We start from the raw sequence: 72,089 nt of genomic DNA on the forward strand, positions 1-72,089 counted from the left end.
TAATAATGCTTCGGTCAAATATTTTTAGGGGGCTAGATGGCGTACCGCGTATCGCGTATGTTGCATGTACAACAGTTGTCATTAATTAATTTCCTTGGTCATTTTTCACCATAGAGATACACCGCGGGGGGGGGGCACTCGACCAAAAAAGTGGTGGGGGTGTGCCGCGGGCAAGACAAAAAACGGGGGCCTTGGAGCGGGCTTATTGTAAAAAGGAGGGTCCTCGGGACGGGCTTTGGAACTACAAATTTTTGTGAAAACGGGGGTCCTTGCCAACGGATCGTCAGCGTGTGAGTGCGTATGCATCCCATAGAGATGTATAATATACATCTCTATGATGCATCCCTATACGGAACGGGCATGCGTGTATGATGCAGCTAGCCGCCGGGGTGCACTCGCGCAGAGGCGATGGTCGGACAGTGCTCTGCGGCGGCTTTTCACCAAATTTGCATCGCAGCAAATCAATGCGACCGGAACGGCGTAACGAAAAGAAGAAAATGCTATGCCTTGGAGTGGCTTTCTTTGTTCTTTTTCTCAATGAGACGAAAATGCTATTCCTAATTGGAACGGAAATTTGAGTGTAAAAATGGGGGTCCCCTCTGCGGCACATACCCACTATGCATTATATAAATTGAGTGCCCCCCGGAGATACATATATCTCTATGTTTCTCAATTTATTAGACCACTCATTGGTGTAATGCTTGGGTCAAAAATTTTTAGCGGGCTAGATATGGCGCATCGCGTAAAATTTATAAGAAGTTGCGAGTGAGTGAGAAAATTGTTGACATTTTTATTACGAAAATCCAAGTTTGTGATTAGATTTAAATTGACATAATATTCAGAAAATAATATCATATGCACCTTCTCTCTTTTCTTTTATCTTTTTCTTCTTGGTTGCAATGTGCTTCCCAAAGTCTTCTAATAATGTTATTTATATTATGCTGAAAATGCGTGATATCGAAAGCCCTTTATTCATTAACGTTGGAAAATCCTGATTTAGAATTGGTTATATTCATTGCATTATGGAGTATTTATGAATTGATTTTGAACAGAAATTCACTTGGTTTCGATCGAAGGAAGTACAGTCTTGTTCAGGGACAGACAGGATTTTCCAGAGGGGAAGGGGGGCACGTACATTTAAAAAAAAAATTGAGAAAAATTTGACAAGCAAAAATAAAGGTTTTTAACTAACCAAAAAGTTTGCATATTTCGTGCCCGAAAAAGAATTGACAAGCAAAAAAAAAAAAAAAAAAAAGAGGGGGGCGCACCTCTGTTTTAATGGCATTTAATTTTACATTTTACAATTTGTTTTATTTTGCTTCTCAAAAAAAAGTGGGGAGGGAGGCACAGTAGCTAGGGGGGGGGGGGCGGTAGCCCCCAGTGTTTTTGGCCACATCTTCCCCACCCTTCCCGGGCCCCGTCAATTTCTTATATTTTGTTTGTCCATAATTAAAAACAATCCCGAGGCTGGTGCGGCTGCGTTGCGAGCGCTCTCGGCGGCCGAGTTCGAATTTGTACGGTAAATTTGTTGGCATGGATATTCCAGAGCGTCCTCCGTCCGAGACGTGACCGTGATCACAATCCGCGGGTATTTTTCTGTATTGAAATCGGTCAAATCGTGTACCTACCTGGTAAGAAAAAAACCTAAACACTTGGTCAAAGAGTTTATCGTTGTGATTCACACCAAGTTTACGACCTGTTGTAAAAAAACAATCATTCATGTTTGTGCATTGTGTAGGGGTATACCTTGCCCCATCTATGGTGATTCGTGTGAGTGACTGTTGTGAGAACTCGTTCTGAGTGAGAGTTCGAGTTGCGTTGGCCGTTGCAACTTGGAAATCATCATGTAACGTGTATACTCCTTAGTTTACCATTGAAGATAATTGGCAGTCTTAAGCTGACACTTTTGCAAAAAGACAATGCTTAATTCTTACCCAAGTCGAAAGTTTAAGTTGACATAGTCCACATCGCACAATTTGCGCACATTTTAAAAATTATTATGAAGTTGATTTTCATCATCATCATCATCTGGTACGGGATGAAGGCGCAAGCCTGTAACTCCCGGTTGCTTCTTGGAGGATTGGTCACTGAAAACTACTACTTCATGAGCTTGCGTGAGGAGTCGTGGAAGCTCAAAATGCTTATTTCGCCAAAATATTTTCAGTCAAAAATTTCTCACAGCTCACACAAAATTAATCAAAGTCATGAATACCAAGTGAAAGGCAAGATCCTAAAGTTGAATTCGCTTGACAGAATTGTAAAGTACATGTAGGTCAAGGGTTTCACTGGTACCGCGATCTCAAAATTCCATGGCGATCGACTAGTGCGCTCGGCTGAAAAAGTGTCAGAAAAAGTTTGACCTTAATTTGCGCACGGTCGTTTTGCAAAGCTTTAGAAAACAAATCAAGCAGACAAAGGTAACATAATTGTATCAGATAGAGGTTAATATGCCATAAATTCGGGTGATATCATATTTTACTTATTTTGAGACTTCCGCTTGCAAACTGGCGAATTCTTGATGCTTGTCGAGAAGGTCGGATTTTCTCTGAGCGGACGCAAATTTGCCGATGGTTTGCCAATATTTTCATTAATAGAGACCTTACCTTCAAGAAAATTACTATAATGGGTAATTATAAGTCACTCTTTCTGTTGATGAAATAATTTTATCAAAATATTCCAAAGAGCTGGCCTCGGGTTCCAACAATCAGTCATCGTTATGTTTCTATTGCCTTGCAGCAGCTTGAGCATACGTGCATACGAATGCGCCAGTATATCACGTTTGTGTTACCATTTTTAGTTTATCACAAACTGAAAATGGTAATACGAATGTGATTGGCTGGCACATTCAAGCACTCTCTGGGTTAGGGGACATTGGGATCTCAATAAGGTTGGAAAAGTGCTGCCAGAGTAGTCAGACTTTCAAGCACCATTGTACGAAATCCACAGATATTCAGAATTTTTACCGTCGATATGAATTGTGATATATACATCTCAGTCAAAACACAATAACTAATTTCACTAAAAAAAGTCCATAATTAAAAATAAAATCACTGGACAGCTCACCCCGCAACAAGCCTTCACGCCATCATTGTGTGTTTCCGCGGATGCTTCCACCAAGCCGTATTGGTGCTGTTGTTGTGAATTATTATTGAGGTGAATCATGTTACATATTGACCTCATTAGTTACAAAAGTATGACCTCATAGGTTGAAAATTGATAATCCTAAAACCATAAGCCAAAAATCTTATTAAAACTTGAGAGAAATATATGATTTTATTTGAAAAAACCTTGGTCAGTCATTTTCATATAGAACCCCAAAAAATGGTGCCCATATCTGCGTACCCATTCACTTTACACATGATATTTAGGCTATCACATGAAATTCACTATTTTCCACCATTGTGAATGATGAATATATCCTTATTAGTTGCATGTGTAAAGTTTTTACTTTACTAGAATCGTGCAGATACGCATATATGATGTATGTGCAAACAAGGGGCATTGCGCGACTTGGGGAACCTTAACATGCTAACGCTACATAATGACCTATCGGAATTTAAATGTTAAATTATGGTGTCTTTCGCTTTTTCAGATATCTTTCTGGATCTTTAAAGCTTGTAATTTGTTTCCATTTTACCAAACTGTGATACTTATGATGACAAGAAGTGACTAGTTGCAGACGACTTGTCATGGATAATTATCATGTATTGGAGCTAATAGGAGAGGGATCTTTTGGGAAAGTTTACAGGGGAAGGCGGAAATACACAGGCAAGGTAAAGTACTCTATGCCCTATTTCACAAACTTTTTAGCTATGCTTTGTTTGTTTTAGATAGTTTAAAAATTGTTTCTTGCTTGGTCATTAGCAAAGTTTGTCATAGATAATTAGGCTTTTTATCACTTACACCAATGCAAGGTTTGTATACAGACAAACCTTGCACACTGTATCATGTATTTTGTATATGACACTAAAGGTAACATGTAGTTATTATTAAGTGGTGAATTCAAGAGAAATTTGTTTTTTATCAAGAGAGATAAATATGAAAGTGATTGGAGTATGTAATGAAAGAAGCAGAGAAAGGAATGAATAGGATTTAAATAAACTAAGATCATGGAATTCTTCTAAAGGCAGTTTAGGCATGATTTTGTTTAAGATTCAAATTCATCTATCCAGCTACTGTTGTAATATATACATGTAGGTCTGAGAGTAATTGCCTGAGCTGTACATACTATAGCCCAAACAAATACTACACAATTTGTTGCTATCTAGAAAATCTTGATAAAGTTGTGATTAGTGGTTCGAATACGAAAGTTAAAATTCCAGTCTATTTGAGCCTCCTTGGAGGAATAACAGCAAATTTGATTCCAAATTATAGTGAAGTTATTATTGGCTGTGACTTGAAGCCGATTTGGATTTTAATCTGACCAAAATTCTAATTTTAGTAATTCCTGGCATAATGTTGGACTTCAAATAAAATGATTTTATTTCTTAGAATTTTCAGATTTGATGTAAGATATTATTTGTGAAAAAATTGTGTTGCTTCCAATTAAGTAGTGTGCAGCTGGCTTAAGAAGTCATTCATACATGTATATTAATATACATTAAAATTTCATGTCTCAATCGTATATGTACCATAAAGAATTCATCCCAATGTGTTGTTACACAATGTACAGTGATTTTGATTAGCCTATTTGTTGTTATAATGATTCCATTACAGAAAGACAAGGTATATTACATGTAGGCCTAACTCTCTCATTCAATCAGAAGTTTTTTTTTCTACTTTCAATAATGTTAATAATTCCATTTATAACCTATTAATTTTTATACCAATATATACACATGTATGTACCTACTGCATTTTATTTTATTTTCTCTCACACATTGTTGTAGATTGTTGCTTTGAAGTTTATCCCCAAACATGGTCGGAGTGATAAAGAACTGGACAGTCTGCGCAAGGAGATTGAAATCATGAGAGGGATGCACCATCCAAACATCATTGAGATGTTAGATACATTTGAGACTGATAAAGAGGTTAAAAATGAAAAAAATATAACTAGTTAAAGTTGAACTAAATATAATTTTTGTCTATTTAACATTGTGCAATCAAATATTGTGTGCTTTGAAATTTGTTATTACACTGTAGTGTTCGATGCATGTTTCATATTGCTGCCTCTAGCTCTGAAACCTAATGTGAGTTAACAAAAATGATCCATATCACATTATTGGTAACCAGTGAGATTCATCCTCAGATCAACTTCAACTTTGGATTTGGTGTCTTACCGATGGAAATTGGCCTAACACTGACACCAGAATGTCAACACTGAACTCTAAATTAAAGGGGAAGTTCACCCTGAAGAAAACTTTGTTGTAAAAATAGCAGAAAAAATATTGGTGAAGGTTAGAGGAAAATCCGTTAAAGAATAAGAAAGTTATTAGAGTTCAAAATTTTGGATTTGTGACGTCATAAACGAGCAGCTGCCCCATGTGTTATGTAATATAAAATGCATGAATTTCAAATTTTGTATGGTTCCTGGTGACTTAATTTTGTTTTCCATTCATGATTGGGTGTGAAATGATTGGTCTATTGATATAAAAAAGGTACAGTGAAAACCATTTTCAATTTTCTGAGAAAATGACATTTCATTCATATTTTACCATTCGCTAAGTAGGAATGCTGTTCGCATATGACGTCACAAATCAAATAATTGAAATTCGAATAACTTTTTAATTATTTGATGAATTTTTCTCAAACCTTCGCCAATATTTTTTATTATTTTTTCTGCTATTTTTACAATAAACTTTTTGTCAGGGTGAACTTCCCCTTTAATATTGTGTACAGAATATAGTGAACCAAGGAATAGGCATATATCTTAAACAATTTTCATATTTGGCAGTTTAGGATTTTCTTTAAAGTGTTCCTGTTGATAATGTGAAAAAGTTCATGTTTACTGTCTCTACAATCCTCAGGTGGTAGCAGTAACAGATTATGCTGAAGGAGAATTGTTTCAGATCTTAGAGGATGATGGCACTTTGCCTGAACAACAGGTAATAATCTAGGAGAGAGAAGAGAGAGAGAGAGAGAGAGATAAAAAAATGAAAGGACAAACAAAACAGGGAGGAGTGTTTGGGAATGCTGGAGGATACCATATGCAATGCATCCCTCTATTATGTGTCATGATTGTGCTTGCACGTATACCATTGAATGCTTCATACATTCATTGGTTTCAACGCTCGCCTGCTTGGAGTCCAGATTGGATGTTGATATATTGAAGCTATCTTTCCCAGAGCTAGCGTAGAGAGCCTGACTCCTAAATTCCCTAACACAGTGCCAGTTCCCAGATGAGGAGGGATATGTTGGGGTTTGGCACTGTGTTAGGCAATTTCAAATTTTGGTTACATACAGTGTTGATGAATGATGAAAAGAAGAGAGAAAAGGAGCTACCAGTTTTAGTAAATGTAATAATGGAGGGGAAAAAGAAGTTATTCTATTTGTAATCACCAATAAACAAGAACATGAACCTAGACATAAACACACATATAAAAACGACACATGATATTTTCTCCTGAAGAAATTCTTGATGAAAAATTCTAGTCTTGGTGAGTTATAATACCTGTAGATATAGCAATCCATTGACTATAATCTGCTTTATAGACCTCGGGATACTTTTGATTTGACTTTTTGAAATTCATCCGACATGACCGACTTTTCCTCTCAATACATCTTACAGGTGAGAGAGATTGCCTGTCAGCTTCTGTCTGCTCTGTACTACCTACATGCCCATCGCATCCTCCACAGGGACATGAAACCACAGAACATTCTTCTGGGTAAAGGGGGCGTGGTCAAGCTATGTGACTTTGGATTTGCCCGGGCCATGAGTATTAACACACTTGTCTTGACTTCAATCAAGGTCAGTGAATTGTTGGAGTTGGATTATTGTTATGATACAATGATCATTGGATAAAAATATATACATCTAGGCTTTGTGTCTTAACACAATGAGCATACTTTATTTTATCAGTGCTCATTGTGCAATAAGACTGATAAAGAGTGATTATTTGTTTTCTAGTTGATGATAAATGGTCTTCTTCACTGATATCTAGTGTGATAAGCAGCATATCCAAATACATCTAAAGTTATCAACAGAAGTATTTTTTTTATTCACACCCCAAATAAAGATCTGTTCGTTCGTCTCTCATAAATGATTTAATAATGTGTTATACTCAGGAGAATTTTCTATTTCTATTCTATTACTTTTGTGGAGATTGCACTTTCTTAAATTGCCATGAGCACCAAAAAGTGGACATATCTACCGCATAAGAAGCTACTATTATAATTTTATTTTCAATAATAAAGAAAGGACAACAGAATGCCGAGAAATATAAAAAAAAAGCCCTTGTCATAATGTTCCTTAAGAATTGATTAATTACATAGTGGAGAAGTTTATTTTTTTTGAAATTGAATTATTTATTGCAAACATTCTCTCACACAGGGTACCCCTTTATACATGGCACCTGAGCTAGTAGAGGAGAAACCTTATGATCACACAGCTGATTTATGGTCCCTTGGATGTATCCTCTATGAGCTGTTTGTGGGAACACCCCCTTTCTACACCAATAGCATCTTCCAGCTTGTTAGTCTTATCATTAAGGTATGGTTTAAAGACTCTTTGCAAGGTGTGATGAAACCATGTTTGCTGTTGACTTTGCTATGGAGCTATATGATGTTGTGTCTAGATGAAAATAAAAGAAATCAGTCATGCACTTCATTTTATTGAAAATGAAGTTTTTTTTTTAATTTAGGTGTTGTGTTTGATTCCAGCTCTTACTTCTATGGACACTAGTTTAATGGAAAGTGAGGGTGAAGGGCTCATAAATCAAAGGAAACCTTATCAACAAACATTCTGCTTCCAAAGTTTCCTCCACATTCCCTTTTATGTACTTCAATCATGTAGTGTATTAATTTGAGATTATTTCTTAATTTCATTTTATATTGTAAGTTTGTAAAAGGCTGTACAGCATACTTATGTTATTATATCAGTTTTGTGGAAATAAACCTAAAAGAATGAATTAAGATTAAATTAATGACTTAGCACAAAGGATTTCAGTATCAAAAGCCAAAAAGTATGGCAAATTTCTGGGAATTGCAAATTTGCATTTACTAACTATAGTACATTTTCACTTAATCAATTTGATTCCCCGAAATTTATTTTTAAAAAAATTGTCAAATTTTCATTGATCTCATTTTTCATTATCAGTTTAATGACTTTCCTTTTCCAAAGCAGCTGAACAATGTTATGTAATATTTTTTTATTACAGGATCCTGTCAAATGGCCTAAGAACATGAATCCTGAATTCAAGGTAATATCTATTCTGCTTACTTTAAAAGCCAATATATGATGAAAAGACTGTTTTCACTTGACCTTTTTTTTTTTAACTTAATGAGTACATTCATAAGCTGTTATTTTTTGCAATCTGGTTGTATTTTTCATGTGCAGTAAGGGCAATCTAGGTGTTATTGGACGTGTGAAATGATATCTCCTTGAAAAATCAAAGCTATATCTCTGTTGATATAAATATCTGAAATCTGAGCAGATCAGGTCCTCAAAAAAGGACCATTAGTGTCGTACTCTTGAAAAAGGTGTGACATAATTTTTGGTATTAGTTAAAGAATGAATTTTAAAAGATTTTAAAAGATTTCAAAATCAATTTGATTTATTTACATCTCTTAAGAAATAAAGATATGAAGCATTTTTTTTATCATTGTAAGCTAAGAATAATCATGTCAAGTAATTTATGTATTTTATTTTTTGCACTATTAGGATTTCCTGCAGGGTTTATTGACAAAGAGTTCCAAGCATCGTCTGACATGGCCAAGCCTTCTTTATCATCCATTTGTAAATGGAGGGGTCAAAGGTCAGAGACTCTAACCTTGAATTAATATATTCTTATTTAATTGTTATCAATGTTGTAAGGGTAATTCAGAAAAACAATCACCTTGGTTTAGATCCTACTAATTTTTAAGCTTCAAAGAGTCCTAAATGAATGTGAAGACTTATTTGTTTGCCAAAGTTCAGTTTAACAGACCTGCCAAGTAGTACTGATTTTCCGTATTTAGTACTACAAATAGAGAAGAATACTGATGGGTTTCATGCAAAATACTGATTTCTTAAGTTTCAGTTTATGTGTTGTCCTATGGTATTCCTTTGAAAATACTAATTTCCTCACCAAAATACTGATTTTCAGCCTTGAAAATACTAAAATGTTCTTGTTCAGGTTGGCAGCTCTGGTTTAATTACACCTCTCCTCCAAGAGATCCACTGATTACCAGTATATCATAGAATCTCATTGCCAGGATGGGGCACTGTACAAGATTAATAGATTGACAAATTGTAACTAAAATTTTAACTGAAAATTGAAAATTTTCTAAAGTTTTTTATTGTATTAAAGGGAGGGAAGGTGGAAAACAAATCCACATACTTTTGTTGCAGAATAACATCCTTGTATTTAATAGCTTATCACAAAACACCTACTGTCCTTGCTTTGCTGATCATGTTACACTTCTTGATACATACCTTATTAGTCCATCCTCTTAATTCATTTTTTTTTTTTACAAGTTTGGTTTTCATTTATCCCTTTATTTTTCTAATCTTTGTTGTTATCTCAGAAACATGCAAGTTTATTATAAATGCAATAAAATATATGATATTCTTATTATTCTTATTATAAATTACATGAATTTCCTGTCATTGTCTTGATATTGACAGTATCTGATTCCTTGACTGAGAATCCTTTCACACAGGCACCTTCTGCTGAGGAGGTGGCTCGTAAGGAGAAGGCAGTTCAAGAGAAGTCTACTAACGTAGCACCTGGTACCACCATTATGAGGAAACTCAAACAGAGGGAACAGGTCCCTGTAAGTAAGCTCTTATTATCCATGACTGAGATTTGCTTCTTTGAATATGATCAGCCTTTAAGATTATTAAACAACATTAAGTTGAGTTTGATTAAAGCACAAAATGAGAGATGATAGTGATGAAAGTTTGACAGAAGAAAGATATCTTAGAATTCAGTAAGTAATGCAATGGGAGCGGTAGGCAGGTTTAAGGCTTCGTCTTTGATTTTGACCAACCAGCTAATTTTATGATTAGCTGTGCTCTGTTCTTTTACTGACTACAAGCTGTAGATGTATTACATTAAATGATATATACTCAGATATTGTCTAAACATTTAAGCTTTGTTCTTGTGCAAACTTCTTAATGTTCAAGTCAAAATGGATACCGGTATGGGGCCTGTTTTACGTCATTGTCATGATTCAAAATATTCTGAGGGTTTGTGAGAAGCAAGTGATAGGACAGCTAATAGTTTCAAACAGATTAAATGGTGCAGTCACTGCTGTGCAAGGAGTAGATGATAGGATAAACTCCAGGTGGTTCCAAGCATTTTTTCTGACTCATTCAAGATCACAAGAGTGTTTTAGATATCCTATCTTATATTGTTCAGTTTCTTCATTTCCTTTGCTTAGGATGATAAAGATGATTACTGTGCTTCTATTCCATTTTAGGAGGATAATAAAGATGGGGCTTGGACCGAGGGCAAGAAACCCCATAAACCCAGCGGTGAGAAGACCAAGGCTAAACCCCGTATTGCCAAGAGTGAGCCCTGGCCTAGTGTCAAGGAACAGGAACCAACCCCGAGGGAGAACCGCATTACTCATGATTACAAACAGGTGAATAATGTAGTCATACTCATTATCACAGGAATAGTCCAGATTGCAGGGAAAATGAGACTGATTTTCACCTGTGCTGACCTCTTGTTTATGATTTTATTGAAAAAAAATATTAAAAAATACAGATCTGTTGCAAAAAATTAGAAATGTGATATCAACAAAATACTTTACTATAATAATTGTTCTTTTGTGGATGTACTAGTAATTTAATTAAAAAACTGGATCCAATGGTTATGAAGGGGATATTAATTTTATATTTCAAGTTTTTTCTCTCTTACCCATTTAACACTTAGAGTAGGTAGATGTCTGCTTTTTTAAAAGCTTTTGTGACAAAAGAAGTTTTCCTTATTTCTGTTAGTTCTCAAATTGTGGAACATTCTTGGCAATGAAAAAATATAAAATTTAAGTATAGAGGTTATGATAAAATTGGTAAAAAATTAATCTTGAAAATTATACATATGATTCATAATGGTCCATATCCACTCTGCAGAGTATTTAGGGTCCTGAGCAATAGAATATGAGTCAGAAAAAAAACCCTGAAATCTACTACTTAAGGAACAAGACTACTGCATTCCATGGTCAAAATCAATCTTGATTTGATAGTGTCTCAATGCTTACTCATAATATGAATTGATTTCTTCCAGGAGTTTCCAAGTGTTGAGGTGGAAAGCAGACGAGTTTTAAAGAAAGATGGAGGAAAGGCAAAAGACATGAGGAAAAGCATTGATAATGTCAGACTGCAAGAAGAAGTAAGCTAAAACTTTTAGACATTATGGGAATATTAATTGATGGTGGTGATACTGATATTGTTGGAGATGATGATGATTTTTAAATACTAGATTAAATTTATTATTTACAAATTTAGCTTTCATTTCTGATTGTCATTTTATAAATGCCAATTTTCAATCTGTAACTTCTAATTCTTATTCTGATAACAATTTCTTTAGCCTACTTTTACCATGAATTGACCATACCACTTACTGCATTATTATATGAAAATATTTATGATATATTGAATTCAATTCAGTCATATTAAATAATCAATAATTATATTTCTACAGTGTATTTTCCACATATACAAATACAAAGTGCTTTGAGGTGCCATCTCTGGTCTCCATTGGAGCTGAATATATACAAATGATGTAAGAGTTATGATATCAGTTTCATTGAATGGTATTTCCATTACCAATAGGATGTTGACAGTGAAGATGAATGGGACTCTCTCTGTGACATTACCAATCCTGAGACCACAGACCCTCGTTCTATAGATGCTCTCCTCCATGACCAGGCGTTTGTGCAGCGCATTGCATCAAGGCTTGATGAAACATGTAAACAAACGTTTGAAGGGATGCTGGAGGGTGCATCTAGACTCAGGCTTGTCTTGCGAGTTATCAGCAACCTGCTGGCTTACAAAGGGTAAAGATTCATATTAAACCTTCTTTATTCTATTCATTTTGTGCCAATTCTGCTGAACGATTTCCTTCAAATTTGCTGCTTGCCGACTTTACTTTTCAAGTCTTGCTCATTTTTTGAGACCATGTGATGCCTCGGCATGCAGTCAAAAAATCATGCAACATTTTGTATGTAAATGGCAGATGCAAAATTGCTGAAAAACATGATTCTGTATCTATACAAACTTCTTCAAAATAACATTATTTCTTTTTGTACTGATAAAAGCAATTCCATATCCTTTATAATTTAGATAATGTTGCTGATGATTTCCATAAATTAAACCCAGGAACGAAAAGTCAAAAAGCAAATGTGTAGGAGATTAAAAGAAAAAAAATACATTGATTTTTCTAATAGTCATGTAATGAAAATCTTAAAAGTGTGTCCAGACCAAAATCTAGTAGTTATAGAGGTTTATTAAATGATTGCATGCATAAAAAGATGAGCATAATTAATTGCAAATGAATTATTTTAGATTTTCACAGTCTTATAGTTACATCATGACTTTTTTTGTGTGGCGATTCTTTTGTTGCAATCACAAGATCAACAGCCTGTGCTCTATAACGGTAATGCTCAAGTTCATATTGAGTTACCTAGCCCTGCTTGTGATAAATAATCTAAATCCAGCTATATGACCAACCAGATGTACTTTTGGAAACTCATTGTTATGAAAATTCTTGTGCAATACAAACTATCAATGACTGGAACTCGCTAGGATGGATCCAGACATTTTCAAACTACAAGCAACCAGTTTTTCCTTTAATAAGATTCAAACAACGTGGATTGAAGTCATCACTCTCATCCTCTTTGTTAATGTCCTTGACAGGATATTAAGGAGTATCCCCTTCTAAGTTTTTTTAATCACTTGGTTTCTAAGACTTATTTTGGCTTAGTTAATAAGTCTTGACTGAAAAATAAGACATGGGGATTATGTATTGAGCTGCAGATGTAATGCTTCTTCATTTATACACTCCTTTGGGATATTTTGTATCTGTGGGATATGAACATTTTTAAGGTTTGCTTAACACAATCTGTATGTGTAAAATGGAACTTGGTTAAATTTCTCTACTGCGATAGGAGAAAATGTGTAAATTGTATGAGGAAGAAGGGGGGGGGGTCTTAATCTGATGACCAGAATATTGACAAATTCTGCTTCATTGAAATCCATCCTTTTTTCTCTCTCTCTTCCAATTGAATGCAGTTTTGCTGATCCCCTCACTGAATTTTGTCATATGACCAAAGTACCAATGCTACCTCTGGATGTCCTCAGCAAAATGAAGAATAATAAAACAGTCAAAGAGGTAAGTAATTCTTTCTTCCTCTTTACATATATGCTAGATACACCAGGTTTTGACATGTCATGAATATTAACTTTCATAGTTCATGCAATTTTTATTGGATCAAATTGGATGAATTCAAACCATAATCATGATGGATTATCGTTATCATTTCCTTTCAAATGATAGTATAAATTCCATTGTGAATCTCTTAAGGTGTCTCTACAGGGTCTAACATGGGGGCAATTTCATAAAACTGAGCATAAAGTTATGCATGGCTTTATGAATCACTAGGACATATTCTTACATATTAGATTTTATTCTCAATCATTTCAATTCCCCTGCTAGGTGGCATTAATGAGATTGTATGGAGAGTCAATAGCAGATTTTGAGTGGTGAAAGTTTTTTAAGAGTGCAGACAAGTGTTGTGACAGCACTGGTCAACAATACATGTAAAATCACTTGATGTAACTTCAGTGTTATCTTACTGTATTCATTTCTCGTTTTCTGCAGCAAGCTTGGTATGTACAGATCCTGACAGACTTGGTCAATGTATACACTGCATACATCATGTCAGATGTGGCTATAGAGCTAAACATAGACAGGTATAAAACTCTAAACTTTTCTCCATTTTCTGTTCATTTATGAAGAAAAAACCTGCATAGCTTTGCATCTGTAATAACTCAAAGATGTTTCCATGTGAGACGTTTGACTATGGAGTTGTTTTACAAAGAAAACAACTAACATAACTAGGGTCAACCTTAATAACCAACATGTATATAATTAACACATAATCCCATAGATGAGTACATGGTAGAGTATATCATCTGAATGTTATCTGAATTATACATGTACAATGATACTTCTGATGAAAATTCAAGTGTGATTCTGGCAACACAAATCTTTGTAAAAACACCCCTGATAAAATCAGTCTGTTTCTATGAGGTCCAATTTAAAAGGATAATCTATTCTTCTATTAAAGTCTAATTAAAAAATTCTACCCACACAAAATTAGAATTAAACTCAACAGTTTGTTAAGTCATAATGCATGGATATGGAAAGGTTTGAGCAAACAAAAAATTGAAGAAAAAAAAACAGGCCATTGTTAATGAGAATCACATGCTCCCTCAGTTTCGTTTTCAATTTCTCAATCCTTTCTAGTCCCACCATCTTAATGGTATATGTAAAATCTATTTTGATTTAATTGAAAGCATTATAAATAAGAACTCTGCTTGAAATTTGACTGTACCACATACATGTAGAGTTTAGACATACCCTACCTTGTATTTGTTTTACATAATGTTATTTGATGACTATTCTCCACCCCACACCAACATTTTCAGGACCAAAGATGTGATGGAGGCCGCTCTAAACTTTGCTGGTGTTCTACCATGGTTAATACACATCAAGGAAGATGATGACCTTGATTTAAGGGCACAGTCTGTTTATGTAAGTTACAGGCTTAGGAATAAAAACAAGTTGTCATATGACCGGTATCATAACAACAGTCACAGACCAGTGCTTTTTTTTGCGATTCAAATCCATTGCTGAAATAAGAGAGCTGATAATTATAAGTCAATGCTGAATGACACAGTGTCTAGGGATCTGTGCCATAAAAATTTGCAATTCTAAGTTTACTGTTACAATGATTACCATGGAAACTTTGATTTGATTGGATCTTGTTGCCGTAGTAGTTACAGAAATGGAAAAGTTACAATAAGAAACGGCCCAAATCTGGCAGAAACTTGTCATTGTAAGGAATGAACCATGTTATAAACAAGTTCTATGCTACAGTGTATTGATGAAAAACGTCTCAATCATTTGTTTCTCCAGTGTTTTATTTACCAGTGTGAGGTGATGGATAGAGCCCAGGAAGAGTTTGTGACAGGGTACTATGCTGGTCTTGCTACCACCCATCAACAGGTCATCACTGCTCTTCTTAAAACATTACAACAGGATGATACTCTTATCAAGAAAGTCACAAGTAAGTTGAACAGTCACAAATACTGGCAGAGTTACATGCCCTTATCTTGTGGGACATTTTGTACTGTTTATGTCAATGATGCATCATAACTCACAGAAATATACTGTTTTTCTCCAAAATAAATACATGTACATACACCTTTATAAATAAGTCACTTTTTATTATGTAATTTGTAGAGATAGTAGGCTTCCGTTTTCCAGTAATTTGAACTTAATCATACTTTTGTGCATTTATCTTGATTATTTTATTTTTTATTTTTGTACTGCGTAGTTGAGTATATACAAATAGAAATTGCACAAAATTGCACAATTGCACCAAAAAATGTTCATTGTTAATTGATGGCATGTGTCTTACTTTTGTTTAATAATACTCTTTTGATTTTTTTTTCAAATTGAAAATTTTCATCCTGCAAGCTGCCCATTTGATGTTATTTTTATTACTTTTTAGTATACCTATTCAATTCATTTCATTAATTCCTTTAATAACCTCTTATTCATATAATTGCATTTAAAATACTTTCACCCCGTAAAAAACGATCCCTCTCTTTATTGTATGATATAAGTCCATCCTATTTATAGTGATATCATTTTCAAAGAACTCCACAAACTGAAGTATTCCATTTTTTTCATGTCTACAGGTGGACCTGAAGGTGAAGCATTTGGTGAGCGTTGGGAGCAGATGTGTGGTGTGGCTATAGGTGGTCTGGCAGAGCTAGTCTATATCCAACAAGGACAGGATACATGCGTAGAGGGCAAACGCAAGGTAAACAAATGTCAGATATACGCAAGAATCAATGTTTAGTTCGAGATTGTAATTTATTTTTTGTACATGATCTTCCTTAAATTTATAATAAATCCACTCAACTGTTTTTATTCCTTCTCCGATTCCTATCCAACTATCTATATTCTGTTTTTCTCTCTCTGTATATATGTATATTATGCTTTTGCATGAAATGATTTATTTTATTACTTAGGTTATTTTCCCCTTTAAATGATTTAAACTTTTCTTCATCTCTGCTCTTCACTAATAGATGGCTGCAGCTTTAGGAGATCTGTTTGCTGAATCAGATCACTCTGAGTTCACTGATAACCTGATGAAATACATTGCTCATCCATCGTTTTGTGAAAACACCCTCAAGGTACGTCTACTACTCTCATGCAATGGGGGAAATTTTACAAACTATGACAAGCCAAATGGGGTTTAAACCTTTTTTCTAGTAGTTTAGGTATACATATCAAGATTTATACAATATAATACAGCACCAACTGCACTATTTGTATTAGAGTAAGGGGAGACCCCTGTGTAGTTTTCCACCTGCATTCCCCCAATCAGTTATATCAGGAGGAGAGACCTGAGGGTCACAGTGATTCAGTTTGCTTTTCGCCTCCGAGGCACAGATGATGCCAAACCAATAATAACAATTGTTTATTTATTTATTTTATTATTGATTTATCTATTTATTTTAATAATTATTTATTTATATAGTTATTCATTCACTGTTCATTTATTTATTCATCTTTTTATCCATTGCATGTCGCAATGTCATAATATATATACAATGTAGGAGATTTCAGATATACAAAATATGTAAAGTATGGAACACAGAGAAGTACATAATAAACATACAAAAATCCTGCAACATATAAGCATGATTGGTTTAAACATCATTATGCTAATTGTGGATCACTTTAAAATACGTGAACGATGAAAAAAAAGTGTAAAACATGTTTGTGGTTACCATGTGTTCACAGTATGAATTATACAAAACAGAAATGGAGCTGTTTGTAGCAGGTGGGTATTGATAAAATCTTTGATAAATAAAAAATTTTCATACCTGTTGGTTAATTCATATTGACAATAAATGTATTGACCTAATATTCTTTCTCCAATTAACTACTTCTATCTTCGTAGAAATTGCCTTAATGATACCATGAATCTGTACTGCATCTACAGTGAAAATGCTTGTCCAATTTCTGTTGCTATTTCATCTTTATTTTGTTCTGCAGGTTATCTATTTTGGATGCCAGATGTCACCTCTCCTCTGTAAATACATTGCATGTAAAGAGGAACATATAAGTCTCATTCTACTAGTAATACAAGGAAAGGTCAGAACAAATATTTTGTCTATTATTTTGTTGATTTCAATTGCAGTAAAAACTAAAGAGAGGTGTAGTAAAGTTTGAACAGATGATCAGATGCATGATAAAACAGATAAGGTGCAAAAAATGATGAAAAAGTAAAATATATTTACTGTCCTAACATTTTATTTGAACCTGAACATTATGCAAATGAAAAAAAAAGCCAATACCTATAACTTCTTTTTAAATCCACTGTTTTTCATTCATGTTTCGTAGATTTTATTTCTAAGTCAACTATTGTATATGAAAGCATTAGGAATATGATTTTCTTATTAATGATTGTATTTTGTTAATTTATCTCTCTTTTTTTATCTGATTTTGCAAGACAGTGATGATACTCATGAATAAGAACACAATGCTATGTAACATGTTTGTCTGTATCTATTTGTTTATTTAAGAGTTTCCCTGTATTTTTTAGATCAAGAGAATAAATAGCTAAATATTTAGTTTGTTCAGAGCTAAATGTTTGTTTGGGGGGTTAATCTTTCTTTTGTTAATCTATTCATTTATATTTTCATTAACTTTCAGACAGAGATAGAAGATATGAGTAAGAACACGGTATATGAGATATGTACTCATATCCTCAGTACAATCATCATCCAGCTACAAGCTATACCTGAAATGTAAGTGAATATTTCTGCTAGATCTTAAATTGAATGCACTTATTTGATATACAAAGCACTGAATGCTGAACAATGTATGGCATTTTTTTTGTACATTGCATTGATATTTCTATTGGAAAAAAATAATAATGCATTAATTTTAAGACAGTTTATTTTAATTTATTTTGTTTGTTTTATTTGTTAGATTGTTGAATGCAAGTTCCTTGTTTGCAGCCATCTTACTTGATTCTCAGATTGCAAGCCATACAGTAAGTATTTTAGCCATATTCGTAATAATCATCATTTTCACCATCACCAATATCATCTCTATCGTCATCGCTGTCATTATCATCAGTGTCATCGTCATCAGTGTCATCGTCATCATCATCATCATCATCATCACTGCCATCATCATCATCATCATCATCATCATTGCCATCATCATCATCATCCTCATCATCATCATCATTATCATTGCCATCATCATCATCATCATTGCCATCATCATCATCATCATCATTGCCATCATCATCGCCACCATCATCACCACCACCATCATCATCTTCATCATCACCATCCACACTTTTCTGCACTCAGAATTAGTAATTGTGTACTTGGTGGGATTTATCATTTCTTGAATTGTTTATATGCACCACAATGGTTTCTGGGAGACATCCAGGGTAAATACCTAGCTTTCAAAGTTACATGTCTATTGTTATTATCATAACATGCAATGGTGTGCTATTGTTTTGTATTTTGTAATAATTTTACTTTGTTGTTCAAACTTTCATGTAACTGCAAAGACCAATTCGTATTTGACTTATTTTATTTTTGTTGAAGGAGAGAAAAAAAACAGGAGATATCATCCATTAATGCATATTTTGTATGTATGAATCTGTTTGAATTCATATTGTTATTATGTCTATTATTTTGTTTCCAAAAGACAGCTGCAGCGTTGTTAGTGAGTCAGTTATTACACCATGGAATAGCTATCCAGATGCCTACATCAGATCTTTTGGATGCAGTACAGTCGGCTTTTAATGATTTAGAACAGGTAAAAAGAATCAGTACAATGAACTTCTGTCTGATGTGATCTGCATTTTCAATATCATCTCAAATCGTCCTTTCACAGTAAACATTGTGTAAAGTAAATGATGTAAAAAAAAAATTGACATGAAATGTTCCATCTTTATCATTTTCACACTGTTTTATTTTGAGCAATCCCTTTTGGCTTTCCATACCCTTGGCCTGTATAATTTTTTCCTGCATAATTCTGTCCACTCCTTAATGTATGTAAGAAATAACAGTAGGAAAAAAGATCCTGGCCAGATATTTGATTAAGGTAATGGATACAAATCAAGAATTTTCAATTAACACACAGGTTTATGATAAGGATGTTTTGTTGTGTATTACATTGTATAGATCTGTGTGAGATGTCCATTTGACTATGGAATCCTTGATGGTCTTCTGCTTCTCATCTGTCAGTTCCTCAGCATAGATCAGACCATGGTCAGTCGTTACCTCATAGAGATGGGTGTCTGGGACCTCATATGGCACAGGTAGGGTTGAAGTTCTGTGAAAATAAAGTTCTGGAGCTTTGTCCAAAAAAATGTGGTTTGTTCATGTTAGTTATAACCTCACAGAGATTAATTTTTCATGAAACACAAAGTAGATACAATTAATTTTAGGTAGGTCCCACGTATAAGGTTTCTGGTGGGTCTAGTGTACACACTTTATGGGAATACCATTAAGGATAGGCCTATTCCTTATTTTGACACTCAAATTTTCTTTATCACTTGTGAATGTTTAGACAATAATCTGTATTTAAAATGCATTTAGGAGGTATGCCCTGTACTAATCTTAATGTATTCTTGACCACAAAGGTTGATGCAGACACTTGGTATTGAGGAAATCCCCCCGAATCCAGGCCTTCCTAAAGATGATGAGGATGATGGAGGGGTTGAAGAGGATGATGAACAGGTTATTCTGGTCAGCTGTAACCCTGACTGGAATTTAGTCTCACCGTCTGGCCTGGCAGCATCTTTGCAAGTCATCCTGATTATATTCACTAAGGTTAGTAGTGGTTGCTATATTTATAGTAGTAATGATGGCGATGATGGCAATCATAAATCAAGAGGAGGAAGAGGGGGATTATTATGATGGGATTTTACAAAGACTAATGATAAAAAGGAGTAATAATGATCATAATGATGATGATGTTGATGATGGTGATGATAATGGTGATAATGATGATGATGATGGTGATGATGATGATGATGATGGGGATGATGATGATAGTGATGATGATGATGATAATGGTGATGATGATGGTGGTGGTGATGATGATGGTGATGATGATGATGGTGATGATAGTGGTGATGATGATGATGGGGATTATGATGGTGATGATGATGATATGGATGATGATGATGATGGTGATGATGATGGTGGTGATGGTGATGATGATGGTGATGATGATGATGATGATGATGATGATGGTGATGATGGTGATGGTGATGATGGTGATGATGATGATGATGGTGATGATGATGGTGATGATGATGGGGATGATGATGATGGTGATGATGATGATGATGATGGTGATGATAATATTATTTTGATATTTACAAAGTGGCAATTATTATTCTGTTTTATCATTTAATGTAATTGTAAATGTTTTTTTTTTTTACCAGGAACCATATCACTGTGTACCTCCGTTCTGCAATGCTAATGGTGTAGTCATGCTGACTCTCAGTTCTCTCCTTTCACATGAATTTCTTGCCATTTTATCATCAAGGTAAAGGCCTATGTGTTTTTCTTTCAATACCTAATAAGCACATTCTTCATTGTATTGTTGCCTAACACTTTTCCAACATTATTAATATGTTTTTAATATCATTGATGTTAAAAACTGTCCTGAGCAATGTAAAGAACATTTAAGGAACCAACAATTTTTTTTTCAAAAATGTATTTGACTTTCCTTTGGATTTGGCTTGGCAAAAATAGAAATTAATTTCATACACGTTTCATTTTGATTTGAGGTTTAACATAATGATCAAGTATATACATCCAAATGATAATTCCCCAAATATTCTTTACATTATCCTCCATGTTTCTATTTCATAAAAAATGACATCACAAAGTGTCACACTTGTTTTATATTCTGAAATTGTATCATTTTGAAATTGTATCATCATCGAAGAATCCTTATTACATTGTTAACTTTTTATAATAACTGTGATACAAGATCCATACACACCAAGGAAGAATGGTCAGTTGTAATTGTAACATTGGTTATACAAACATGAAGCAGATTGAAACCAACACTAAACTGAATAAGACTTACATAAGATGAATTGAATTTTGTTTCCACAGTGAGAGTAAAGAGCAGAACCTTTCCGAGCTAGTCCTGGACATTGTCTTACATGTATGTCAGTTGCTGTGTTTCCCATTCGCTTTGGATACCCATCAGATGATGATGTCAGCCATCTTGTCTAGCTTCAGACAGTGTCTCTTGGTAGAGAAGTTGGTGTCTGCATTCCAGAAGTATGTCCCTCTTGAGATGACTGAGGTCCCTATGGGTGAGTTTCCTTGTTTCAGCATGGTTAATGCATTGATTAGAGTCATTCAGGTAATTACATAAAATGTGTATGTTTTATCTCCTGCTGTGATTAATCTGTCGTCTAGTTCGCAAAGAAGGCTGTAATGTCTTTGCTTGCATAGTTTGTCAAGTGGAGCAAGAATAGAGAAAATTGGGGATTGGACGTACAAAATGGCTGATAATTTTATTGAATTGCACATTTTTGTAGTATAGATTGGAAACCTGACATCATAGCAGACAAGTAATGTGATAAAGTTGATAATAATGTTTCAATTTTTTCAATTTTCCTTCCAAGCTACTACATCTATCACTTGACAGACAGTCTCTCCCATCACAGGATTCTTCTTATGTCCTAGGGAAAGTACTTAGTGCTCTAGGGATGTGAAGGTGACATTACCCACATATTTACTTTTTTTTTTCAATTAGAGATATTTGAGATCAGTTATTAGTGGTTCATACTTATAAACACTAAACATTGTTTTTTTTTCTAAATTAATTTCAGGTGTCCTTTCAAGGCTTGTTCTAAGCGAAGAGGCATTTCTGACACAATTCTGTGAGTCTGTCACCAAGTATAAGGTAATCTTTAAAGTTATGCATCCAATAATTTTGATGATCATTTGTTTGACCATATAAATGGCAAGTTATTGACAAGTAATGGATATGGAAAACATAAAGAGAACTTGTCAGAATTCACAATAGGGAACTCCCTGATGTCCATGAATCATAATGTGCCAATAGCAAATCAGAGAATGATGATGTCTTTAAAAAAGGGGGGGGGGAATACTTTCAGAATGATCATACATTCTAGATGACAAATTATAGCTTTCTTTTTTACTTTTTGTACTTGATATTGTTTGTAGAAATCACATCCTTTTATTTAAGATAAAGCACTTTCTGCTAAGTTTTTGAATGCTTGAATCATTAGCTCCCTTCCAAAATTGCATCATTCTAGTAGCTTATACCACTACCTTAAAACTTGTCATTGATATTAAGGTGGGTGAAATTTAGCCAAAGGTGGTTCACATCTAATTTCTGTTATCTCTTATTGGAACAAGGTAAAACAATTAATATGTTTGTATGTGTACAATTCTAAAGGAACTCCGTGAGTGAATCAAATTCAGGATGACAAATTTATTTGGAAAGCTTTCATATCAACTAAATAAAACCCTTTTCAAGTGCAATTAAGAAAAAGGTATGTCTCAGAATTGATATTTGCCTTTAACTTCACCCATAGGCCGAGATTTACATGAGCAGTCTAATGTCTAGTGATGCTCCTACAGAAGTCCGTTGTGATATGCTGTCTATTTGTAGCCATCTTGCCAGGAGTGGAGCTCATCATCTTATGTTGCTCAAAGCTATACTTTCAGGAGAAAAGGGTAAGAGTTTCTGATTATCAATGAAAAAACTTCAAATATTCCATGTTTCTAAGACTTTCTGTTCATTATGTTATAGGTATATACATTTAGTCTACTCTTAACCTTTCCCCATTCCTGCTTTTGACATTACTTTTCCCTCTGTATACTTTTCTTTTTGTATCCCCTCTCCAATATTATACATTAGTATACTTTGTTATTATTTTTTTTTTTTACTGTTTTGCTTGTTGTTTACTGAAGTTTTACTCTTACAAATTCATGTAATTCAGCCTTTGGCTGCTGGATGAATTTTTGAATTTTTATCACAATAAATACCATTTATCTATCTCTCCTTAATTATATTACATTACACGTCCATGGTGGCATATGCCTGACCCTTTATTACTGGCCCTTGGATATGTCTTACATTATTGTGATAGACTCAAATTGGTCTCACATAGTAGTTGATCTAAATTTGTCTTGTACTTAAGAGATGGAATCAAGATATATTGGAAATTATGTTTGATTAAATCTTTTAATCATCTTTGATAATTAATATTAGGTATTAGTCATCTAACTCTACATATCAATTTAAGAAACTTCTAAAATCATACCTCTTTTCTGAGTAGTCATTATCTTTATCTCATTTGTATACAACTGTGTGTATTTGTATGGTAATTATGATGCTTTACATTAGTCAGGCAGCATATGTCATTTACCTCGACAAATTGGCTAAGTCTGATTTTTCACTTTTATGTGAGTAGTGACATCACAAGGAACAACTTCCAACTTGGTGACAAATTTCTAATGGTCATCTTGACCATGTTAGGGGTCAAAATGATGTCAATAGGGGTCAATTTTTTAAATTGCCCCAATTCTGTCAAATGACACATCAAATTGTTTGTCTTGTTATACTGAACAAAAAAGTGTACACAATTATATACTCTTGACCTCCCGTTAAAAAGTTATGACCGGAAATGTCAAAGGTCAATGAACTTTCGTTCAATGGCAAATTACACTGAAGGTGTTAAGAAAGCTCATTTTTTCCGTGTTTTTATGCATGTGTGTACTTTTTTATTCTCGATTTTGATAAGTCCATCGTCAGAAGTCCTTATCCAGAAGATATAAAGGGTCAAGACAAGGTCAGGGAAAGGTCAAAAGGTCAACAAACTTTCATTGGAGGCCAAAATACACGTCTTATATAGCGGTTAGAAGTTTAGAAGTCTTATTTTTCGTGTTTTTTTTTTATTTTGAGTCTATATCTAAGAAGATATTTTATATACAAAGGGGTCAAATATGCTTATTTAAAATAGATAAACAGAAATAGACGTCGAATACATTCAGTGTGGTACTTTGAAACGACTTGAAAAACCCTTATGCCCTTAAAATCATCTTCATGATGTTATAAGTGCAACCAGCTCTTTCCGAGTTTCTGGATTTAGGAATTCAATTCAAGTTCAGTTCATTTTCAATTTACTCGTCTTTGATATGTAAAGATACATTTAATACTTAGTTTGCTTTGTACATAATATTTTAATCAATAGAGAGTGTATTGTAATGTAATGGGGAATATAATTATGTGCACTATGTTAACAGACACATCGATTGATCAGTGCTCCCAGCTCCTAAGAAAGATGCCTAACATCTTATTTGGATTAACTTACGAATAAGATAATGAGGTAAGGAATGAGGATGATATGATATAAGTTGGACTCAAATTGCTATTAATTCTAATGTGTGACTGTTATATTATTTCTGACAAAGAGGCAACATCGTGTATGCATGATCATTGTAGTCATGGGTATCCATCATGCTGATGTGATATGTTCTGACCATTACTCGATCTCTGGAGCCAACGACTACACATTCCTGATTATGTGCTGACATTAACGCGGCTTGTACTATTTTATCAAGTGTGTGTTTCCAGAGCATACAACGTGAAACTAAACTTAATACAAGATGCCGATTTTGTTTTCGTTCTTTTGTCGTTCTTGTTTTTTCCTACTTGCTGAATTACCTGCATGTTACTAGAAAGAATAATTATATAATTGAAGTAAACCACAGCCATACCGCAGCGGGAAGGGGGGGGGGCAGCTGCCCCCAGAAATTGTGAAGACTTGCATTTTTACTAAAAAAATAAATACAATTGACCAAAAGTATGCACGAAATCCTTATAAATTTTCACTTTACAAAATGCAAAAGGGCCCAATGATAAGCTTAGAACAGCACATGAACCATAAATGTGAATATAGTCCTTCTTGACTCCAGAGATCGAGTAATGGTCAGAATATATTACATCAGCATAATGGACATCCATGACTACAATGAGCATGCATACACGATGTTGCTTCTTTGTCAGAAACAATATAACCGTCAGACATTAGAATTAATTGAGGAGCAATTGGAGCCCAACTTATCATCCTCAATCCTAACCTCATTATCTTATTTGCAAGATAATCCAAATGAAATGTTGGGCATCTTTCTTAGGAGCTGGGAGCACTGATCAATCGATGTGTTTTTTCTGTTAACATAGTATTATACTTATACCCCAATACATTACAATAATTTCTGTTAATTAAGATATTCTGTACAAAGCAAATGAAGGAAATACTTCTTTACATATCAAAGATTAGAAAATGGAAAGTGAACTGAACTTGAATTGAATTCCTAAATAAAAAAACACCCTGGTTGCACTCATCACATCTTGAAGATCATAAGATTTTAAGGGCATAAGGGTTTGTCAAGTCTTTTCAAAGTATTCCTGCAATACCATACCACACTGAATGTATTCGACGTCTATCTCTGTTTATCTATATTGTTCCTAAATAAGCATATTTGACCCCTTTGTATATAAAATATCTTCTTAGATATAGACTCAAAATAAAAACCCACGAAAAATAAGACTTCTAAACTTCTAACCGCTATATTAGACGTGTATTTTGGCCTCCAATGAAAGTTTGTTGACCTTTTGACCTTTCCCTGACCTTGTCTTGACCCTTTATATCTTCTGGATAAGGACTTCTGACGATGGACTTATCAAAATCGAAAATAAAAAAGTACACACATGCATAAAAACACGGAAAAAATGAGCTTTCTTAACACCTTCAGTGTAATTTGCCATTGAACAAAAGTTCGTTGACCTTTGACATTTCCGGTCATAACTTTTTAACGGGAGGTCAAGAGTATATGATTGTGTACACTTTTTTGTTCAGTATAACAAGACAAACAATTTGATGTGTCATTTGACAGAATTGGGGCAATTTAAAAAATTGACCCCTATTGACCACATTTTGACCCCTAACATGGTCAAGATGACCATTAGAAATTTGTCACCAAGTTGGAAGTTGTTCCTTGTGATGTCACCAATCACATAAAAGTGAAAAATCAGACTTAGCCGATTTGTCGAAGTAGCCGGTAAATCATGACATATGCTGCCTGACTACATGCTTCTCTTTTGTAAACGCTGTGATGTAGTTAACAGTGGAGAGAGTACTAACTGCTGGTTATTATTACTATTAATCTTTCACAACTCTGTGTAAGACAGAGACCTTATCTTCAGAAAAATAAAGTCTGGAACAATTTACTGAAGAAAATGGCAGGTCGCTTTAAGTTCGACCTTGTCACTCGTGGGTGAAAGTAGGATATTATGAGGTTTCATTTCCAATAGTTATTTGATTTCTTCTTTCTTACCTTACTTTAGCTGGGTCATACCAAGCATTGAATGCATTACTGAGCAGTAAGAATCAGACAGTTAAATCCAGAGCATGTGGTCTAATGGGAAATATGATGAGGCATTCACCATCATTCTACTCAGTCCTTAGAAACAATGATGACCTCCTCTCATCTCTCATCACTCAACTCTCAAGTGATGATGCTGACATCAGACGGGTAAGATAATTATATAATATTGACTGGCCTTGAGGGGAACATCAAATATATTGCCAGCAAATGAATCATATTGGCCTGAGTCTTTAGACGAGGGCAATATGGATCTTTTAAGGGCAATATATTTAATGTTTCCCGAAAGAAGAGCCAGTCAATATTGTTATTATTACCCAAATCAGATATCTAGAGCAAAAATCATAATAATGGGGATATTTCTTTTAAAAATGGAGTTCTATTGTGTCATGTTAATATCGGTCTAGGCTCTGCACTTTACCATTATGACGTACTTGCAACCGCTCGGATCCAGCGTTGTCTTTATTATGATGTATATTGTGTGCGCGGATACTTATGAAGCGTATCTCTTTATACGCATCCACAAATGCCCGGATGTGAGACCAGGGAAAAATACAAAGGTATATTTTGCGTCGTCTCTGCATGCAAAGTTAATACGCGCATTGAGACCGAGGAAAATACAAACAATATACCTACCCTTCCCGATATTCAGAAAATGTAGGGCAATACGGTTTTGTAAATGACCAGCTCAGATGTCTGATACGGGTGATAATAATAATAATATAGGCATATTTACCCAGGGTAGCCACTTCAGTTTTGAAAACTGTTCTACCAGCGGGCCCTGCTATTGTTATTACCCCGGCTTTAGCTCAGCTGCCTAGGCGTTCAAGCATTCAAGGAATTTCTTCCTACCGGGTACCCATTCACCTCACCTGGGTTGAGTGCAGCACAAGGTGGATGAGTTTCTTGCTGAAGGAAATTACGCCATGGCTGGGATTCGAACCCACGACCCTCTGTTTTAAAGTCAGAAGACTAATCCACTGGGCCACAACGCTCCACGTGATGCTTTGTATGTGGCCTTGCAGAAGGCTGGTTTTACTTATCAAGATCACAATATTCATATAATTGCTATGTATGGCAATGCATGAATGTTTCTTTATATACAATGATTTGATCGCAGAAAAAGAAAAAAATTCAAATTGAATGAAAATTTGGTATCGCATTGATATCAAGCATAGGGCAATTCCATAAAGAGATAATTCTGCAATATACCCAACCCCTCCCACCATTCTTTGAAAATTCTTAATTTACTTCATGACTTGCTGAAAATTTCATAAGTTGAGAACACTAAAATGCATGTGACTATCAGAAGAATGGAGTCAGTTTATAATAAATTTGATGATATCCATGCTTTGACAGGAGATACCAGTTCTCAAGTGCATTATGATGAACTTTTCTTAATCACTTTGAGACAGTTTCCTCATTCTAAGATATTAACAACCAGGACAGGTTTTGATAATCGTACTTGCTCGTTTGTGTCTATACAGTCATCATCGTATGCTATTGGAAATGCTGCCTATCACAGTGGAGATCTCTATGACAAACTTGGCCCAGTCATCCCAGTCCTGGTCCAACTCCTCTCGGATCCTGTTACTAGGATTAGAACCAATGCTGCAGGTTTGTAGAAAAGCCTTATTTTACACTTGAATTGGACAAAACTTTCATTCTTACGTTTGCTTGATTTTTCTCTTTTTCTCTTTTCATTCAAATCAATTTGTTGTTGGGATAGACTTGACTTTTGATAAAGCATTCATAAAAAGATGAATGTTCTGCCTTCCTTTTTAAAGGACAAGTCCACTCCCCAAAAAAGTTGATTTGAATAAAAAGAGAAAAATCAGACAAGCATAACAGGCCTACTGAAAATTTCATCAAAATCAGATGTAAAATAAGAAAGTGATGACATTTTAAATCTGTGCTTACTTTCACAAAACAGTTAAATGCACATCCTGGTCAGTATGCAATTGAGGGGACTGATGACATAATCCACTCACTATTTCTTCTGTATTTCAAAATATGAAATATTTTTATTTTCTCCTCATTTTCATATGAAACAAAGATTTATTCCTCCTCAAACATGTATTACCATTGTTTAAACATTTTGTGGTTCCGTCAAGTTGGTCATAATTGTTAAATCTGTAAATTATGAAATATTGTTTAATTCAAACAAGGAAAAACAAAAGGAATAGTGAGTGAAGGACATCTTTGACTTTTTTGCATATCGCTGATTTGTACATATAACTGTTTTGTAATAATATCCAAAATCTTTAAATTGTCATAACGTTTACATCTGATTTTGATGAAATTTTCAGCGTTACACTTGTTTGATTTTTCTCTATTAACGTTTTTCTGGGGTGGACTTGACCTTTAAGTGGAAATTAAGGACAAGTATAACTGAATAATGGGTCTAGTGAGTGAAATATATTTTAGACATAACAAATGATATTAGTAATTAAAAAACACACTAAGTTGAAACGTGTATGTACTTAGAGGGGCTTTATATCCATTGTACATTTTATATGTCTATTTATACAAGATGAACTCTACCATCAGGTATTCATCTGCTCTCAGCTGTTGTTGATATCTGAACCTTGACACAAATTCAAATTATCTTGGCATTCAAGAATTATGAATTTAGCAATTTCCATTTGTTTCAATTTTTATATCTTGTCAATTTGGCTTGATATTGTAACTAAGCACTCAGTAACTGGACTCCAAAGTTGTAGATAGTATAGGTGATGGTATTTTACGCAAAAAAACACAAAATTATTGTCTGATCTATAAATGAAACATAAAAAATATTTATGTCTGATCTGTAATTGATACCTTGAAAAATATACTGTGATCTGTAATTGATCCCTTCCTGGAATAATATGTATTGTTCTCAAATCATCATTGATTGAGCATATAAAGTGTTGTAAGAATTGAGAAAAATATGGTTGGATGCTCTCAAAGTTTGCTTAATTTATGTAATGACCCTTGTATAAATATATTGGTTTTGGGGTGTTTTTGTTTTTGAAAAGGTGCTCTTGGAAATCTTGCAAGACATTCTGCCAAACTCTGTTCCCAGCTCCTCAAGTCTAAGGTTGCTGAGAGTCTTCTAGAGTCGGCTCACCATGACAATCAGCTAAGTGTGCAGGAAGTAGCCCTAGTGGCTCTCAGGACACTAGCCAGACATGCCCCACTAAGACAGGTATGTCATCTTGAAGTAGCTCTCTGTGAGACATGATGATGGAAGGGAGTGGAAACTTGAGAAAATTAGATGTTCAAGATGGTGAAATAGTATTTGACAAAGCCATAAAAGTCTATTTCTTCCCTTGCTCTTGTTAACATTGAAATCTTAACAAGGAATATAAATTAAATTTTTGAAATGTCATCATAACTAATGGTATACAGATCTATTGCATGAAACTATGACATAAGGGTAATCAAGTATCTGTGATCATCTTGCATGAGTTTCAGATCACATGATCAAGGTCAAAGGTTATTTGAGGTTAGCAATCTTGATATTTCTTATCAAATGAATGGTGTATTTTTAATCTTTTTTTTGTGTGTCCAAAGTTAGCTCTGCTGCTTTATTGAATTGCATTATGCAGGGGAGACTGCCAGAGGCATTCCACTTTACAAAAAATACTTATTTCTTCTTTGTTACCAGGCTCTTGTCAAGGCCAAGGCTTCAGAGAAGCTTCTTACCCTTGTTGACAGTATCCGCTCTTCTGGGATCACAACACCAGGAAGCATGCCGTCGTCTGCTAGGAGTGAACGCAACAGTGCTGGCGCTGTTTCTCATCATTCTTCTAAACTCCTCAGCCTGCTTAAGAGAGGGGGTAGTGCCAGATGATATTGGTCAAAGGTCACTTCTGAATCAATCAATGATGGTGTTATGTAGAAGCGGTAGTGTCATATGATCTACTGCCCCACTGTCTTATGCCAACTTTGTAGGAATACCAATTTGTCAGTTTCGTGTTGTGTGGTTGTAGTTGGTGGACAGGCTTACCAAGTTGATGTGAGGGATGAACATTCTGTAGACATGTTGTGCTATTTCACTAGACCCTGTAGCTTCCTCACACAGAATGAATTGTGTTACTAGTTTCAGATAGATCTGCTGAAAGTCATGGATCACCAAGTGGTCAACAAGGAACCATGTGACTGGCCTTACTAATTCTCGAAGGCAATACTCTATGGCGATCTGCGACCATCTCTTAAAAATTTTCATGATTAGCAAACACTAGAAGCTTTACACAACATTTGCTCCTGGCAAATCAAAATGCAGCATTTTAGTAGCTTATATCAAACGCTTGTGGCTTATCGAAAACAGTGTTTGATAGAAGGGTTAGGAATCACTTAAAGCTGATGCTGAAGATCAGTTCAAGTTTAAAGGATGACCATCACAGATTAAAGCGTTAAAATTACAGTGTTGATTTTGAATTTGGATATATTTTGGGTGACATTGGTTGGAATAAGGAAATGATCTGATTTGATTTAATGTTTGTGTGCCTATATATGTGTGCCTGCCTATATGTACTTGTACTTTTAATATTTTGATTGAAGCTGATGTAGATATTGTACAAATGAGAATTATCACAGTGAGAAATACAGTACTATAAATAGGCTGCATATTAGATCTATACTAAGGGATGAAATCAGTTTAAACTGATCTTTGATAAAATTCCAAAGTAAACTTATTTTCGTAAGTTTTGTTATTTTAGAGTGTACTTTGAATACTTGATTAATGCATCAATTAAACTTGAGAGATTTTTGTGAATAATGTGACCTTAGAATAAACGCATGGTGGTCTTCATGGGTGGATCCCTGTAAATCTATGGTAAGGCAATGCTAAAAAAATATATATTATCAGTTGTAAATATCAATCATATTTGTTTTTATTACAAGACCTGATCTTTCATGGTGAGAAGTTAATAAATGCCTTGCATGATTCCAAGTTTGAATTGGCATCTACATGATTTACTTTTGCTCATTAAATTTCTTCAGAGCATTCCATTTCTATGTAAATCCATATTGATCTGATTGTTTTGGTGTATATATGCTGCAGATAATGTCTAATGATTCGTTCTGTGCACTTCACTGTGCTATTGGATTTATCTCTCACCTGAAATGGAAGTTAACTATGAGTGATTGTAAGCTTTCCAGTTATGGTCCTTTTTTGTTCGATTGAAATTTGTGTATATTTACATTTATGATGTACAACACATTCCAAGGTAAGAGCTTATAGTTGTATTTGTAATATTTGTTAATTTTCTCGTTTATTGACTTCTGAAATTTAAGGCTTAAAATATAGATGTGAATGATTATGTGTGTAGAATAATTGGTGTTGAAATGTACATCTTGGTATTTGCTTATTTATTGGTAGAGAGTTTGTAATGCAATGTACACAATTTCAAATAAATGTAAATTGTACAGATCAATGTAAAAAATAGAGACACTATTCACCTTGAATTTGAAAGCTTTACAGTTTATTCATTGTTTTTACAAATATTTTCAAGTTCTGTTTGTTATCAGATATTAGTTTTATTGAAGTGATGTCTTGCAAATTATTCATTGGTTCAATTTATTTTTGTCAGCACTTGTAAATGGTATAAAGCCTGCTTATATCTAAATAGTTTTTCAGAGTCCTACATTACTGTCACACTGTTGTATTGAAGACTGAATTATAAGGTATAGATGTAAAGAGAAAGGGGTAAGATAGGTCTTTCTCTTGTGAATGTGCCTTGTCAACTTTTTCCTTTAGCTAATTAAAAGTTCTTGTATTTCTGTAGCTGAATTGAATGTGATGTGGACTGTGAGTGAGATAGTATCTGTTTTAGGTTATTATACATATTTCATTTCCTTGGTGATCTGAATGTATACAGTATGGATAAGTTCTAGTTTAGTCTTGGTATTATTGATGCCAATTAAGGTTGAAAGCATAATTCTTATTTGCTTTCCCAAGATCCAACACTTAATTTGAACTTTTAATAAGAAGTGATCCTAATCCCATCATTGATATCTTAACTTCTAGTGAAAGGCATTCCAAGACCACTTCCTTTTCAGTTGAAAATTGATCCAATGTCATCACGAAAAATCACAGCCGTTACCACATACTGATTGATTCAGTATTCATAGTATGTCCTGTTTTCTTAGCCAGCAGGTGTTTATATTTTGCTTATTGTCTAAATCAGCAAAACCTATAAACTGGTAATTTGTACTATCTGCAACAGAAATTTCCATACACTATGAAAGCTTGAAAGGCATGTTTCAAGTTGATTTTAAAAGATGTGCTGTCAATGTTATCAAATGTATTTCTACACTCATGTTTTAGATGAAAAATAAATAATTCCTTGAATTTCATGTTGCAAGTTTCATAACTTTAATAGACTGGTGTACTTGCCGTGATATCATAAAAGAAAATATTACATAATAAATATTTTTTTAGTTTCTTGATATATTGGTGGCAGCTTCCAACAATATGGATACAAGTATGTGGTCTCAGAACTGAATTTTAATCTCATTCTTTTATGCAACCATTCATGGCTAAAAAGATTGTTTATGTTGTACTCCGGATAACAGTATATCACAATTTTGCCAAATAAACATTCACACATGATTTCTGTCTGTATGTTTTGTTATGTGTTTTAACTGTTGCTCATTTTTTAATTGTAGAGGAATGTTTTTCAATGTGTGCATATCATGATTTCACCCCCTTTTTTTAACTTCCTGGAGTAATATAGAGATCCTTTTTGTCTCGCCCACCAGAGGTGAAGGCGAGACTTAGGGATCCAAATGTCGTCCGTCCATCGTCCGTCCATCACAAACCTAATGACACATAACTCCACAACCATAATTCGATTTTCAACCAAAATTAGATGGTAGATGGACTTGGGGAACCTACATGTTATGCTGCAGTCGGAGGTCACAATGTAAGTTTAAAGGTCATTTTCAGGTCAACGTTAAAGTTTACATGCAAGACTCTCTTATGACACCTAACTCTCGTAAGTCGCTTTTCAACCAAACTTGGATGGTTGAAAGGACTTGGGGGACCTACATGTTATGCTGCAGTCAGAGGTCACATGATAAGGTCAACATTAAAGTATTAAAGTTTATGTGCAAGGCTCTTATGGCAAGTGTTATTCCATCCCAGTCATTTCACAATGAAGTTTTGATACAATTCTGTTGCATGCCCTCGCAAATCACGATATTTCTGGTTATTTTCATAAGTGGGCGAGACACAAAATCGCTTTTGCCTTTTTTGATTATCTTCTCCCTTCTTTCTTTTTTTTCACAACTTGAGAAATCATGCGGAAGGGGGCATTGTATAAAGGTGAGCTTGTATGATGTTAATAATGGTGATGAGAGTGATTTAGTGATAGATTTGACAACAAAAACAATGACGAATGATGATGATGCTGATGCATGATAAAGATGATAGTGATAATGTTGATCAATGATGATGACAGATGAATGCGATGATGATGATCTTGATGATGATGATGGTGATCATATGATGATGACGGTGTGGGGTACAATGATTGATCATGATGATAAGTTTTGGCAGAAGTCACATCCCTTGATTTTTAAATTTTGTACAATAGCCTGAGGCAGGGGCCGCGGAAGCGGGGGGGCTGGGGGGAGCTTCAGCCCCCCCCCACTTTTTTCCAAAACCGTGTACAAAAATGTAAAAATGACCATAGGATTGTGTTTTTTGCATGGTCAGCCCCCCCACTTTGAAAACCGTTCCGCGGTCCCTGTGAGGGAGAGGGTTGTCTCTTTTCCCTCTTTGATGGCGGGTTTGATTGACCCCGAATCTCACAAAATCTGTGATGTGCATGTTGTTAAATCATATTTTGCTTTTCTATGCTTATTAACATGTTTAATTTGATGATGAATCAAAAATCAAATGATCCACTAAAACACCATGATGCATGGTCAAGGGGACAGTATTATACAATGAAAGTTTTGATATAATTATAAAACTGATCAGAAAACGCAAAAGTGATAAAGAAAAAATAAAGGAAAGGAAAAGAGGGAAACAATTTTACAATGAAGAAAATTCGAATAAAGTGGGGAAGGGGGGGGGGATGCGAGATAATAGAAAAGTGAATGCAGTTATCCTGTATAACAATACAATAGCCCTATATTTTGAAATAAAATATGAAACTAATAGTTGTGAGATGTGGCATCTTTCCTCCCATCAAAATATCATGACGTTGCGTATCAATCCAGCGAGAAATTTTGCATTTTTTTTAAACTGAGAGCTACCGTATATGTGGCCTGACATCGATACGAAATTCTTTGCGAAGTTAGTGTTGCCATTTTTTCCAAGAAAGTGCGGAAAACATGGCTTCAAAACTGAAATCGAGCTTTTCAATCGTATCACAAGCATCTCGCATTGCCACGAAAGTGTCTTTGAGGCCTAATATTGGAGTGCTGAGTAGGTGAGTAATGAAATTTGTCATGTTTTTTTATCTGACTCTCTGACTGAGCGAGTCTGATGTCGATCTGTGCGAGTGTGAGCAGAGAGTCTGAAAATCGTTAAGGCCGGAGGCTTAGCGTCGCAATAGCTGCAGTCGCTGTATTAAACCCAGGCCAGGGAGCTCCGGCCGCTTAGCGGGCTAGTACTGGTATGGTACCTCGAGCGAAGTTCATGCAGGCTCCACTCCACTTCACTACTGCTACACTATGCTCCACCTACCCGAACTTGGAGACCATGAACTCGATCGGATATTCCGAGTGACAAAGGTGGAATTTTATGGGGGGGGGGGGCAGAGCTACCAAGTCTCACGCATTGTGCGTGAGACTCACGCATTCAGGGTCCTCTCACGATCTCACGCATGGCACCCATTTTTCTCACGCATCGGGACCCGACAGAAAAAATAGAGAAAAAGTAGCATTATTTGCTAGATTATACGACTGACCGACCGCCTTTGCGTCTAGCCCGGCACGCGAGACGAATCAAGAGTGCAGTCAGCGCGCGCAGCTAGTACGTGATATGAATCGCGTGCGTGCATCGCATGGTTTTGTAGTATGGATCGATATCATGATGAAGCCCATATCTCATGCGCGCGCGCTCCTTTTCGCAACGTAAAAGTGTAAGTACTGGCAGCGCGCGCGCAGAGACGCCAAGTCATGAAAATCTCACGCATAATATTTTTTTGAACTTGGCATCTCGGGGGGGGGGAATATAAAATTCATGCAACATCAAGCAGATCTTTATAAAAACAAGTTAAACTATGTACCGGTAATATTCTTACTTTACACAAAGTTTCACTTCTTTTCCACGCTTCTATTATCAGTCTCAAAATTGGTGATTTAGAGCCAACATGAAGTTCCTCACACATATAAATAATTCGCTGCCGATTTCAAAAATTTCGCATTAATATTTATACATGTGAGGAACTTCCAGTGGTCTCTCCAAAAACATAAGCATTAAACAAGGGGATCATCACTCTCAAATATTTTACTCCCCCCCCACCCTTAGATCCACAGTTCTGCTTATGTGATCCTCATCAGCATGGAATGGGGGAGATGGAGTTTGATCCCCCTCCCTTTTTATGTATTTGTTTAATAGATCATTTGCATCACACACACATAGACCATAGTGAATCAACCAAGGGAAAAAAAATCAGGGTTGGGCGGTAAATACCGGTAGCGGTAATTACCGGTGGTAAATACCGGTAAATACCGTCCGGTAAATTAGATGGGCGTCTGGTAAATATGTAAAAAACAGGAAATATGATTTATAATTCTTTTTTTTTTCAATAATTTTAGTTGTTTTTAACCTCAACAAATGAAAATAATGTTCTGAAATAATTAGAATCACAATACTCATAGTAGAAACACACAAACAGATAAAATCTTTACTGCATGCATGTACATACCCAAACACACATAGGATTAAAGTCCACACATACGTACACAAACTCAAATTATATTCCTGGAAATTTAATAATCATATTAAAACATAAACAAAATATTTCTCCCGGGTTTAACTTTTTACATGCCATTGTATCTCATTACAATATGATTTTTGTTTTTAAGTCCGAATAAAGCTCAGTATTCTACTGTTAGGAGTTTTAGTGTGTACATGTATCAGTGTGTACTAGTGGTTGCTGGTTTTGAATTGCTTACAGAAAAAGATCTTTTTGTAGCCATTTTTAATGTTGCAATTCTTTTGATATACCGATAACTTTTAAAAGAAGTTTAACAAACAAGGCAAACACAAAAATTAAAAAGCATAACTTATACAAATGTACACTAAAGTGGAAAGAGGTGTCAAAAGTTGTTTCCTTTAAGAAATATTACATGAATACAATCAAAACATAATAGACATACTTTAGCTACTGAATGTTTCATGGGAAATGTAAAATAAATAACTTGTACAGTTTGTCATATTCATATTGACTCAAAGCTATTGTAAACAAGGCAAAAGCGATTTTGTGTCTCACCCACTTATGAAAATAACCAGAAATATCGTGATTTTTTTAGGGCACGCAACAGAATTGTACATATCGAAACTTCATTGTGAAATGACTGGGGTGGAATAACACTTGACATAAAAGCCTTGCACATAAGCTTTAACGTTGACCTAAAGATTACCTTTGACCTTACCATGTGACCTCCGACTGCAGCACATGATGCACATCCCCCAAGTCCATCTACCATCCAAGTTTGGTTGAAAAATTACTTACGGTTGCGGAGTTAGGTGTCATAAGAGAGTCTTGCATGTAAGCGTTAACGTTGACCTGAAAATGATCTGTGACCTTACCATGTGACCTCCGACTGCAGCATAACATGCAGGTCCCCCAAGTCTATCTACCATCCAAGTTTGGTTTAAAAGTGACTTACGGTTGTGGAGTTATGTGTCATAAGAGAGTCTTGCAAGTAAACTTTAACGTTGACCTGAAAATGACCTTTGACCTGAAAATGACCTTTGACCTTACCATGCAACCTCCGACTGCAGCATAACATGCAGGTCCCCCAAGTCTATGTACCATCCAAGTTTGGTTTAAAAGTGACTTACGGTTGCGGAGTTATGTGTCATAAGAGAGTCTTGCATGTAAACTTTAACGTTGACCTTAAAATGACCTTTGACCTTACCATGCAACCTCAGACTGCAGCATAACATGCAAGTCCCCTAAGTCCATCTACCATCCAAGTTTGGTTGAAAAGCGACTCACAGTTGTGGAGTTATGTGTCATTAGATTTGTGACGGACTGATGACGGACAACATTTAGATCCCTATAAGTCTCGCCTTCATCTCTGGTGGGCGAGACAAAATCAATCTTGGAGCACGCTCCATTGTTTCCCTTTACAATAGCTTCTCTTTTTAATCAGTCATAGTGAGATCAACAAAATTTCAAAAGAACGTACATGTAGGTATTCATGAACATGGTAATTATTGACTGACTTTTTAATGAAGAACATCATATCTAAATTAGATGTATATTTAGGATCTTTTTAGTATTTTATTGTATTTTTCCAACATTTCATGATAACAGACATAGATAACACCCAAACATAAACACACACAAACAAACACACACACCCTCTCGCACAAATGGTACACACCAGAGCAACCATACTCACCACCTTTGTTTTTATGTTAAAAATTTTACAATCCCTATAGAAAAGTGAGTGGAAAATTATATTTCCCGGTGAAAAGTGGTAAATACCGGAAAAAAGCGGTAAATACCGGGAAATAAGCCTCCAAAGCGGGAAATATGCCAACTAGGGTTGCAAAATTCCCGGGAATTTTCGAGGTGGAAACTTTCCATGGGAATAAACGGGAATTTATTGGGAATTTTGGGAATTTTCGGCAATTTTGGGGAATTTTCAAGAAGTGTTGGGAATTTTCAAGAAGTGTTGGGAATTTTCAAGAAATGTTGGGAATTTTCAAAAAGTAGCAATTTTCTGATATTCATATACAGGAATTGAAAGGATTGCCCTGGCAGATGATGCTTGATTGTGCTTTGTCAGTAAGTTTCAAGTAAAATATAAAGATAAGATGATTAGACAAAGCAGAATTTCAATGAATTTCATGTAAAAGTTGATTTACTATATTACTGGTTGAATGGTATGTACGATGGCAGTACACGTACACTGCACATGCTAATACACAAATGATATATACATTGTTCATGGATTGATACCTCTTTGATATTCTGATCTTTTTGCAGATGAGAAACATTATTAATGATAATTATGACATTGTTGTAATGAGCATTATATCATTATTATTATTATATTATCATTACTTTATTTCTCATTTATTTCTGCATAGTAGAAACAGTTTTCTGGTTAGAGCTTGAAGTTAATTTCAGTTCAATTAACCCTCTAATAGAAATAAAAATTTTGTTCATTATTTTCAAAATACTAGATCAAATTAAATGAAACTGATATGAGATTGTCATTTAATAGCACAAAAGATATGAAAATGATAACAAGTTTCTCAATCTCAATCAAGGTCAAAGGTCATTTGAGGTCAACAAGCTTTAATATTGTATTTTTATTTCTCTCTTGGTGAAAAATTATTCATCTTGATTGTTTTCAAAGTCAGCCATTATAATATTGTTATTTCTTGCCCAACCCCTCCATTTTTTCAGAGGTGGAGGGCGGCATCAGAAATAAAGCAGTAATTTAACATTTTTCGTTCCTGGACCTGATTTTTCCCATTTTAAGACTCAAGCCAGTGCCATAGCTGCTGGTGGGATTAGTCTGCTGTGCAAACCTAGACTGCAGACACAGACCATGATTGAAACTTTGATCAAAAAGTGGGTCTCCATGCAAAGACTAGCTCATAAAATCTTGCTGTGTCCTGAGCGAGAGGGCCGTCAGTTCACAAGGCATGAGTAGGCTGCACATTCAGACCCTTAACTCGAGTGAAGGCTTTACACAGCAGACTAAGTGCAAACCCTTTACTCGAGGAAAATGGTCAGAATATGCAGCCTAAGGTTTCTGCCTATGATGTGTGTACAGAAGGTCCTTTTGTTTAACAGAAAGTTGTATTTGTGCTAGTCTTGTGTGAAGTCCCACATGTGGATCAAAGTTTCAATAAGGGTCTGTGCATGCAGACTGCATGTAGGTGGCATTGTTCTCTTAACATGATATCCTATAATGGCAGGTTCTCACTTAAAAGACATTTACATTTAAAGAAAAATGAAAAAAAGTGTAATGCAATGGGTTTTTTTCATGTTGAATTGAAAAGCTTCATTTTGTACATAATGCTCTATCATGTTACTGGATTCATATACATGGTCCTGTTCACGGATAGGGTCCACTTTATGTCAACCTAGGGGTCAAATTTTCAAACCCAAATAAACATTATAACTGTTGTTTTTCTTAAAAGTTTGGATTATAATTTTTTATGAAAAATGAATTCTGGACCTTAATTCCATCTGCTATACCTCATACTAAACCCAATCTCCTGAACTTACAGCAATATTTTTCCAAAAAGTGGTACTTATTCTATTACATTTTTCAACGGAAGGAATGAACTCATGCTAATTCTTCTCTGAGTGATTAAAGCACATTATTTTTGCTGCCCAAGATTCAAATATGAATGTTCTTCCTTAAGATTTACCAATTATGTAATGCTTTTTGGCAGGATTTCAGTAAAAAATGTGAATGTGAGTTGCAAAAGTTTTTTTTATACATTCAAGACCAGAAGAAAAGACTATAATATGTCATTGGTGAATTACCCTTCCCACAGTGATAACCCACAATGGAAATCGGCTTGATTCTTTTACTGTTTGTAAAACCACAGATTTGATGTTTTTATTGGCAGGACGTGACGGACTATTGTGAACAGAAATCTGAGCTAGTAAGAAATTTTTAAACAAACTTGACAGGGTTATTTAGCTGATTTTATAATTGGACAAGCGAAAAAGGCCCCTTCTCCACAAATAACATTACCATACCTGACATTCTTTTTTTTAATGAGGGACTATACATGTACATGTATGTACTGGAGTATGCAAAACAAAGTAAAATGTTGCACAAGAATCACATATTACATGTAGATTGATAGATGTTTTATATAGTCTTTATTTGTATAATTTTCAATGTTTATGTTGCCCTAATAAGGGTCTGGCTTTGCATTTGGTATTTGGCAGGACGTTACATGTGAACAGATATACACGCAGGACGTTACATGTGAACGGAAATGTCACATAATTTTCCTTTTTCCAGTTTCTTTTCCATACATCTTTATGTACATCCATGATTAGATAATCAGTGTATGCACCTTCTAGTAGTTTTGTTAATTCAAAATTTGCCTATTAAACTGAATACAAATACTTCAATTTTTTGCATATGCATGTATTTGTACCTTCATCAATCACAATATTGACAGTGAGAAACATTATATTCACATTTTTCTTCCCCTCTAGCTGTCAGATGCAGCCAGAAGCTGAGTACTTTTTGGAATCATTTTCAAAAACCTACATGTATCTTTAACTTTTAGGGACAGTTTACATAATGCACTTTATTCACTATTTCTTTTTTAAGGATTGTTACTTCTAGGTATTTTCTCATCATGACCCCACCTTTTCTGACAATCCTGACCCTGATGCTCTGACAACCTAATTTTCTGTTCACTTTTTGTACAGGCAGCATGCTTACCTACTCTCTAGAAGGACCTGTCTTCTTAATCGTGCCCTTACTGCCAGAACCTTGGCCATGCAACGCTCAACATTTTGTCTGTGCCATTTGGCCCCAACACTCTTGGTGAAAAATATTTTGGTTCAGTCCCACACTCCCATGCACTCCCATTATCAGAGTGGATTGGGAGTTGTTCGTGACTGTACAGTATGAAAAAGGGGGAGATGAGAATAAAGGACCCCCATATTCTTTTTACTCCTTCCTCTTTTCATTTGGCGGTGATGGGAGTCATTGGCCATCTTCTCTGAAGCTTGCTAATGTAGCGTTCTTGCTCCCAGTTATTTCCCTGTCACAAACCTCCAGTTGCTTCCAGCCCATCCTGACCCAGGGTGATGACACTGCACTAGGTCTCTGCCCATCATCTCTTCTCTTTTGTAGCCAATCTGATCTTGTTCCTAGTCCCTGTTCTTTTTAAAACTAGGGTCATCCTCCTACATGCATGTGAGGCTGATTGATGAAGGCAAGAGCATACTGTAGCCTCTCCAGTTTTTGGACAGGAAGCCTGAACCTCTTCTCTGAGGTCGCACATTATATCTGCTTCTTTTAGGGACCCTTCATCTCCGACGAGACTTCTCTTGATTGCTTGGATGCAGAGGAGCAAATTAACCCTTCAGATTTTTAAGCATGCACTTATAAGTTAATTGCTCAGGACCAAATGGTGTCTACTAGGTCTCCTAACAGCTCCAGATTTGAGGTCTTTGCAATCTGATGCAGTGAACAGGATGTCTCTCACTTTCCTCGTCACACTTATCAACTCAATTCTGCGCTATTGCTCAGCTTTTGCTACATATACCAAAAGATGTCACTGACTTTTTCGGGGCTATCCAACTCCCAACTGCTTTCTGATGTACTGGGATGATCTTCTTGATATGACTAGCCTATCTTAAGCTAGTTTCTCTTGGAGTCCTTCTGGAGTAATCGGGGAAAAAGGGTCTTCAAAACTACACCTAACCTTTACCACTTTACCATTTTTAACACAAAGTGTTCTTCAGGTAGCAACTGCTTCTGGTCATTTTTTCTCTATTAAAGCCCTGTCATTCACCCATGGACTGACTTGATGGGGGAAATATTGGTGTTCACCTCTTTCCAGGGCTTCTTCTTAGTCAGGAATCAGAGTCAGACTGCCACCACTGGTAAAGTTAAGCTTTTCTTCTCAGCCCCTTCTCTTCCTTCCCATCTGTTAGAGAAGAGAGGTCTCTTGCCTGGTGTGGGAGCTTGTGTGGTACCTGGTGAAGGTGTAAGTACACTTTCAGGGCGATCAGTTTTTCACCTTGCATGAGTCCTTTCTCCTGATTCTTGCCTTTCATCTCATGATACAGTGTTTAAAGCCATCCAGGCTATGTCACCTGATGCCCTTCTATCTGGTGATATGCCTATATGTCCATGGTACATGTGGTTTTTTCTGGGTTCTTTTTCAAGTCAGAGAGTTTATTTGGTGAATGTATGTAAGAAGCTTTCGGGCATTTGACCTCTTCCTACTTGTCGTTTGCTTGAGAAATATGCCTACTGGCTAATAGATACATGTACATGTATTAGCTCCTTCTGCTGTCAAGGTAATATCTTCTACTGCCAGTACCTATCAACTCCATTCTCCAGGGATATACCACCCTGGATTAATCTGTGCCGATCTGTAACTATTGGATAATCTATAATCAGAAAAATTATACCCGATTTAATTATCAACAAGAAGATATCATGTATCTGTCCGCATCACTTCCATCATCCCCTCTCCTTGAATATATATCATACATTATGTTGACACAATCATTAATTAGCTTTATGACAAATGATTTGGCACAACAAACTTGTCACTTTACAACTTGGTGAAATCTAATAGAGCTAAAATTTTGGATTCAGTTGTAAGTGCATGTCAAAAGAATTGGATAATGTTGCAGTGGTTAGTATATGTGTGTGTGGGTGTGTGTGTGGTTGCACCTGTGAGTATGTGTGTGTTTGGGTGTACATGTATGTGTATCGTAAATAAGCATGCTGATATTTTGCCTTGTGGCATTTATTTGACACTGCTGACTGGGGACATTACGAAATTCAAGATTTTACGTTCACATCAATTATGTCACGTCCTGTCTGAAAAATTATATATTTCAATCTATCAGGGCCACTTTTTTATTATTTATTTGGCAGTGTAATATTCTGTATATAGTTCCTTGTTCATTATTTAATAAAAACGACAAAATAAATATATTTACACAACAAGTAGTGTTCAAATTAACTTTTGTTCACAAGCCCCATAGGCACTGTATAAGCACAATAAGTTATGTTAAAGGTAATAAAATAGAGCAATTGCATTTATTGAAAATGTATCTAAAACAGAAGACCAACATTAAAACAAAGAATGTTTGCAAATAATCAGGAAAAAATAGAAAAATAAAGAGAAGCATATCAAAACGTGGATAAATTTCTGTTCACATTTGTTTTGTCACGTCCTGCCACTTCAAATACAGTTATTTCCATATTTCACAGAAGTAATGAACACAAAGTTAAAAGTACATATTCCATCATTTTACCAATGCAGTAACTGCAAACATACTAAAATTGCAATGATAGACTGATATTTTTCTAGTAGATACAGGCATAAGATGGGAAGGACATGACAGATGTGGCAGGACGTGACACGTGTGAACAGAAAAATTAGATCTAGTACTGTGAATGCATTCAAGCATATTTCCTATAAAGTTACACCTGACTGTGTAGACTTAGGAATTGTGCTTATCATGAATAATAACAGATGGATCCATTGTCGAGCATTATCACGAACAGGCTCCGAGCAAAAATGGCAGGACGTGACAAAATTGTGAACAGGAAACTGTGAACAAAGATCAAGTCCTGCACAGCTTTGTCAATGTTAATCATTGGACAATGATTTTCGGTACATTAAATCTCTATGTTCTATGTAACATTTTTGCATGGTTAATGAAACATTTCAATTTCATTTTTTTTATATAGGTCAGGGAATTGATAACACTCAAATGTGAACGGAAAATGTCACGTCCTGCCACTAAATTTCATTGGCCTAAAATTCTTATTTCAGAGGTTCCTGTTTATATGAAATATATATGATATTCAAGGACAACTAATATTCTCAACAAAAAGAACCAACTGGAACTGATGGACTAATCAGTGTTAATTTGGCAGCTTTAAACATAAAATTCCATTTTTGAGGTTGACACCATAAGTGATCACTTTGGTCACATTTGAATATTTTTCCACCCAAAGGAAACAGAGAATGAATCCTGTTAAGCTAGTGGAGGTAGGACCTATTGGTATGTAACTAATGACAATGATAGTTATTCTCCAACTCATTTATTTTTTTGGCATGGGGCCTCCAAATGGAAAAAGTCTAAAGTGGACCCTATCCGTGAACAGGACCACATGTACATGTAATGTATTTATGTACAGTTTGATAAATATTTTATACCCTGGGCAATTTAAAGAATGAAGAACAGTATAAATACAAATGGAAAGTATGATATTTGAGGATATCTATTTATGATTTTTTATTTAAAAACATAATTTATCACTTTTTGTGAAAAAATGAAAATTCCCGAAAATTCCCAAAATTCCCGGCAGCTGAAAATTCCCGAAACTTTCCATGGAAATTTTCCAAAATTTCTGGAAAGTTTCCAGCCCTTTGCAATAATGATGCCAACCCTGAAAAAAATACACCGAGCCTTGCTAAAAATGATACACCATAAAAAAGTACAACAGGCTTTCTAATTTATTGGGTTCAATGAATAATGTCATTTGGTATGAAAATAGTAAGGGATAGATTCTTATTTATGACTTTGTATTAATTGTGGTGAAGTATGTTATTATAGAAAATACATATAAATATGCATTTTCTTCCATATTTCCTCCATTTACATTTAACAAAAAGCACCAGAATAAAGTTAGGCCTTTATCTTGCCCGTATTAGCCCAAAATTGGAAATTTTGATCAATTTGAAAAAATAAAACCTTTGCTGCTGTGCTGTACAAAGAGAATCACACATGGGATGATTTATTTTTGCAGTCAAAACTCACATATTCAAGTGTTTTTGTAAGCCATTGAATATCGAATTCGATCAACTATATGTTTTGGGTCTGCTAAAAAAAAATAGCTACCCTGTTTTTCACATTTATTTTGTGGTCAGTTTGATGGAAGCAACATAATATTTTTTAGGCCTTATAAGTAATAACATGATCATTTATGGAGGAGAGATCATACCTTTATGATCCATGTGTAACTTGGATATGACATGTTCATAAGATCTATCTATCTTTATAGGACCTATGCTAATGAAGGAGGAGAAGGATGGCTTTCCAAACTTCTTCATGTAAAGAGGGTTGAGCCAGCAACAAAATCTCATGCTATGGCTTTGACTAACAAGGATTTAGTCTATGAAATGCAAGGTTAGTAAATGTAGTTTGTCTTTTCATGTAATGAAAATCGTCCTGCATTTAATCTTAGTCAAACTTCAATTTAATAAAATATTTCAAAATGCTGTTGAAAATTGTGTTCAAACGGATATTTACATGTAAACTGATGAGTTGTAACTTTTGATTTGCAAGTAAACAGAGAAGTTCATATGATCACATGATCTTGCCTAATATTGACTATACAGTCTCATATTTTTAACCCAGGATTTCTATCCAGTCTCCATTGACGTATACCTACCGTTTTGATTAGATACATCATATTGAGTTCACACATTCTTTTCTGTAATTTCTGAGTGTACTTTGATCATGTTCAGTAAACCAATGCTTAGAATTTAAATATCAATCATTCTTTCTCTCAAACAGTGCACAACATCAAACCAGACTGCATGGGTGATTATATTAAACTTTCGTAAGTATCATGATTCATTACTTATATTGTGTCCCAAAGACTCCTAATTAGTTTATGCAACTATGTAGTTTCTTAGCCACCCAAATTGTCATTCATTGTGTTGCTATTAAATTGAAGATGACATATTTCCAGGTTTCTTAAGAGTTTGAGTAACGAGTTTAAAAACTTAATTGGTTTAGAGAAGACCAAACGTGTAAAAATATGAGCCCCATTTTCATAAATTCATTAAATACTGTATATTACTATAGATTTACACCTGTGTAGAGTGTTTGTTGTCATTAGACGGAAGAGCTCCAAAAAGAATTTGAAGAATAAGACGAAAGAAAAACTGTGGTCTAGATCTTGTTAATGACATTAGGATCTATAATGATAAATGTAGATGAAACCTGATCAAAAGTCACATGTCACCCCTTTTAGAATTAAAAGTTAAGGGAATAATTAAGAATCTGTTTTACCATGGATAGCTTTGGAAATCTAATAAGTTTATTTGCATTATAGTCTTGTGCATTTGTTTTTATAAGAGCTTTTTCTCAAAAACTTTCCTAAGAGTTGCCATTCATAGCAACAAATGGCATGCATACTGGGTTGCATGAAAATCAATTGTCAATTTATTATTTAATACCTTGCTCAATATTAGGCCCGTTTTGAAAGTCCATTTTTGATGCACGTGTACACGGCGTGTTTTTCGGTCGTGTACACGTTGTAAACACTGTGAGAGCGAGTTCTGTTTTCATGTCGACACGGACCCGAATCAATATGTCATAAAAAGGGGTCTATATAGCCTAAGTCACGGTTTTAAAGCTTACCTGAGAAGTTTGAAGTATCAATCCACAAAAATTCGTGCAAATTAAAAGTTTACTCGGCTTAGCAGCGCATTAGATTAATAAAGAATGCAAAAGAAAATCAGTGCAGGGCCCTAGCTATCGCCGACGCTCGGTGGATGCGCATTTTGTATACTGTACCGTACATGCATGCACAGATCGCTGCAGAATAAGTGTAACTGAAGTTATCGATTAATTTTCATTATTATGTTGCCAATTTGAAGAGCGTTTGTTTGTAGGCTTGTGTGCGAGCGTATAACACATAAGTTGTAGCGATGATCGCTATCGCAATTGGTGATTCTCAAATTGACTCTGAGTGTGATTGAGCAACGCTTTCGAGCTTTTGAGACCGGAGCAGACCCATTTCGTGCCGATTTCGTGGTACAAAAACGTGAGTCTCCAGAAAGAATGTGGATTAAATTGGCGATTTTGGAAGTGAACTCACTCTGGATTAATTGAAATATGTTGACATATTAGTAATTAAAACATGTGCAGTGTCTGAGAACTAAGATTTAATGTGAGGCTGTGAGCTTGTTTATGCAGATGCTACCGTGTACACGGTGATGGAATTTAGTACACGTGCACTGACTTGACCGTGCGTGTACACGTGTACACGTGTACCCGAAACGGGCCTAATCAATATACAGAAAGACTGTCTGACAACTTTGGAAACTAGTCTACTTTGAAATACATATTATGGGACTCTTTGTTAAATGACTTGTGCTGTCTGATGACTCTTCACTTTCACCATATCTTTTTGATAATATCAGAGATCACCATTTGAGGAGGGTCCATGAGAAATCAGACTACCCTTGTGAACTCTTTGGAAGCTGGAGCACTGCTTTTGGTCCTCAAGATCAAGCAGGTAAAACATGATCATAGTATAGTGATGAATTCAGCAATAAATCAAAATGCCAAATCTCAATATGATCCAGGAATTAAACCTTGATCAGATTAAGGGAATATTGTATGTTTATTACCCCAATAATTATCATATATATTACAAGTGGCATTCACACACAGAAAAATTTGCTAATTTATTGTGGTGTTCGAACTTCGAACAGAAAAATGTCAAGAACCATTTGTGATCTAATTTGCAGTTCTTGTGCATTTTTTTAAATCATGATGTGTATGAGTCATCTCCCAAATCAAAAAGCATTTTTTTTTCCTTTCCCATGATCAACAGGGCATCATTGTGATGAATCCCTTTGTATGTGCGCACCTGTCGATCCTGCTCTTTGAACCTTTGGGTCGATTTCCAGTCTTGCAAGATATGAGCCTTTTTTCTCTTGCAATCTCTCACAATTTTTTGCTGTGTGTGAATAGTAAAAAAAATTATAGAAAGTTGCATCTTTACATCTTGACCTGTTAGTAGAGCTACTGACATCTATATGAAGTTCAATATTTTCCTACACAGAATTCTGAAATATCGAGTAAAAAGTTTGCACTTCCTGAATTTATATTACCAATACAAAGATTTTTTACCAATAATTACACTGTCAACTGGACTTAAATGAACAATTATGTTAATTTCTTCTCCAGATGCTGGTTTTAGTGTACCACATCATTGATGTGCTAGTTCTTCTTTTGTTAAAACCAATTACACGTTCTGATGGGCTAATGTTGTAATTCAATAGTTATTTGTTGATTTTCTTCTCACAGTTCACATTTGGATTTACAAAGGTTTTGATGAGGTGAAAAAGATGTCAGAACTGCTATGGGAAGACAAGGTATGTCATTCATTTGTCCTAAGACCAAACTAGCCATCTTTATGATAAAATTTAGAGGAATGGTATTTTCTTAAATGCACAGCAGTTAAAAAAGAAGAGGATTGTTTGACACAATGGCCCTCAATAAAAATGTGTCAAAAAATAATAATATTGAAAGATTATATCAATAATTATATTAGATAGCTTTAGTTTTGTTTACTAGATGATATTTTTGCATCACATAAGGTAGCTGATGCCTTGTTGTGTGAACTCCTTTTCAAGCAACTGCTCGAACGATGTCTTTTATTTTTTTTTTGAAGAAGACAATGTAGTTACTGATCTTATACATGTAGCTCAGTAGGGCTAGGTCAAAATGTTAAAATATAAACATTCTCCTATTTTTACAAATGTTTGACAGTATGTTGGAAGCATCATTTCCCCCAAAGTTTCTGAAAATTTGCATTATACATCTCTTTATCCTGGAAATGACTATCTATTGTCAATGTCACCTTGAAAATATTAAGTTGAAAATTATCAAATAAAGGAAAATTCCTTTTCTACCAAGCAAATCTATTCATTTCTCAAAATGTAAAATTCCTTTTAAGTTCATATCTGATTGGTTGTAACAAATAAAATATCTTGTTTCTTTCAATATTATTGTGCTTATATTTAGGCCTTGTGTTTGTAAAAGCATGATATCAAGTAATTTATCGATTTTGGCTTTTTCCACTTTTCTAATTATGTTTGAGTGTGTCATGAAATAAAAGGAAACTTCACTGAATCACATTGAAAAAAGCATCTAATTGTATTGTTAACAAACTTGTTATGACTTTGTTTGAATAGGATTATCTGGAATACAAGAAGTTACGTGGTGAGATGTTGGTTGGTAGGAGTAATCAACTTCTCATGCCTTTCTCATTCTGGGGAGATCCACCTCAGAGAGATTCATCACATCTTTATGAACTCAGAAGTTATCATCTCAGGGTAGGTAGCTTGGCCGCTTTGTTTGCAGACTCATGTCAGCTTGTTAGTCAACAGCAATTCTAGCGAAATAATGTTTTTTTAATTGGCTGAGATGCATGGTTATTCCGGTAAATGTTTGGGACTGGCAAATTAGTGCTGTGTCTGTCTGATTCTCTTTCAAATTATAAGTCCACTGTTTATTCAAATTAATGTCCATCCCTTTTCCTTGCCCTCCTCCCTAGCCCTGTCCCTCTCTTTCATTCTTTAATAATGTATTATTGATTTACTCTATTTTGGCAATGAGGTTTGAAGGTTTACATCATCAAGTTGTAAAGGAACAAAATATCATGTGCTTGTCAGCCTGTCGCCTTGTTGAGTTTTACAATAAATATTCATGTTCCAAAGTTAGGTTTAAAACTTTTCTCCTCTAGTCTCACTATCCTAGTATTCATACATTTTAATTTTTTGTTGTATTTTCAGCCTGGAACATTAATCGAATGGGGAAACAACTGGTGAGTACGACAAGTCTTTTTTTTCATTTGATTAAAACCTCAGAAACAATAATAAAATCACATACAATAGAAGGAATTTGTTTAAATTTTAATCAATTTTCCATCAAAATGCGTGACTCATTAATGATCCATTTGTTGGTCGAATAATTCAGACAACCTGCATGTTTGTTTACTTGTGTACTACTACTTCGTCTTTAATAATCTTCTTTTTTCTGGTTCTTTGTTCTCCCACCTGTAGACATGGTATTATTGGTTAGTAGGCATTTTAAAAATAATGTACATTTTCATTTTTACCCCCCTTCCCCATCTCAGGGCAAAGGGAATTGTTCATCGGAGGGAACAAAATGAATCAGTCTTGGGTCTCTTTACACAGATTGGAGATCTCTATCTTGTTCATCACATATGGGGTTTGTATTGTTTCTCTTGATATTCACCTTCTAAAATAAACCTACCGTAGAAAGTAAATAATATAAATGTTATTAGAATAATGATGTGCTCCAATTCTATGAAAAAAATTATCTTAATTTGTTAAATGACTAAATTTCAATTAGTTTCTTGTAACTTTTTACTGATCAGGGTCCCCTAGCACATAGGTAGCAATTAATTTATGTTTCTTTTTGATGATTAATTGTACATTGCATTCAATGCAATCAAGCATAAAAGGGTTTTATGATTCCTAATCTTTGTGTTATAGGGACCCAGGTCTATACAAACAGGTATATATACAAAAGGATGTTCCTTTTTTCTGTATTTTAGTATTAGAATGTAAAATTGAAATGAAATTAAGTCAATCAGTTTGGAAAAAAATCTCAAGGTTAACATTCAGGCAAAATGCGATGTTGAGGTCATGTTTAGTCTTCTAAGTGAAATGCTTTGAATGAAGATATACATGCAAACCATGCAATTGTTTTATAGATATTCACTACTTCATAACTTGTCTTGTGCTTATTGCAATTAAAGGCAAGAATTCATTTGTTAGAATCAATGTATGGACATTTCTATAAAGTTTGTTCCTCTACATATGGGATCTTCCAAACATGTTTTTTTTTTCCTCTCTGGTTTGTAGTTCATTAAAAAAGATCATTCTTTCAAATGATGATGGCTTGAGCAGTTCATGAATCGAAGAAAGAATTGGAAAAAAATGGTTTAGATGTCAACAATTGTGATTATTTAATGGAATTTCCCCCTTTGATTGGAACTTGAATTTGAGCATAAAATCCCCAGAGAATTCAACACAGTTACATAGTCTATAATTATGAAGACTCCTTGTTTATGTTTTCCGTACAGCTTACAAAGATCTTCAGACTAGGAAAGAGATCAGAGATGCAGCGTGGAGAAAACCTGGTTGGGATGATTGTGTTGCATATACTGGTTAGTATTCTCAACATACAGAAGACTGAATATTATCAATATTCTTAATCTTATTATTATTATATGCTTGAAACAGTAAGGATCTATATGTAATATTTGGTCCCTTTGGCAAGTAAGACACAAATAATAGAGTGTGTTTGTGACTTTACTTTATGGAGTGAAGTATTCATTCATTTAGCCTGTATTCACAAAGGTTGTTTCAATAGTACCATGGCAAAGGACCATAGACAATGCAGATTTTGTGTATATGATTATGCTTATTTTATTGCATACACTGAGATAAGCCACTTAAGTCATTAAAGGGCCCTTTGCTTAATTAATGTTTGAATAAAGCACAATAACACAAGAAATCTGCGTACCTGTATTCCATAGTTTAGTACCATGCTGTGTGTATTAACTCTAAACCAACTGGAAGGCCAGTGGTCAGTTGACTTATTTCATATAATTATATAAAGTTATAATTAGCAGTTAGTAACCAATGTGCTAACGAACAGTTAGATGAGTTTTTCCTTTCATGTTTCATGCTTTGGCACCAAGCTAATGAAAATTAGGCAAGAGGTCATTGTACATCTTTTAAAAATATGTGTACAAACAAATGGAAAATACTAAGTTTTGTGAAATTTCTACAAACCACTGCTAGTATCTATCTATTTCTTCATTAGAAATGATAAGAATTAAATTTGGGAATATATTTATTTAAAAAAAATCTTTTTCCTCTCCACAGGGATTTTATTGGCAATCAAAAGTCAATAGATACAGAGTACAATGAATAATACAATTACTGATATAAACAATGAACTGACATTGGCAAATTGCATATTTTGATGATTTTATTATTCCATAAAGGATGTGAAGATACATTAACATGATTAGTATAATAGATAATTAAGAAATTACTATGAGCAAAAAACATTTCATTCCAGAAAGAGTAATAGGTCTGTTTTGATAAATCCCGAAAGTAGTGACTACCCGTATACGTCATATACAAAAGAACATCTTGTTGTCTTGGCAAGGATGACATAAGAAAGCATAGAATGTAACTATCAATTGATCCGTTCACAATTCTCCTTATCCAAGAAATCTTTAATGATTGACAGTGTGAATATAATGTCTATCATTTTAACCCCGCTGTTTATGTATGTTTGGGACATTTGAATCCTACAAACTTTGTCCGGTTTTCCTCCCATATGAATTTGTAAAATAATGAATTTAAATCCTTTAAAACTTCGTCACTTGGATTTGGAAGAGACATAATGAGGTAATTGAGCTTAGAAACCAACAAGGATTTAACCACAGTTACTCTTCCTAAAACAGTTAGATATCTTTTTAACCATAATGTCATTTGAATGTTTATTTCTATAATTATTTTGTTGTAATCGGGAACATTTTCAGTAATAAAACATATCAAAATAATACATTACAAAAAGCTATCAATTTTTCACCTTTTTCGTAAGCTAAGTTTGAAATGCTATCTGATCGAAATGATCTGCAATAATGAAGTCAACTAATTTGAGGGAAATAATGAAAAACGAAAATCTTTAAAATCATGCATTTCATTTAATTATTATCATACGTGACACCCTGCAGATATGTCCCAGTGTCTTTACAAATATTTGTTTCAATGGGACCTTTTGCACCCTCTCCCCTCTCCTTCCAATCACTACATAATTTTTGTCTGAGATTTGCCCTCTGATGCATTGAACAGGCAAAACACTTAACCAGAGATGACAAATACCTTATATTAAGACCCTACTGGTCTCTTTAAATCAATTACATGGAATACAATGATAATTTTATTCTGATCTACTCTACTTTTGAATCATGTACAGTGCCTCTGATCCGACGTATGGAAACCAAGATAATGATCCCTCTACCTTGCTCACCGCAGAAGTAGGAACTCATCTTTGAAGATGTTCTGTTGTCTGCATTATCGGTGTTGTGTGTATGAGAAGCCAATGCAATGGGTGGAAAGTGTGAGAATTCACAATCTCTGCAAGCCTTGCCATTGAAGGATTTGAGAATATTTTGGTGATACTGTTAAAGGTCTATGCCTCTTGTAGTCCTGTACTTATACCATCCTAATGCACCCCCACCCCCTTCTCTCAATGCCCCTCTTTTTGCCCTTCACCCATATCTTTATAATGTGTTTATTATGTTTTGTTCTCTGTCTGTCACTTCTAAATTCATCTTCTCTTTCTGTATAATCATCTATTGTTTCCTATCTTTCTGTCCATCTTAGTCTTTCTTCAAAGCTCTTTATCTTTCTGTTCATCGTTTCCCTTTCCTTGACAATATGTCACTCAGAGTTGTGTAAAGAAGATACTCAGCAGTGTTATTCAATCATCGATTCATCAATTGTAACTCTTTGACAATTGGGAAGGGATTTATGGTAACGAATAAAAGCAAAGACATTCAGTTTGGCTTATTAGGCATTGATTTTGGATTCCATTCTCTTGTCCTCAACTCTGTAAAATATGAAGAAAAAAGAAAACGAGACATGTAAAATATATAAAAATCTGAAATGCAGGGTTTTTTAGGGGGTACATTTGTGTAAAGGTGAATTAATCAATACAACTTGCATTGTTGTAATTGAAAGGAAATGATCTTTGTGAATGAGCTTTGCATGGGGCAAGATATTCTATATAAGAGTTTGGAGAGCTCTTTCAAACTAATATAATAAAATTAATAACAATAAAGAAGATTTTTCAGACTTTTATTGTGATTAATGACAGATTTTATGTTGGCTGGCCTGAAGTATTTGTTTTGATTTTGAATATTTGTAGAGGCATGTGTCATAAATATGCTAAATTTACTATCTTTGCTTATCGGATTTGTCTGTAAACTGTGTGCAAATGCACATGACAGACGATATCCAGTTGAAAAGCAGTTTATGTCTTAATCCTCATATTCTCCAACTAATTACTTCGGGAAGAGAAACAAGCACTTAATGGTATGGAATATACATCAGAAATTACTCTGAGATATAAATGACTGCTTAAAACAATGAGTTCAAAATTTGGATATGTGAATGAAATAATGGTGTCCTCAAGTATACACAGATTTGGTTGTCTTACATGTAGGTTATAGTCATTTGGACTAATACCAGTTAGTCTAATTACCAGATCATTTAACACAACTATGGCTTACCCATTTGTTCTATGATCTGTTTTGTCAAACTGTTGTGTGATCCTGTTATCACTATGTCTGATACCTATTTGGCTAATTCATGTAATAATCAAATGGCCTGATTGCAACTTGTCCAATTCTTTTTCCATTTCATCTAATGACCATGTGGTTCAGTATGGGAATGATAAAGTTGGATTTGACCAAGTAGCAATTTATCAATATGTAGATTACATGTATGTGACATGTTTTGAGCGAGGAGGGCTTTATCCCAACCAGAATATGATGCTCTTCAGAGTTTGAAGACATTTTATTAGCAATTTATCATAAAAATTTGTAATGTAATAACGCACAATATGCATGGAATACAAAAGCTTCTAAAGGTTTGTGGTGTCAGAAGTTTTTTCCTCTATTTTTTATCATTAATGTACATTTTAATTAGATATAAGGACCTTTTTTATTTCTCAAGCCAGAGATTGGGTGCCATAGTGCTTGCATTAAACGATTTGATAGGAGGCATTTCATGATCATGTGTATGCATTTCAACTTTGTAACCATTGTATTGAACTAAAGTTTCAAGACTATAAGAGTTATAATATGAGAGTATTTATCACATTATCCAATTAAAAAAAAATGGAATGCAGCATTAAGGTAGGATTTGAAGTGTTTATACAATACTAGAGTGAATATATGTTGAGAATGAAAAGTTGTTTGTAATGGATGGTAGACAGTAGCAATACATTGGGCACATTGTAAAATGAATACCACCGATGATTGTCATGAAGCTATTGTAATGCTGGCATCAAGATTTATCTTGCTTAACCCCTGTCACTTTTTGAGCTTACATCTAATTGAATTCTTGAATCGCTTTTATGACAAATGAGAAGCTTGGTGTAATATAACTCATATACTTTTATATTAGTTTCATCAATATTCAGTGATTTTGAGTGTTGGGACTTTTGAAATGGAAATATAAAGATGGAAAGTATAAATTGTTTATTAAAAATTCAAACAAAAATGAAATTTTGACTTTGCTTTCATACTGTTCTTGGTCATCACTTTTTAAAAAATATATCTTTATGCAGAATTATGTATTCCTATTTTTTTCATTTGTTTCATGTATCAGATACATCAAATAACTAAAATAACTGTCTGTTGATTATATGTCACCTTCAAAAAGTTGGCATATAGTTTGTTTCTGTAATATATATTTGATCATAGAGTCTGATGATTTACAGAAGAAAAAAATGTGTGTTTTATAAATACTGTTCCTTACTTCACAAACACAATTGCCCCCAATAAATGAACTATTTTGGGTTGCATTTTTAAACATAATAATGATAGAGTTATTCCATCTTTACCTATACCTATCACCTTTACCAAAATTATTTCAGTATTGCAAAGTATATACAGTATGTTACTGTAAGGGATGTTCAATTGGGTTAAACAAAACCTTTTTTTTCTTTGTTATTTGCCTATTAATTGAAAGGAAATAATGTTAGTTTAAAACTATTTTTATTACTTTATGGGAGATATTCTGCAGCTATCATGTGAAACATGATGTAGAAAGTCTATCATTGTATATTGTAAACTATGTGTGAGCTTGGGATTGTTATTTAACAAGGAGTTACAAATTATAGCTCAGATTGCTGTTTTAAAGCAGTTATATTGAAAATATTGAATAAAGGTTCATATTTGAATTGATATTTCTTTGTATTTATTGGTATTTTTAATTGATTTTTTTAATGAAGATATGTATTAATTTGAAATAGAAGAAGTTGTGGCATCAGACTTAACCCCTCAAATGACTGGTCTATTTTGAGCATCTACCCGACTCTGGGTTGGGGACCTCTAACCCCTACCCCCACCCATGCACATCAGCTTATCTTTAGTTTTGGTAAATCATCCATAAGTCACTATTCTAATTGATTACTGGATTATGTGAATGTGTGTGCCCTAAAACAATGTCTCCTCTTTAAAAAAAAATAAAAAAATTATTTACCAGTTTTACATCAAAATTCATTTCGATCAGGTGCCCAATGAATATGACTGCATATTTTTGTTTGGTTTATATAACCCTCTTATCATGCACGGGCTGAATTTTTCAGAATATAGTCTTTTTCAACAGGCTATTAAATAATACTAATAACATTACTGAGAGAGGAAGCCCAAAGCCAAATTCATATTCTAACAGCTGATGACCACTACATCCAATGACCACTGCACTTTTCTAATACTGGAATGTTAGATGATACATGAGTTTACATTAATGACCTTTACCAAAGCTTTAGACAGGTTTTAAAAGTGAATGGAATGAGCCATGATCAAGTGGAGTATCAGGAAGATTCAGGAGCCCCAAGCAATATTTCCAGGTGGCACCCCCCCAAAAAAAAAGGGTAAAGGGAAAATCTTGGATGATATTGTCTGATGAACAAAGGGGACAAATGTATTAAAAATCAGTTTTAGAAGCCGCAAAAGAGGTGATATTTGCTAGCTTTGCCTGTATGTTACCTGCCTAGATATACCATATACCTGATGTGATACTGTATAGTTTATAACATTAGAACATTGAATGATAATAGACCAATTTCACGGCCGGTTTATGTATTTGGCCCTCTATCGGCGACGCCATTGCTGCGGTGGGCAAGTGCGCTGACCGCGATTGGCTCTGTGTACAAACTCAATGAAAGATTACAGATAAGCTCTGATATTGTGTCATTAACTTCATCATAAATCAATAAAATAAAGCATGGACACCTGGGTAGACGATGTAAGACAATGGCCATATCTGACCGATAAAACTATGATGAATTTTTGCACTTTGGCTTCTTTTTCCCCTTAGTTTTGTCAGTAAAAGTGAGTTGATGACCAAGAATCGCTGTTGGTTTTCATCAGGGAGCTCACTTCTTGTTGCTAGTAAATTGTGTTAGAGTAGCGGGAGAGTGAACGAGACATAGAGTGAGAGAGAGGGGAGAGGGGGGAGAGAGTATGTGTGAGAGGAGGGGGATAGTGAGAGGGGAGAGGGGAATAGTGAGAAAGGGGGGGGGGGGTAGTGAGAGAGAGAGGGGGGGGGCTAGCGAGAGAGTGTGTGAGAGAGGGAGAGAGAGGGATAGTGTAATACAGAGAAGGGGATAGGGAGAGAGATGGATAGTGTGAGATAGAGAGGGAGAGAGAGAGAGACTGATATCTAAGCAGAGACTGACATCTAAGCATGATCAAATAAATTCCCCCTCCCTCCCCCCCCCACATTTTATGCAGGCCTATAAGTATCCAAAAGGAGGGGGCAAGGCAAGAGAATAAATCAGAGAGGAAGGAGAAAGGAGGAAGGGGAAGAGATCGAGGGCCAGGGCCCTGTTTCTCCGGCCTGGAAACCTATGCAGGGAGTACGGCTTCACACACAAACAGGCTTCGTGAGTCCAAGGCGAGTGAATTTCACATTCACTTTGCTTCCAATCCTGAAGCTTTCTCCAATTGTTGTGGCAATTGAACACAGCACAGCTGCGACCTGAACTTCTCCGATTAATGCTCATTGTGAATCTTACAAGAAATCTGCTCAATTGGTCCAAAATAAAAAAAAAATCGAACGAATGTACCAAATACCCTATTGGCTTGTGTACTATAAAAGTTGATTCGCCCACCGCAGCATGGCGACCAGTCTGCTGCCCTCTCACGTTGTGAAATTGGTCTATAGCTGTGCGACCCTTTTCATAAAACGTGTTAACAAATTTGCAATAACAGTTTTAAACTACTGGCAATTCAAATTTGATAAGCTGATCATAAACTTGTTATAAAAATGTTGCATTATTATTATTAACCGGTGACCGCTGTGTTGGCTCAGTCGGTAGCGTCCGTCTCACAACCGGGAGCTAGGTCGGGGGTTCAAACCCCGGCCGCGCGTCAGACCAAAAGACGTTTAAAGATTGGAGTTGCTGCTACCCTGTTTGGTGTTCAACGATTAAAGGGATAGAGCCTCGTCGATCTGGCGCTGCACAGTGACTGCCGGGCCCACGATCAATTGGGCAAAGCAAATTTTCGGAGTATTTCATATCGTGTCTATTTCGAACAATACATAAATTATGGATTATGGATTATGGATTAACAAGTCTTCATGATACAGGCCCCACAAAGTGAGATAGTTACGGATGAGATGACTAGAATGATAAGCCTTCTTATTCAGTGTGAATTGCAGCTGTAACTTGGTAGAAGTGGTTAAGATATGCGAACAAACAATCAACGCGAGCAGAAAATATTAACAATCAGACCATAAAACAGCATCGAGCACTACTTTTTAAAAATCAATTTGTAAATCAAACAAAGTAATGAAAGTTCGATACTGAGCTGAAATATGTTTTGAATTTTGATTTCCAAATTTGATATTTTAAGCTCCATATTGAGCAAGATATGCAAATAACCTTAAAGGAAATGCAAGCGTCAAGACTCAAGCGTGAGCTAAAATTTTATGTAGTGACGTGAAAGATTGTTTTTATTATTTTTCCAAGTCTTCCCCTCATTTTTTTATTCCCTTGACTTCTTCCTCTTATCTTCCTTTCCCCCTAATTTTTTTGCTCCCTCGATCGCCCCCCCCCCCTGATCCGCCTATGGAATCCTTTGATCTTTGTTTTTCTAGAGCCCACCCCCCCCCTCCCAGCTATATGCCAGTGACCCCCCTTCATAAAAAATAATCTGGGAAGTCGCTACATAATTTGTCCGAATTGGTTCGCCATCGAGACTGGACTACACAATGGGCACATAATGACGTCTTTTGGAGAGAGAGAGTGGAGTCACAACTCGATCTCAAAGAAATGCGTACTCTAGCTCTAAGTACGGTACGTAGATTTACGGTATGGTACGGTAAACCGGTAAGCAAATTTGTTACCAGTCTTTACATTTGTTTTGATTATGGGCGAAGGCTGGTATGCATACCCATCCAGGGGCTGAAACTGCAAAAACGAAGGCGAAACTGAAGATGAAAGGACTTGGAAATAAAGCAGGGAAGGTAATGACACCCTACCCTAACTCTCCATTGAAACTGCGGCACATTGCAAAAGTTCTTAACAGCAGTAAGCTAGCCAGCTGGGCCTTCGTCTTGTCGCTTCTGCTGCAGCTTGTCTCGGGCGAAACGGAGGCGATCGTCCGGGTGCAGCCGGGCGGAATTGAGGTGCATGGGGAGTATTCTCGCAGTGGACCTAGCGGATTGAATGCATCAGGGTTGATACAGACAGTAAGTTAGCAGGATTTTCTAGGAAAATAAAAATGAGGAGTAGAATAATGAGGAAGATGTATAGGTGATTAGTCATATGCTGATGATCATGATGATGGTTGGTGTGTGCATGATTGGAAAGAAATTTCAAAGAAATTGGTCCCAAAAAATGCAAACTTGAAGTTGAACTTTGAAGTTGAAATTCAATTTCAAACTTTATTAACATATAAAATACACCTGTACATCTATGTGAGAAAAAAGAGGAAGAAATATGAGGAGCTTTAAAGCCAAGGCTAGATGGAGAGAAAAAGAAATAGTAAAGAATTAAGTCAAAGAAAGGAATTGAAATGAATGAAGCAGACCGAGAAGGCCAGAAAAATAATGTTGCATAGCTCAGTTGGTTAGAGTGCCTGTTTTGAAAAATTGATGAAATGTTCTTTATGTGAGAGAGTTCTAGTCTTGCTCTTGCTAAAAACACATAACTAAAGATACAAATGCAATTGCATTATGGGTTAGACAGCTGGCAGCTGTCTGTTTCGAGGAGTTTTTTAACATTTTTTTTTTAATTTCTCCTTGTTCAGCCACCATTAGGGGACTTGCAATGCAAAATCCCCCGCGGGGCTCTTCAATTTTTGTCTTTAACGAATAAACATTTTGAAAATTAATGCGACCAAAATGCAAATTTATATTCCCTCTTGGCATTAATGCCAAAAAACAGAGAAAAATGAAGTTGAAAGGAACAAAAACAGTGACTTACCTCGGCTGTCACGCAAATTCACTTCCCAGTTTTATCCGATCTTAAGTACATAAACATATGGCCATCGAGTCCCCTGTACAGATCGCGCTAGAACTTCGGTCTCTGTATTTGGTGAGTGAAGCCAACGGAGTTCAGCTGAACAACCAACATAACAGAGACCGAAGCTTTTGGTCTAATTATGGGTATGCGTGGCCTCGCCTGTATATTCAGTGCAGGTGTAAATTCAGTGGAAAATACTCCATCCATCAATTGGTTGATAAATTAATCAACTGTAAATCTGCAAGTGGTTTATATGCAGACTTGAAAATGACAGATGCTAGTTCCCAAATAAAACCAATGAAGGAGGCTATATTGATTCATTTCAAATAATTATGAAAACTTAATGGAAAAAAAAGCAATTAAATATTTTTTCAGTGAAGTGAATCTTGAAATTTGTAACATGTACATTGAAACATGAGTAACACCAGTATTACAGATAATGAAATCACAAGAAGTGTTGGAGAAGGAGGAAGAAGAAACTCAGATATGAAGTAAGACAATTGATAGTGGGAGTGGCTGATAAATGAAAGGCTTAAACTGAATTGTCATCAAATTGATTCACCTGTAATTTACATGTTACAGATAACAGCTACATGCAGTGAAGACAATGATAGTGAACCCAATGAGTTTGATAAGAGAAAGGTGAATAAGGATGAGAAGATATCTGAAGATGAGGAATGGATTGGTATCTTTTACCTTCCTCCGCTGGAAGAATCTGCTGGAGCACAGAGTGGAACAGGGTGCTCTTTACTGGAACAAGTAAGATGATTCTCAATTGATGATTTTTATCATTCTTTCATGAAATATTTTGAATTATGAGCAAAAGTGGTACTTGGGGTGGTACAGGGGGGGGGGGTATTTCAGAAAGAGTTATTAAAGTCTTTAAAAATGTTGTTACGCTGAAGTGCTATATGATATTGTGCATCCCATGATTGTGGTCTGACCTGTGCGGTAATGTTTATTGGGCCTGCAAAGCAGGAGAGAAATATAGTCACAGATTAATATGTTTTATCTTTTAGGTGAAGCAAGCAATGCTTTTTGGTGCTTCAGCCCTTCTAGTCTTGGCTCTTAACCCTGGACTATTTAAAGAGGTAAGACCAGTCCATTTCATGAAATAGTGATATTCACTGACTATTTTTAAAAGCTACTGAAAATCTGAAATCCTTACATCTTATTACCATAGTCATTGAAAATCATATTATGTTTCATGAAAGAAGACTCCCCAGTATTCTTTTTTTTCAAAGCTATTTCAAAGAAATCATGACAGTTAATGAAAACTCTCCTTTTAAACTCATTCCATGATCTTTCAATCTTGTTGACATATATCAGATTGATGAGTGGGAACATTCTTTACTCCTTGATATGCAGTGTATATGTGGCTGTAAAATATTCCTCCTTTAGGTTTGGCTAATTTGTGAATTAGAATGGTGAAAAGCAGTCTTTTGATTTCCATGCGATACAATTTTCAGACAGAGCATGGTAAATTGGGCCATAGCTGTAAGTTCTACGTTTTCTTGTTTCTCTTCTAAACATGGAATACAGTGCACTCATCTGAATTTAAGACTACTTTTTGTCTCCTTTAGACACTGTACTTGCAGTATTAAAGATTGTATCAGGAAAAGAAATTCTAGTGGAAGGATCAAATACAACAATTCAAGTGTCATGCATGGTAACTGCTTACAAGCTGAGGACTTTTGCTATAAAAATATTCAAACTGTATGCCTCAAAATGGGCTATTTTGGGCTTATTCATCATCACAACCCTGAATTATTATAGTTATGGATACCAGAAAAGATCATGTGTTCTTGACTAGACTTCAAATTCAAAAGTTTATAAAGAATTTGCACAGAAACATATAGTTGAAAATACAGCTTGATATTATGAAACCTTCAGATCTATTACTTCATTATTTATGGCCAATATTTATTTTTGGCTTTAATGTTTGGTGCAATATTTTAACCTTTGTATCTGCTTTTGGGATTATGTGAGTGAAAATGCATGAAACTTTTCATGAAGGTAAGTTAGAGTTTATCAACATTCATTTGGAGTAAGATTTATCAATTTCATTTTTTGCCCATGATATGTTCTTTAGAGATTGCTTTTCTCTGTACTTGTCAGTATTTAATTTGTTTAAACATTCCAATTCATTTGATTTTTTTGTATTTAGATTGAGCTCCACTTTACTTCAGACAGACCGATCATCATAATCACTGATCCTAAAGATATCAAGAAATTTAGATCTACTGTGGATTTGAGGTAGGTAATTCCCCATTCTAAACTAGACTAAAATGCAATGTCACGATTCTAGTTTAGCCATCTTCTTTGGGATTTACACAACGATTCGGATAAAATTCAAGACGTTTTCAGAATAGCATTAATTTGATAAAATTGAAAATTTTATCAAATTACTTGACTGCTTGAAGTATTTTTGGTTAGTTGGTACAGACTTAGCTGCTCCTTAACTACTTTGAACTGGTTGACTACTGAGACATGAAAGGGTTAAAGAGTAGATGAGAGCAGCTACAATTAATTGAATATCTTTCACTCTAATTATACAAAATCTTCTTGTAAAGATGCAATTAGAATGCAGTAGAGGGGTATTCATTATTATAATTATGATTTTTGATTGATAATTTATCACTACAATTAAGAAAATTAACGTGTACTGAAAGCGATATCGAAGTAAAGTCTAGTAAGTCTGTAAAACCTGATATGAGAATTCATGTTTCTTTTAGGAAAAATAAACATAGTGCAAATATAACTGCTAAACCAGACCCTACAGCCAAGATGAAATCAATGGTAAGTGACCATCAAAACTTTAATCCTAAATTTGCATTTAAATATGAATGCCTACCCTTTCAAACAATTTTTATAAAATGCCCAGATTTCAAAGCAGTTTAAATGGTATTTACCAAACAGCAAACGTTTCACTATTTGTAAGGAAGATATCTTGTTCACCATTTTAATATGATTTGCTTTCCTTGCGATACTGCCAGTATCACAGATTTGTCAGTTGTCAGTTTTAAAGTGATATTTTTTCTCTAATTGTTTTATTCTTCTTTCAAATTATATAAAGTGTGTAGAGACGTGATATTTTCATTTTAATATGCACTACGTATTATCAAAGACTATTATTACAATTTATGTCTTATTTCTAGTTGGCCCCCAAGTTGACCCTATGGTCTACATGTGGACGGTCTAGCGGGGGTAGTAAGTTCCGAGAGTGGGAAGGAACGGTTTGCTTGTCACACCACAAGTCATCATCAGAGGTAGGCAGTATTTACATCTTTATCCTATTTAGTATTTTTGTTACATTACATTTGTACTCAATTTGTACTTTTGCAGTGCATTATTTAGAATATTATTGTATTAATTTTCATGTTATTCTGTAATATATTTTCTTATTTTTTAAAAAACATTTTTCATATATCCAGACTGGACCCAAAAGTGAAATTGACAAATCATATAAGAATCAGAAGCTTCTAAACTACAAACACAGCAATGTTAGGTTTGTGCATTTCAACACATGTCAGCTGAGTAATTATTTGACTATGGCTACAATTATTGGGCTTCAAACAATAGTCTTTATTGTGCTTTTCAACAGCCTCAGGTCTGTGATGCCATTCTATGATTGAACCTATAAGCCAGTGTTGTAGTCAAGGCTCAAACCTCCAAGGCCAAGGCTTTAATACCCAAGGCCAAGGCTTCAATAACCAAGGCTGAGGCCAAGGCATGGAAACCCAAGGCCAAGGCCAAGGCCTGAAAACCTCAAGGCTAAGGCCAAGGCATTTTCAAACTTTCAATATATGTAACAATGAGACAACAATTCTTAGGCGGCAGACATGACGCACAAGACAAAGTGTAAAAAGGTGTGAGCGAGTGAAAATTTTGACCCTTGTACATAAATGAAAATAATTTCATGATAGATTTAGACATATGTTATTAAAATAATGATATAGTTACCTTTGTTCATTTAATACATTATTTTTCTAGGCGATTTACATTGCATTGATTATTATTACCAAGGTGATCTGATCCTGGCACGACCAATCTAAACATATGTCTTTCTCTACTCCTTGAGACAGAGGAGGCAGAACATATTTTTGTTTGGGGAGGGGTCAAAGCTAAAAAAAAAGGATTTTAGTGCAAGCAGATATTTTCAAATGAGATTAACAACTGCATGAAGAAGTTGTGTGTTTTGTAGAATTTCAGTTCAGCAAAGCCTTTTTAGGTGATTTCTAATTGATAGGACAGATATTTTGACTTAGGCTTTACTTTTCTGCAAGAAAGCATAGCGAGCAAGCGGTTTTGAAAAAACAAATCAATTCTGAAGTTGTAAAACTCGATTTTTGGTCAATTATTGCAATAATCACTGTTAAAAGGGCAGCCTTGCGAGATGTTGCCAGCACAAATCACAAGCTCAAACTTCTGGACATTTCGTGTATTAAGAAATGAAATATTCTGAGCTGTTATTGTAATCATGAAAAAGATGTGCATCTTACTAAAGAATTGAGCATGAGCTTAAATTTTTAGTGACCAGAAAGGAAGCTGTTCTTGACTACATTCAGTGACTCATAAATAGGATACTTATTTCACCAATCAAATTATGCGAGCGCTAAGCGCGAGCTCCAAAATTTACAAATGTGATAATTCCAACCTGAAAACTGGACATTCTTAGCGTTTTTTGTGTGTGAATGGGAACAGAGAGTGCGATCCAAAAATTTGGTGATTTTTTAACCTAAAATGTATCATGTTTTACTATAAAAAATGTATTTCTTTTTTAAAAAGGGCATATTTAATTTGGGAAAGAAAGGTATTTTGGATTTTGGAAAATAGGCATTTTTTTCCTACAGAGAATTTTTCGGGGGGGGGGGGGGGCAAGAGAGCACAAAGCGCAAGTTGAAATGTTCAAATGCTGACCTGAAAACGAGTCATTTTTAGGAATCTTGTCAGTTTTGTTTGTTTATTTCCTTGAAACTAGTGAAATGAAATTCACTGTCAAACCATATGATTAAAAATAAGTAGCTTTTCTTTATTATTTTGTTTTGTCAATCTGAGACACTAGACCCAAAACAAAATATAAACAATTCAATTAGATGTACTGCCAATCAACATATTAACTGATTTTGCAGTATTTTCTGCCAAACCAGCCCCCTTCTCCTCTCTATCTCTCTTCCCATTCCTCTTTCTCGCCTGTTTAATAAATAACAGGACCCCCCCCCCCAGAAAAAAAAGAGCGAGACAAGAAGTTCCACCACCAAGAATAAACATATAAAAGGAAATTGATATCATTTTCTGAACATATTGTCACAATATATCACAAAATTAGCTTTTCTAATAGTATAAGGGTGAAAAATTGTGCTCGCTTCAATCGCTTTCAACTTTTTGGGGCAGAAATTTTGCTCTAGATGCCATGCTTAGCCCCTCAAAATTTTGGCTCATCATGCCATTGACATATCCTATTTGGAAATGACAAAATTGAAGATTGTGTTCAAGTTTACCAAATCTTTTCAGATAATCATTAAGACTTAAAACATTCTTGTTGGTCAAAGAAAATAATACAAGGAAAATCCTAATGGAATAGAAATCAACCTTGTTATCATTCTTTAGAGTTAGCTATTTTTAAAGTCTGAAAATTGTTGTCGAAATTGCAGTCGGATCTGTTACAATTATTCCTGTCATAAAATCACTATAATCTTTATCATAATCATTATTATCATTATTATTGATATTGTCATTATCATCATTAGTCATGATATTACCAATAAATAATGTTATTTTCATCACTTCTCTTTGTTAATTATGTGATGATAATTCTTGATAATGGTGATAATCACAATTGATGGCTCTGCTAGTATATTACTACTACAGCTGCTACTACTGTGGACTGGTAGTATTGACCATTTGTGTCATTAGATATACAGAACAATTAAAACATACTTACTTTTATAAAAGCAAATAAAAGTACAAAAAACAAAATGCCTTGAAAAAGCCTTGAAAATACCTTGAAAATGCCTTGAAATTTCAAGGCTCAAAATCCTCAAGGCCAAGGCCAAGGCCCTCTCAAGGCCAAGGCTTGAATGTTCAAGGCCAAGGCTTTGAAAAAGTAGGCCTTAAGGCGCCTTAAGGCCAAGGCCAAGCATCAAGGCACTACAGCACTGCTATAAGCATTGTTATTCCATACGTTTGTTCATCAAAAACTGAATGATTATTTTGATTATTTTGCTTTCCATGAAAGTCTTCACTTCTATCACTTAGAAGTATCATGAAAAGTATTTCCTATATGCTTAGATTGATAAAATCATTAGCTTTAGACTAGTTTTTTTACCATGTTTTATATCCCACTTATTTGGTTCAGCTTTCCACCTCTATCTGCATTCAGATTATGTGTTACAGTTTTTCTTGACACAGAAAATAGTCAAGAGCTCCAGGTTTTCATCCTCCTGAGCACCATATAATTGTTGGTGCCACTTTCCTCTGCAAATTGTAAATAGAAATAGAATTTACAATCTGGAAATCAAGAAAATTATCAATCTTTTATACATACAAACTTATGTAATCACATGCCTCCTGACACAGTATGACGTCACGTAATGAAGCAAAATAAGGGAATATTTTCAGATCCTTTTTATTTCAGTTATGCAAAATACTCAGCTGGTGAGTGGTTTATATGCATTGAATCTTATTTTGTTATGGTTTGTTGCTTTATATAGAATTTCCATTTTAAATACATTACAACAGACCTTCTTTTAAGTGCATGCCTTTTATGAAACAAAAAAAAAAGATTACCTTTTTAAATTTAACAATGTATGAACTTAGTTTAATAATTTGCCATTCTTTGAGAATGCCAAATGAAGTTATGTTCATAGCCAGGGATACGAATGAAGGGATTTGGTTTAAAACTTACAATGAGATATTAACCATATATCGCTAATGTGTTTAAGATAAACCATTTCATGTTTGAATTGCTTGAGTGACACTTCTAAATTTCATCTTCCTGGTAAAGATAAAGGATGAAATGATCCTATAAAATTTACATTTTCTTTTGATCTGTTTTGTTTTGAAGCACGAGTATAATTGGATTTGGCGTACTTTGGTGTCTCTGATAATCACTTTCTACATAGTAAGCATGATAAGAGGGATGGCTCGACACCCACAACAAAACAACATTGAAGACCTGGAGGTAAAATTCTGATGATTTCTTCATGTAGCATGGTTGTATTATAATAATGCAGGGACAGATTCAGGATTTACCGGGGGGGGGGCACTATGATCAGTTTTTAAGCAATGAAAATAAGTCATTCCCTGGATCCACCCGGACCTAGTAAAAATTTGCCAATACTACCATGTTTATTAGTGGTTGAATGTTCACGATTGATTTAAGATATGTCTGAAAAAAGATAAATTGGGATTTTATTGGTAAACTGAAGATATAGTTCATGGGAATTCATGTACACATGTAGTCTCTCATCTATTAAAGAGACTAATCCATTAATTGTTAATTTCTTAACATATCCCTTGATGTCATCACAGTTAATTAGTTCAAAACCAATTTGCTCACACAAGCCATGATTTATTCCCATGTTTGGATTTTGCCTCATCTTAATAAGAGTCTTACACAGTATTTTATAAATTTTGATTTTTGTTGCAGGAAACTCTGCAGAGGTTAGCCAAGCAATCCTTATCTAAGATGTCAGTTTGGAAGTATAAAAGAAAGAGGTATCAACTCTCAGCGGATTCCAGTGAAAGTTGTGCAGTATGCCTTGAAGAGTTCTTCAAAGGACAAGTAAGTTAGTACTAGATATTTATGTTTGCCAAGTACAGATGTACAACTGATTCCTTTTCATGGTGAGGAAAGGGCATATTTGCTAAAGGTTCTAAATTTATCTTCTCTTTTATGCAAATAAAGCACAACTACCAACTGTCCTTATTTAGTAGGAGCATGAATGATTGGTGATAGAGTGAGCCATTTCAACCTTTGCATTCCTATTTAATAGCCTCTGTCTTCCAATTATTCCAGCATTCATGGATTTTCAGGGTTGTAGATATGATGAAAATACTTCATTTTATGATCAATTCTAATTCTATCGTTCTGTTTGCTATTCTGTTGATAACAATGATGAATATGGTATTTACTTGTTAATGTATCTTTTCTCTCCAGACTATTCGAATGCTGCCTTGCCATCACACGTTTCATAATAGATGTGTTGATAGTTGGCTTATACGCAAGCGAACCTGTCCACTCTGCAAGATGGACATTATAGGTAAGCAATATTCTCAGCAACTTCATATTCAATACATGTGTGCTAAGGGGGGGGGGAATTCTTTTCTTGATGCTGACAAATTTCTCGAAAGTGTCTCCAGAAATTAATACAATTTTTGTGATTTCTTGTACATATACATGTAAGTAAAATATCATTTTCGTACAGAATAAATATCACAGTAATACTTTAAAATTCTGGTTAACCACAAGTCTTAGCTTATAACAAGATTGTTGAGACTACTTAAATTTAGCTTTGTGGGAAAGCAAGTCCTTAGCCATGGGGAAATAGAATCCTACGAAAAAAAACAGAAAGTACGGATTTCACCGAACTTAGGATAGTCATTTATGCATCAGGTTGCTATAAATCTCACCAATCCTAAGTTTTAAGTTCTTACTCGTTAAACCCAACGAAATTCTGTACTGAGCATATGTTGAAAAGAAAACTTAATGTATTTTTGGTTGACCTGGCTAGTTAGTGAGGCTATCATCTAATTCTTCCCATAGACCATTTTAGATATACAGAGACTGTTTATGTAACACTCCTATTGGCTGCATCCAGGAGCCTACTTTGACTACCTTTCTATAAGCTTGAAATTAGCACGGTGCAAAATTGAAAGGGGCAATTATTCTTGTCATGTAGCATAGATTATACTTGTTCTGATTCTAATTTGAGCATTGCCTGTATATTCCCCATAATTTCTTACAGTTTTGCCACTTTAATAATACAATTTTTGTTGTTAGAATGTTTACAGATCATTCTGCATAGGCCAACCTTCCATAAAGTCAAATAATATCAAAGTATTGTTTTGGAGGGTTTTTTTTACCCAGCTCCTATGACATCTTAGCGATTGATAGTAGGGGTGATCTTTTATGGTTCATTTTATACACAATAATCAATTCAACTCAATTATCCCAAAGATCAAACGCTAAGCTTTATGTTATGGGGACCTGATTCATTCTGCTAAACATGTGATGTTTCTTCTAAAGTTGACTTTGCACAAATTATATAGTTTTCTGTTTGTTGGAAAGAGATAATTCTCTTGTGTATGTTACATTATGCAGATATAATGTAAGATGTGCATTTCTTTTCTTTATTTTACAGATGAAAGATTTGGTCTTGGCAAAAGATAGTAATACTGTACAGAACCAGAGCAGAAAGTAAACATATTTATTCATATATATCTAATATATAACCTAGCTTGATAGTTCAATGTACATGTTATGGTGACCTCATTGTGGTGCGAAGATCGTGTATGTTCCTACAGTGATAGAAATGTTTTGTCTGTGTGTGTTTATTTATTGCTCTAAGCATTTAATCGAAAGTCAGTTGAGTGGGGAATATATTACTGTCTTCATAACATTGTCATGTTTTCCTGATTACCCATGTTTACTTCACTATGTTTAACCTTGTGGGTTTAGAGCTAAATAAAGATTAGTCTTGTGTTATTCCAGTTTATTTAACCTGAATATATGGGATAGGACACATTGTTCATATGAATTGTTTTATGTTGATCAGATTCTATGTTTTCTTCACTTTTCAACATCTGAATTTGTAATACTGTATGTATCTGAGTTTTATATGAAGGTGGTTGGAGGAAGAAAATCATTTTGTTATGATATTTCAATCGTTCTCATAAAACGTGAATGAATGCAATTTAATCCGATATTAAACCTTTTCATTTGTTTATTTTACGATATCATTAATTCAAAGTATGCAATTATGGGGGGGGGGGGTCATTATGTAATGAATTTAATATTTAGAATATATGTATGTGGAATATGGACAGACATTACATATGATAACTCCTGATAAAATGTGACCTTTCATGTCTTGAACAATTACATGTAGTTAATACATGTAATTGAGATTCCAGTAAAAGTTTGCTACAATTAAAGCAGAAAACGTACTACGCAATTTTGCTCTCGTGATCAATTCACTGTTAACCAATTTTATATAAGAAAATGATCAGCCCACTTCATTGGTAAATTGTCATATTGTCTACTTTCTAGTTAGTCTGGTTTCACATGGTCTGATCCCAGTTTGTCTCCAACCATGTCGTCTAGTTGACTATTTGGTTTCGATTGCCATTTAACCAATTTACCATTCAGTCTTATTACCAGTTAAACAATGCCCATTATTTCATCTGATATACACTTGATCTATCACCACTTAGTGTATATGATTACATGAACAATTAATGAGCGAAGTTTCAATTGACACTGTGAATGAAACTATACAAAGAAATATTAGAAAAATTCTAGGCATTTAAAGTAAATGACCGATAGACTAAGTGAGTTATACTATTAGACCAACTGATTGTAGATTTTAAGTAAATGTAAACCGCTTCAATATGATCATATTGACAGGAAAAGCAATCATATTCATAGCCCTACATGCCAGAATCCTTGAATTAAATCAAAAGGAGCTCATATAAATTGGGTTACGAAATTCAGTACGGCTGTAAAATGCTTTTCTCATTCGTATATTTTATTTTTTGATCTCTAATATGCTGCTCAATTTTCAGGTAATTCTATTGGATGCTACAATGTCATGAGTGTAAGTTGAAAATGAATAGAATGATTGAGCTCAGGTTGTGCAAAAGATTCTCCTGGCATTAAATTGTAGGATGGTATGGTACAAAACCCCTATTAGTTTCTTTGAATGGTTTGAATGACTTTTTAGAGATTTTGAAAAATCTAACTTTTTGGGCCCTACATGCTGTCAGTGTATGCAATGTTTCAAAAGGAAATCTTTCAAATTTTATTTGATATGCATTGGTTACATGCTTTGCATAGCCTAAAGTTTTATCTTCAGGATCAACTTCAGGTGGGTGTTTCATAAAGCTGTTCGTAAGTTAAGAGCAACTTTAAGAACGACTGGTGATCCTTTCTTGGTAAATGGTACGCACCATTGGCGATTGTTTAGTGAGCAAGAAAGGATCACCAGTCGTTCTTAAAGTCGCTCTTA

The 72,089-nt window shown here is 34.8% G+C and overlaps 3 protein-coding genes across 3 annotated transcripts; all 3 read left to right on the forward strand.

Annotated features, from left to right (window-relative positions):
* The first annotated feature begins 1,506 nt into the window (after positions 1–1,506).
* Positions 1,507–32,639, forward strand: LOC121409249 (serine/threonine-protein kinase 36-like). The gene is made up of 32 exons (XM_041601123.1): positions 1,507–1,631; positions 3,593–3,773; positions 4,890–5,030; positions 5,967–6,044; positions 6,728–6,907; positions 7,490–7,648; positions 8,316–8,357; positions 8,819–8,912; positions 9,764–9,912; positions 10,561–10,725; positions 11,370–11,474; positions 11,918–12,141; positions 13,376–13,475; positions 13,965–14,056; positions 14,795–14,900; positions 15,285–15,435; positions 16,073–16,197; positions 16,466–16,573; positions 17,442–17,540; positions 18,102–18,196; positions 18,381–18,444; positions 19,119–19,229; positions 19,598–19,734; positions 20,059–20,248; positions 20,869–20,972; positions 21,551–21,756; positions 22,279–22,352; positions 23,011–23,152; positions 26,829–27,016; positions 28,354–28,483; positions 29,887–30,056; positions 30,519–32,639. The coding sequence occupies exons 2-32, from the start codon at positions 3,690–3,692 to the stop codon at positions 30,702–30,704; spliced, it is 3,999 nt and encodes a 1,332-aa protein (XP_041457057.1). The 5' UTR covers positions 1,507–1,631; positions 3,593–3,689; the 3' UTR covers positions 30,705–32,639.
* Positions 32,640–35,116: 2,477 nt separating this feature from the next.
* LOC121409250 (protein NipSnap homolog 2-like) lies at positions 35,117–56,566 on the forward strand. The gene is made up of 10 exons (XM_041601126.1): positions 35,117–35,295; positions 45,803–45,927; positions 46,318–46,363; positions 47,955–48,049; positions 48,847–48,914; positions 49,737–49,877; positions 50,337–50,368; positions 50,681–50,775; positions 51,656–51,739; positions 53,569–56,566. The coding sequence occupies exons 1-10, from the start codon at positions 35,198–35,200 to the stop codon at positions 53,631–53,633; spliced, it is 849 nt and encodes a 282-aa protein (XP_041457060.1). The 5' UTR covers positions 35,117–35,197; the 3' UTR covers positions 53,634–56,566.
* A 3,167-nt stretch (positions 56,567–59,733) lies between these two features.
* Positions 59,734–71,911, forward strand: LOC121409251 (RING finger protein 215-like). The gene is made up of 10 exons (XM_041601127.1): positions 59,734–60,083; positions 61,441–61,617; positions 61,878–61,949; positions 63,026–63,114; positions 63,594–63,657; positions 64,017–64,127; positions 67,925–68,041; positions 68,510–68,644; positions 69,020–69,122; positions 70,224–71,911. Exons 1-10 carry the CDS (start codon positions 59,778–59,780, stop codon positions 70,250–70,252), a joined length of 1,203 nt encoding a protein of 400 aa, XP_041457061.1. The 5' UTR covers positions 59,734–59,777; the 3' UTR covers positions 70,253–71,911.
* The last annotated feature ends 178 nt before the right edge of the window (positions 71,912–72,089 follow it).

Source organism: Lytechinus variegatus, chromosome 2, assembly GCF_018143015.1.
Source record: "Lytechinus variegatus isolate NC3 chromosome 2, Lvar_3.0, whole genome shotgun sequence".
NCBI lineage: Eukaryota > Metazoa > Echinodermata > Echinoidea > Temnopleuroida > Toxopneustidae > Lytechinus > Lytechinus variegatus.

Bases quoted from the DNA above. Each gene is read 5' to 3' on its own strand.
- LOC121409251 (XM_041601127.1), top strand. From the start codon at position 59,778: ATGCATACCCATCCAGGGGCTGAAACTGCAAAAACGAAGGCGAAACTG. The intron at 63,115-63,593 runs GTAGGTAATTCC...TGTTTCTTTTAG, and splicing joins AGATCTACTGTGGATTTGAG to GAAAAATAAACATAGTGCAA. The intron at 63,658-64,016 runs GTAAGTGACCAT...TCTTATTTCTAG, and splicing joins CAGCCAAGATGAAATCAATG to TTGGCCCCCAAGTTGACCCT.
- LOC121409249 (XM_041601123.1), top strand. From the start codon at position 3,690: ATGGATAATTATCATGTATTGGAGCTAATAGGAGAGGGATCTTTTGGG. The intron at 6,045-6,727 runs GTAATAATCTAG...TACATCTTACAG, and splicing joins GCACTTTGCCTGAACAACAG to GTGAGAGAGATTGCCTGTCA. The intron at 8,358-8,818 runs GTAATATCTATT...TTGCACTATTAG, and splicing joins ACATGAATCCTGAATTCAAG to GATTTCCTGCAGGGTTTATT.
- LOC121409250 (XM_041601126.1), top strand. From the start codon at position 35,198: ATGGCTTCAAAACTGAAATCGAGCTTTTCAATCGTATCACAAGCATCT. The intron at 48,050-48,846 runs GTAAAACATGAT...TTCTTCTCACAG, and splicing joins TGGTCCTCAAGATCAAGCAG to TTCACATTTGGATTTACAAA. The intron at 48,915-49,736 runs GTATGTCATTCA...TTGTTTGAATAG, and splicing joins AACTGCTATGGGAAGACAAG to GATTATCTGGAATACAAGAA.